The sequence below is a fragment of the Cupressus sempervirens genome, chromosome 3 (genome assembly GCF_028749045.1).
Source record: "Cupressus sempervirens isolate cs-2001-9-10 chromosome 3, ASM2874904v1, whole genome shotgun sequence".
Lineage (NCBI taxonomy): Eukaryota > Viridiplantae > Streptophyta > Pinopsida > Cupressales > Cupressaceae > Cupressus > Cupressus sempervirens.
The window spans coordinates 711,910,498-711,982,586 of record NC_143120.1 but is presented as its reverse complement, the minus strand read 5'-3'; the positions used below and the strand labels follow the sequence as shown (position 1 = coordinate 711,982,586).

Here is a 72,089-nt window from a genome sequence, read left to right as displayed (position 1 = left end):
TATTAAGAAGCTGAGTAACACAGAAGGTGTCGAGTATTAGTAAACCAATGATGCCGAGTTGTTGTATTATTTTGAAAAGTCAAAGATTTGCTAGATTTGAGTCGACATAGTAGATATCTAGAATTTTGTGAATCAAATAGAAGATAAGAATGATGAGCTGGTGGCACAAAACACTATGTAAAACATTTTTGGCAAATGGATTTATCATGAAGTTTCTAGATAGAAACAAGATATGGGACAGATACATTGTATCCTACCTAATCCATTGAAACCCTAAAGTTGGAGAGGGAGATTTGAGTAGGAAATCAAGAACAAGACTTCTTTATAAGGAGTTATAGGTCAGAGATCAAGTGCGCATGCATGAGAGGGAGTTGGTCATAAGAGTAATGATGTGAAGAAGCCAAGAGGAGTAAGAACAAAGCATCAAGACTCTAAATTGATTGAGTGACCAAAGAGAGCTTTGGCATAACGAGTGGAAGAACTCAAGGAGACAAATCTTGAAGGGTGAACAAGCTGTCAGCACTACAAAGGAGGAAAGCCATGCAAAGAAGAGAACTAAAGAAGTGATCTGAAATTTGCAAAGTTGAAGTTGCAATCTGTATCAGGTCAAAACCCTTCTAATACTTTCTTACCATTGTATTAGATATTGAAACCCTACATTGCTAGGTTAGCTTAACAGCTAGGTGGATAAGCCTCAGGAAAAGGATAAAAAGATCCCTAGGAGAAGGACAAAGAGATCTTCAGGAGAAGGATAAAGAGATCCTTAAGAGAAGGATAAAGAGATCCTTAGGAGGAGGATAGGAGATCCTTAGAGAGGCGTGAAAGATTCTTTTGAGAAGGTGACTAAAATCCCCATGGATTTGGGTGAGCCTAACAACTCTATGTAAATCCTTTAACAAGGTGACATTCCAAGTTGAATGTTCTTAAATCCTTTAACAAGGTCACATTTAACAATGTTCTGTAGCCTTTAATAGGGCAAATCATTAGAAGTGGTTGAAATCAATTGCATAGTTATTTTGTGGGTATCATCCCCACCCCAATTTTACCTTCTTATTCCTAGAGGGTTTCTGTGTTATCAAATTCTTAGTGTTATGGTGTGATGCATGTTTACTTTTCATGATTGTTTAATGTTCAATTGTATGCATGATAATTTAAATTATGTACAATTAAGGATTTGTAGAAAAAGTTGTTTTGGACATCATTGGACCTTGGATAACTGATTCATCCCCCCCCTCTCAGTTATTCTAAAGAATTCTAACATGTTATGCAAGAAAAATAGCAAGGATACTGATCATATCCTATATAGTTGTCCTTACTCCGAAGTTTGTTGGGATTGGCTCAAACATATGTTAGGTTGGTCATCCCCGTTGACTAAATCATTAACTAGTCTTCTTAAAGGTTGGCCCTCCAACCTATACAATGGCATCTATAGTAAATTGTGGAATATCTACCCTTCCATCCTTATGTTGGAAATTTGGAAAGAACGAAATAGAAGATTTTTTTGTGAAAAAGAGATGAAGACAAAAGAGTTAATCAAAAAAATAGAACCTAGCATAGTTGAAACAATTAATTCTCATCTCAGGAATTCCAAGAAAGAAGGTTCATTTTCTAATTGGGATGGTTATATTCCAAAGAAATGGCTAAACTTGATCAATCCTCCACTTGTCTATTTTAAGAAGAGCAAGGAGGCAAGGGAAAGGTGTAAATGGACACCCCCTGTAAAGGGTTGGGAAAAACTTAATTTTGATGGGGTGACAAGAGGCAACCTAGGGACAGCAGGTATTGGCTGCATCGTTAACGATGATACAGGTAAATAGATTGCTAAAAAATCCAAGTCTATCAATCCTACTTCCAATAATCTAGCAGAGCTTGAAGCTCTAGAAGAAGGTTTGCAGCTATGTCAAAAGTTAAGATTATCAAAAATAATCATTAAAGGTGATTCTCAAATTGTCTTAAATGCAATAAGGAAGAGAGAAACTTTCAACTAGGTCCTTAATTCTAAGTTAGAAGAAGTCCTTGGGCTGTTGGATCAATTTGTAGAAATTCAGATCTGCCACATCTTTTGGGAAGGTAACCAAAAGGCAGACCTTTTGGCAAACAAGGGAGCAAATGGTGATAACTCCTTGGTATATAGAGATGAGTTATGAATGTCTCTGGCCATAGACTAAGTTTAAGATTTAAGTTTCTCTTAAACATGGGGTAAACCATTTAAATCTATCATAGATTTAATATAGGATAGTAAGCCTATATAGTTCTTATCTAAGGTTAGTAGTAATATAGGGGAAAGAGTAGCTTATAATATTTTTATATTATAAGTCTCCTTGATGTATAACAGTTAGGCCAATGGGCATACATCTTTATTTAACATATGTTTGGGACTCCTTTATTCATTATATGTTTCATAGTGCTAGTTATTATGGTAAGCTATTTAATTAGGCCCATTCCACCTCTCGATTTAAAGCCAAGCCTTTTTAATTATTCCTTTTAATCATGTTTGTTTTTCCTTTAGATTGGATCTGTTTGCATTATGATAGCTTCTAGGTGACATCAAGCACCTAGGACAAGTGGGTAGAGTCTAGGAGTTTCTAGAGTCTTCGTAGAGTTTATATGCTCCCCTTTGTGGGTGATTTACTTTGTCTCTCTCACTCTACATAGAATATTATATTCATGGACACATTCATCTACATTTTTCATTCTTCGAAGGTCTACACAATGGCCTTTCATGGCAACATAAAGCCAAAAAGATGGAATCGAGTGCTTACGCCAGTCGACGAGATGACTCGTATCATAGTTAGCAAGGCTATAGGTGAGGGCTTCTTCAATTACAACTTCACCTAGAGGATGATCAATGAAATCATAGGTATTTTTATTGGGTGTATGGCTAGGGCCGAGATAAACAAATGGGACATGGTGAGACTCTATTTGAATTTTTTTATTCCACTTGGTGTTAAGGACTGGTAGAAGCTATCATGAGCTTGAATGAGAAATTTAGAGTGCCCCTGCCTGAGATTTACATGAATCATCCTCCGACGAGCTTAGACATGGCAATTATTCCTAGGTGGCATGCATCGGTACTCAGGGATATAGTTGCCTTCAATAAGGTATGGCCAAAAATGAAAGCTTGTTTTCAATTCCTCCTTAGATGGAGAAAGGTTAAGGTGGATAATGGTTATGAATGGCTTAGCAACTACCTCAGTGGGTTTAATGCTTATATCCATTTAAGGGTTGGATTTGGTAACCTAGATGCATTAGACTTCTACACACCCAATATTGAGAAGTCTAGTAGGGAAAGGTTCTCCTTCAAATTCCCTCCCCACTTTTAGTCAAAGACCCCAAATGACATTGTAGAAGTCATCATAGTCTTTTGGAAGAAGTAAAGTGAGCCGAGTTTATTGTCAAACATCTCCAGTTTTGTTAGGTAATGTTGTTTGTCCTGTTCCGAGATGTAGGATGGGTTGTGGTTTTTGTTTCCCTCATGGGCTGGGAGTTTTGGTTTGTCCCTGTTTTGATCTTTAGTTATATAGTTCCAATATATTTTGTAACAATTAGTTATAAGGACTATAAGTGTAAGCTTAATTTCTACTAGCCCTTAATAGAGATTTTGTCTCAGTTGTAAAGGCTCTATAGTTTTTATTTCATAATGAATGCAGAGGTAGGTTATATTAGTCCTTGTGTGTTATATAGATGCCTATCCACATCTGTATAACTACAATCATTAAATATATGTTTATAATAATGGATAGTGGTTATACTTTCGGCTTGGCTATTGTGACTTATGGTTTTTTATTGCTCTTTTTAGAAGTGTTTATCATGATTATCATTAGACTTATGTTTCATTCTGAGCATAGTATTGAAAATTAGCTATCTTTGATTGAGTGGAGTAGCATTGATAAATTTAGAAACAACATCCTGTTCATCAAGCAGTTTTACTATTGGTATCTAAGATCATAGAAAAAGAATTGGTAATTACGGTTAGGTTAAGTTCTGAACTAGAAAGAGGTTTGACATGAAATTTGAACCGAACGGTTGATTTCACATTTTCCTTCTTTGTTTCTATGGATGATGGTTTATCTTCTCAGACTTAGTTTATCAAATCTTGAAATCTCAAGAGATAGTAATTTGGGTAATCAATTTATGTTTACAGCTTATGTTTTTCCCATCTGGATTAATATGTATCTCAACATGCTCTATTTGGTCTTCTCAACCTTTTATCTCAGTTTCTAGCTTGAGGTTCACTTTATGTTTGCATGGTAGCTTTGTAGGAAGAGATCAATATATTGTGCTACAAAATAAAGTTGTGATTTATCCTTCGTGATTGGATAGCAAAGGAATCTTAGTATATTAAGAGGACAATTAAGGAACATCTTCGTATGTTAGATAGGTTTTAAAGCAAGTATCGATTTCAATTAGAAGCTTTAAAGTGTTGGACTAGTCAAACAATAGTAGCTAATTTTCTATAGTGGAAGATATTACCTATTAATGAATTGATGAAATTATTTATGGATTCATTAAGTAGAGAATGGTAAGTTATGTAATACCTAACAAGGTGAATGGTATTGATTAAATTATGGCAGGACAAAGTAACTAATAAGTCTAGTAGAATAGGTGCAATCTTTGTTCATCCTAGGTTATATGTTTTTCCATTTCTAATCAGGAAATTATTTTAAGATTATCACTCACTAATCTGTTTGACAAGATAATAAGGTAGTGGTGTTTTTATTTTTTAAGCAATGGATGGGAGCATAAAGCAATGGCTAGTGGGTTCATATGGCAACAGGTTTCAATTTGGTACAAGAGTCAACAGATCGCTCACATTTATTGGACTACGATTTGCAATATTGTAACAATAAAAAATTTGTATTAATTCAACTAGAGAATGCCCCTTTTATGTTGTAATAATAAAGGACTATGGTTCTAACCTAGACTGGAGGTTTTCTTCTCCATTCCTTCCTACCAATGCTCATTTGAATGGAGATACTCTGATGTATGTTATTTATTTTAATTAATATAATCAAGGCCTCAACCTTTTATCGATCAAAAAAAATCTTTTAAAAAATATACTTTTGAATTCAATTATAAAAATACATTTTCTTAAAAATCTTCTAAATATTTATAATATAATATATTAAAAGTAACATTTAAACTATGTCAAATTTTTTTGACTTAATATGTAAATTGAAAAATATATTATATCACTGCAATTTTGAAAAAGAACTATCATAATTTTTAATATTATATACAACATTTTTATTTTAATATAATATAAAAACTTCAATTTTATAAAAATATTAAAATTTTAATATTATTAATTAACAAAACATTTATTTATTTCAAATATCAAATTAAAAATTATTAATAATTTGATGAAATAATTCTTAAGGACGTATTTAAAAAACTTAAGTTAAAAAAAAAACAAAAAAACTTAAGATGCCAATTGTCAAGCAGCGCATATGGAGTAAGAGTAGTCAGTGCCCTCATTTCATGCATTAGAAAACATGGCTACCCTAGGGTCACGTGCCCTTCCAAGTGCACACCTTGGTGGATGCAAAAGCATAAAGGTACGTTGACTTGGAAAAAGAGGGGGAAAAGGTGATATTTGCATAAAGATGAGGTTTTTTTTTTTTTTTTTTTAAACATTGTCTTACCAACTCCTCCCTTCTTCCCAAGCACATCCAAAGGCTCCCTTGGAAAATGAAAGGTGGGGGGAAATGAGATTAGAGGTTGGAATAGTAATATCTTTGAGTTAGTTAGAAAAGTGGTATAGGTTAGTAATTTGGATAGAAACTTAGTTAGAAATGACAAAGTTGTACATTAGATTTTAAGTAATCTGTATTTAATTAGTAGTTAGTAAATGGTTGATTTTTTTTTTTTAAATTAAGCAATTAGAATTATATAATAAAGCAAGAAAGGTTAGGTGGTTAAGGGAACAATGTTAAGAAAAGGGGTTAAGTATTATATGTTTAAGTATGTTTTTTTGGTAAAGTATTTTTCACGGCAATGGTTAGTACTTTTAGATAATAGCAAATGTGTAGCTATATTTAGAATTAAATTAATTAGTATATGATTTCAAAAACTTAGTTAGTAGTACATAGTTAGTAGGTTAGTAATATGGTTATTAATATGGCTAAAATGTAAGAATTGATTATAAATAAATAAATAAAATCTATTTTGAAAAAATGGAATTAGCATGGTAAAGTAATGAATTAAGGTTTCTATATAAATGATAAGAAATATATATTGCAAGATAATTTGAAATCAAGAGGTTAGAACAAATATGCATATCTACACATTCTTAATTATTAAGTTCATGAACCTATACTTGATAAAGACTTGGTGCTTCACATTTATATACGCAATGTTTACTTACAAAGTAAGGAAGTGGAATTAAAATTGATATCTCATATCATCCTCTAGCCCCTATGTTATAGCTTGTACCTAGTTGAAATTATTAACACTACCTAGAAATTTGTTAACTATTTTACGCTATGCTAAATCAACCAACTTAAAGGATCACCTTCGATTTAATGATTGAAGTATGTATCACCCTAATGTACATAATTGTTCTTCTAAAACCATGGGTAGATATATTCTAAATACCTAATTGTTTGATAGATTATTCATAACATGCATATGTCTATATGTGATTCCTTAAGTTTATTTTATTTTATTTTAATTGTGGTTGTTTTTTGCCTTGTAAATTTTGGGCATGACATAGTCTCTATGGGGTTGTAGGACATATCTATTTGAAGTTGGTGATATCTTGCTAGATTCCATTTTAGTAAAGGGTTATCAGTCAAGGTGGAATCCATTTCACCTTTCATGTGCATCTCTTCTCTCTCCCTATATTACATTTCAATAGGATTAATATGCATTTAGATTAGAGTAGGAGTGGATATTGAAATGTTTTAAGGTAGCTTGTAATATCCATTCCACTAGGTGTTATAGGTTGCCCAAATCTATTTCTACTAGGGGTGTTTGTAGTTATGAACATTCTGGTTTATCCACTTCTGCTCTTAGGTTAAGAGCATATCCCCCATCCCAATGATCTATTAAAAACATAATTCATTGCATATAAGGGAGTTGTACCTTATAATTCAGAGGGTAGTGATATAACACATACACTGACCCATTTGTTAGTGACATCCTTTTGTTTCCTCACATTCTGAGCATCTAGAGTCAAGGTAAAGCCAAGTTAACATGAGGGACAAACTGTTAACCAACAGATAGCTATCCATATTGGTAGATTTAATTGTTTAATGTTGTCTTCATTGAAATTAGGACCCCATTCCATAAACTTAACACTATAACCTTTAGAGTAACATAGTGGTCTGTTCATTAATTTATTTTTAATTGCTTTGTTTTTACATTGTAAAAATAACAAAATTTCATTTAGGGAGAGATACTTACTTGGAACCCACAGGCATTTCTTAGTCATTTTTCCATTTGGGACCATTCCAATCTACAAAGTGACCATGATTTTTGCAATCAAACCAAAAATCTTATGTGTATGAGTTGTTAATTATTAGTATAATGTTGTCTTTGAGTCCTTGGTTATTGTTATCAATCGACTACTGATTGACTATGTTGTCATTTGTGGGGTTAATATTGACCCTATTATCATTTAGTTTTTTAATGTCTCAATCCTTTAGTGTTGTCACATTCTTTGATTTTAAATTGAATCTCCCCTCATGCTTAACTTCATGCATGTCATTGAACTTATAATGTTGTGTCCATCCTAATTGTAATACTTTAGAGATTTGATTATATTTAGATCTCATTGTTCTTTAGGCCTACAAGAGATCTAAAGAATTTTTCTAGATAGAGACAGTTTTTTTTCTCTCTCTTGTTATTAGGATTGATCACAAATTTATCATCATGAAATATTCTATTTTTAAACCATTCCTTTTTAGTCACTATTTTCCATTGATGGGCCATCCATTTGGAATTCTGGGCCAAGGGCTAGGGATGAACTAGTCTGTTCATAGGTTTGTTATTCCTCTGAGAAATTGAAGGGGGACACTGGTGTAATCCACAATAAGAGATATTTAAAGTTGATTCTAGAAATGGTTGAAGATCTCTATCCCATTAGGTTGGACATATCTAACAAACATCACACACTATAGAGAAAATTAAGCTAGGAAAAAATAAGTCAACTTTGACTATTTTACACTTTTAGTGTTGGAATGAAGTTTAGTGTGTGATGTTTAAGCTATTTGTATCTGATTTTTTCCAAAAAAAAAAGCCACCTACAAATTGATTCTAGATAAAGGTAAGAACATAGACTTTGTAGGTTTTGGCATTCATAGAGCCATTTTTAGTTTCTCCTAAGGTTTTATTTATTGCCCTTGAAATATAATTTCTAACTTGAATTTGGTATTTGATTTGCTTATTAATGAAATTTTCATTTGAAGAAAAACAATCTTCACCTTTCCAGTAGTAAACCCTAGAGAATCAAATGGCAATTGAAGATAAAACTTCTGAATATGAACTGGTAATGGAAAGTCTATGCGCATTCAATTTATTCACTTATGTGGAGGAAATATCACACACACACACACACACACACACACAGTTTTTGCATATGGAAATTGCAATCTTATTATGAAGCTCACCAAAGTTTCTTTTATCTCTTGTTGTGTCTCTAGTTGATTATCATTTTTTATTGATTGAGTTATAAATTCATATGGATTGTTGATATTCTCTGATTTTAAATCTTTTGTATACTGAAAGCACATGGATAGACAAACCAACATTTTTCTATAATTTATAACCTTGTGATTTGCTTGAAAAATATATTCACCGTACTTGATATTGTCTTGAAGTTGGACCTACAAATTTGGGTTGAAGGGATGTTCTCTTGGAAATATGCTAAGAATTTTGTGATAAGAGTGTGTGCATGTATATTTTTTGACAACCTTGGAGGAGGATGCTATCACACCTGCAAGTTATAACTAATGTTTTTAATTCCAATAGTGAAAAGGATGTCTGAAAGAATGTCAAATTAATGTTAAAAGTTCAATTAACCTGCTACTAGTAGTACTCGGTTTTCTTGAAATGATGGATATAAGAGAGTATTTAACTTAATCCTATAGTTTCAAGATTTATCAATAGGTTTAGTCAAGTAGCAACTAGTTGAACATGACACACAATGAGTGAGTTTTCATTCATGTATGCAATGTTGCCATGTTAACCGTTACCTTTCTCTCAATTATCGCCCCAAAATTTTTGACACCTGCATACAAATGTGCTAAAAAAAATCACCATGAACACCAATAGTCACTCCCTTTTGTTCATTTTTTAGTTTTCTTGGTTGTTGATTGGTCCATTTGTTCAAAAAGTAGTATTTTTTGGGTGAGCAACTATTGGGGTTCTTAGTGATAATGTTTTGGACAAACATTTTAAACTGGTACTTTTAAACCACCTTGCACTCTATGAGTTCTATAGAGAGGCCCATAAATGTGGTAAAACCAAAAGGTTAGCTTTAAGCTATTCACTCACCTACGAAGGTTAATCAAAAAAAATGGAAAATTTTGACATTCAAATTAGGATTTGTAGGTACATGAAGTTAGCTTGGGTAGCTACCAGGTCATTTCCCCTAAACTTTCTTTCATTCATCAACTTAAATTCTCCAATATGGTGCCAATTCATTCAAAACTTATTTGAATATTCTCATATCAACTTCCCTAATAGTCTTTTGAACTTCTATGGTCGTTTGGTGAAGTTGTTTATTGGCCTTCCAAAAGTTATCAAAGTTGGCATGCAACTTTTCACACATTTTGTAGAATGTTGCAACTTTTATCCTTGGTCTTCATGAGGTGCTTTTACACCACTAGATAAATAGGAAAATATGGTTTAGTTACATCAGTGGGAATTCTTCACTTGTATCATCCTAGTTAAAAGTTTAAATATGTTTCATAAGGAGAGACATACATGCAAGTCCACCCCACTATAAGTATTTTCTTAATCAATTCAAGCAAGATATCTTTAAGAAAATAATAAGATATCTTCAAGACATTGAAGAAGAAATAAAGTTAAAATATGAAGTATTCAAGATCACATCCATGATTAAGCAATTACAAAGTCAATTATGCAAGTCAAAGAAATTTATTCCATTGAAGAATTTAATACAAATGAGACTTGTAAAGGTATAAAATTTCATTCGAGCATCTAAATTTCATATCTAGCATCTATTTCCTCAAAGCATACTTTCATTCGATTACATTTCAATTCAATTTATAAGTTGATTACAAAACTAGCATATGACCTAGGTATACTCCTAACAACCTAACAATTTCTCTCTTTTCCACGTGTAGATGACATGAGTGGAAGACATGGATCTATAATTAGAGAGAAACAATATATATGTAAATTGAGCTTCAAAAAGTAAAAAATAGGGTCAACATTGCTCCACTAGACAATGATATCCAATTTTTTTTTATGAAATTTCATGGAAGATTGTAATCAACATTCTAGTCCTAAAGATAGTGATGGGTTGCACTCTAATGAGGAGGACCTAGGATTGAAGTCTAAAGGGAAGGGAAAGCACATCACTCACCACACACCTATCAAGTCCCCAAGGGAACTTGGGTCAGCTACCAAAAAATAGAAAAAGAAGGTGGAGTCGGACAAGGAATTGTACGAGGAAAATTTTGTGGATTTAGAAGAGGATGTGGAGTTGAATCAAAGGAAGGGGACTTCTAAGAAGAGAAAACTAGTTTGGAATGTCAAAATCCCTAAGCCAAAAAAGCAAGTTAAAGTGGTTATTTATTCTAATGACTACGAGGAGGAAGGGGATGAGATGGACACTAATGGTCAAAAGGAAGGGACCACTAAGGCAACACAATTGAAGAAAACCACGGGGAAAGTTAGAGTGAAAGGGGAACCTGGTGAGATCTCCCCTCTGGACTATATTAAGGACCAGAATGGTGATTCTTTTTCCCCTAGGGACAAGGATGTTACCACTCTATCTACTTAAAATGTTAGTAAGGATAAGGCTCCATCTCATGTGAAGGGAAGGAAAATCACCTGGAAAATATGTCTATGGACTCTATGAGATTGAGGATTGCAAGGGAAACAACTAATCTAAAGGTTGGGAATCTAATCTGGGTAAGGTGGACCTCCAAACTCTTATTAATCCCTCATTGATCATTTTCAATGATAACAACAAGGAGGAAGACATTGACCTTCTCAACAATGCCAAGAACAACCTTTTGATAACTTTAGTTCAATAAATGGATTTTTCATCAAATTCTAGACTTGAAGGATAGGATGACAAGTGTTGAGGAGAGAGTTGGTAGGAACAAGAATTAGGATGCAACTAACTTGGATAACACCCCCACTGGCTCCTTGATTGATTTGGCTACCTTTGACTATAGACTAGACGCCCAGGTGATGGAGTTGAAAAACAAAGTCAATGGTATTGAAGGTATCCTCAAGAGTATAGCTAAACAAAGTTATAAAATTCTCAAAGCCTCCAATGAACACATAAAGATTATAATCACTAAGATGGAGGGTATTCTCAAGGAGAAAGCCATTGTTATGATCATTGATGACTCTGGACCTGTGGTTAAGAAAAAAGAGGGTATGGAAAGAAGGATCAAGGCCACTACAAATAAAATGTCTATTGGGGCCTCTTATGAAATTAAATAGATCAAAGATGTAGTTTTTTCGATGGTCGAGTCAGAGGAACAAGTAGTTGGGATGATAAGGAGAATGGGTTAATTCCTAATTATTGATCTCCCCTCTAGTTACTTCTATCTTTTTGGTTTTCTGGGTGTTTAGTGTTGTCTTTTGGTGGCTAGCTTTCTTACGCTGGCTCTATCTTTTATGTGTTCTTGTCTGTTGGGCTTTAATGTTTAATCTCTAGATCTTTTGTAAAGGGTTTCAAGGCCCCTTCAAAAAATGTTTTCTTAATAATAAAACATTATGGTCCTAAAAACACAATTTAAATCTATGTCTAATGTTTCTAGGTCAATGTATCCCCACTCAACACTGAACTCCCAATTTTACTCTATATTTAAAATATTGATTCCTTTATATACCTTCTTTATATATTTATAACTTTTTTCTACACTCGTATTTTGAAAGTTTTTGTGCACCTTACAAACCCATTAATTTCTCATCTCTGGACCTATATCTATCATTCAATTCACACCCTATGCATAGTCATTTTAAAATTAAACAAGGTCTTCTGACTCAAAATTTTATCAAACCTCTTTTAATCATATTTGAGGTTAATCCAAGTAGAATCACTATCCTTTAATGCAGTCAAGAAGAGGGAAATAAGTCTAGTTCCTAGTTTGCATAAGCTAGTGATTGTACACCCTATTCATTCTTCACCAACATTACACAATATCCATTATGCTTATCCAATATAGAGAGCCTTGATAGGTTTTAGGATAGGCATATGAAGGATGTATATAGAAATTGAGTCAAATTCAAAATATATAGGAATTGTGGATTTGGATTAGTTGATCAAAGCTAATTATTGCTTTAAAGATAAGACATTTTATAATATATGGTTAATCATAGCTTCAATAGTTGAATTAGGTTGAGAATACTTTGATTGTGATGGAGCATTAGAATATGTATCATTATGCTATGTGAGTAAAAGAGATGGTTGAGAAACAAATAAAAGGGTTATTGTAGGTGGTACATAACCATCTTTATGTATAGGAATCCAACAACTGTTAACATGTGTAGCATTAACATTTTGTATAGTATTCATGATGAAATATGTATATGTACACACATTTAGAGGAGATATAGGAATAGACATAAAAATATCAAAATGATTTTAAGGATTTTAATATCCAAGCGCCTTAACATAACTAGTCACCTTCATAGTTTTGACATCCTATATGCGAGAAAAACACATAAATATCCCATATCATTTTCATAATCTTGAATCAAACTCCTTAAAATTTTAATAAAGGGGATTTCCCCTTTCCTTGTGTGTTCTTGAATCACAAATTTTTGAAGAATTTTCAATTTATTGTCAAGATTTCTTTACTATATAGTAGATAATTGAGTAGAGGGATTATCTTCATTATCATAAGTATTAGGAGAGGAATTCTCATAAATATTAGACATTCTAGGTGCTATATTAGGGGAATATGTTTCACCCAAGATATAAGGGGATACTTTTCCTAACTAAAACTTAATACTCTTAGTGTTTAAACCTTGCGAAGTCAATAGTTTATAACTTATTCTCATTAAATTTTAGATTTGAGAAAATAGGCAATGAAGCTCATGCACAAGAAAGAAAAAGATAAGATATGTGATTTATGCACTCCTATAATAATTGTGGATGAAAAATAATAAAATGAGTGTTCAAACAATGTAATTTAGCAATGAGATGAAAAATAAACAACTTATGTATTAATCATAGCACATAAGAAATACAATTAAAATCAAATCCAACCATTCATATCATAAATATAAAGCAAGCAACATCAAGTTCACCAAAATAAAATGGTGGTAAACAAGGATCAATAGCCTAAACATGAAGACTAGTGGTCAAACTCGCACCAACCAACCTTTTCATTGCCACAATTTCAAACCAATTAAAGTGGATTAGGGGTGGACACAAATGAAATGAGCTATTGAATTATGCTTTTTTTTATTGGTGCAACTAGACAAAATTCAACAATAACTAGGTCAAAATATGTGAAAAAATACAATATTTAGAATAAAACCAAGCAAATTTTTTTATATGTTAACTTTTAATACACATCTTAAAATAGAAATCAAGAGAAACTTGCAGTCACTAAATTTGAGCTCAAAATGAATGGACACTATCAATGGGTGATGTAGTCATATCAATATTAGAAGTTGATATCACGACGAAACTTGGACTCTCGATGCCACCATTATTTTTCCTACGAAGTATAAAAAATAATGTGTACAAAATTTTTTGTAACTATAAAGTATGTCAACAATTGCCAACATCCATGATGCATTTTCATGATTTGATTCTTCTTATCTTAGTCCAAACTTCATGGATCTACACCAACTTGATACTAGATTGAAAACTTAATGATAAGAAGGAAAAATAATTTTTTTGTTATATAAGGGCTTGCCTTAGTCAAGACACAAGATGATTTAACCTACCTCACAACACTAAAACCTAAAAGAAACCTTGAAATCAAAGTAAAGAATTTTGAAACACAATGTTGTAACTCTATTAATAAATTCTCCTTACATTGGATTCTTCATATAAAGTTCAATGATGCTAGGAAGGGAACTCATATATTTATTCACTCATGGAGGAAGCATATGAAATTGATCATGAATGCTTAAACCTCTCAATGTTAGACCCACTCCTTACTCACATAAAAATAGCTAAAGTACTTGCTCAATGAGAGAGTGAAATGTGAATGTACAGTATTCAATCAATGGGGGGAGGCTTGCTTTTATGGTGAAACTTATGTAACATATTGATAAAATTAAGTAAGTTGACATGGAAAGTATAACCCTGCTCATTAAATTTTGAGCATTGATATATTCAAATTTGGGCCCATTTTGGCTAGTCCATGGTGCTTTTTGCCATTATTTAGGGGACCATAGTACTAAGTGCCCTAATCCAGTCCTTGTGAATTATAAATAGGTTAAGGTAACGAAAAAAGGTATTAACTTGCAAAATCAAGCATTCGTTTGAGTAAGATTAGTTAGACTTGAGGCAAGAAAAAAAAGAGCAAAAAGATTAGGTCCAAGTAAACATCAAATTTTATGCGGATAAAATTTGTAATTTTTTTTCAAACTATTATAATTTTTTATGAATCAAACTTTTATATACATTGAAATTTTTTATTTCTTTTACAATGTTAAAACAAAACTGGATTTCATAAATCTTTAGACTCGAATTTTATAAAGTTTGATCCTACCTATGTTAAAATTGAGCATAAGTCTATGTATATTCAATTATTGCAAATCATTTAAGAGCCTACAATGCATTGGTAAATTGTGAGCCTCTCATCAGAGAGGTCTTGGGTTTGAATCTACTCACGATTAACACCTAATAATAACGAATCTTAATAATAATAATAAAATAATCTAGGCTTTGATCGTTTACCTATAAAAAGAAAAAAAAAATTATTGCAAACCATAAACCAAATTGCTTCAATATTAAAATCATTAGTGGTATCTATAGATTTTGGAAGGTGACTTTTGTTATTGTTCAAAATGTATGAAAAACTTGGCAAATGATAGCAGTTATAGTAGAATCACCCTTAGTGGGTTGAAAAGAATGAACTAAAGAATGACAAATAAAACAAGGGATATACCTCAATTGTTTGAGTCGTACCTCCCCAAAATAAGGGGAGAAAAAATTAGAGAGACAATATTCCTATAAATTATGGTTTTCATTTTTTTTTTCATATTGAGAGAATGATTGGGTTTGATCAACAAGGAGAAAAAGATAAGAGTGATTTTTAAAATTAAGATTCAAAGAAAGACTGATAAAGATTATTTTGCTCAAATAATATCTTTCTTTAGTATATTATGAGTTTAACTTTACTAGAAACATAAAACATTGTATTTTACTAGTTGAAGCATGAATGAGAGGATTAAATTCATTTGACTAGTATATCACAATTATATTTCCTCTATAAATTGCAGAACTCTACATCAATCTTACGCTTCATCATTTTCAAAATCTCAATTATGTTTTTATGCTTGGTTTTTCATTTATAATATGATTATAATTCATTTCTACTTTATGCAGCTATAAGTCTTAAGTACCAAGTCTACAAATTTAGTCACTAGCAGACTAACATATTTTATAAATCACAAGGAGGTATTGATGTTGTAAATGGTTTTCCATAGCTAAATGTCTCCATAATTCTATTTGTGGATCTTTGGAGCATAGCTCAGCATTTACTCTTCTTCTCTTTTTTCTTCTTCTCTCGATTAATCTATTGTGAATTTTGAGAGAAAAAATTGCATAATTAGACATCCAAACTTCTTTTTATTGCCAATTTCATTTTAAGATGCTTGCAACTACTCATGTTTATTACTCTTATTATTGGGACCCTTGTAGGATTTCTTAGTAGAAACTTGAAAAGTCACTAAGTTATTTTTATAATCTTCTTTCTTCAACTACTATATATGTGTGTGTGTGTGTGTGTGTGTGTGTGTGTGTGTGTGTGTGTGTGTGTGTGTGTGTGTGTATATATGTATGTATGTATATATATATGTATGTATATATATATGTATATGTATATGTATGTATATATATATGTATGTATATACATACATATATATATACATACATATATACATATATATATATATATGTATATGTATATATATATATATATGTATATATGTATGTATATATATATGTATGTATATACATACATATATATATACATACATATACATATACATATATATATACATACATATATATATACATACATACATATATATATACATACATATATATATATATATATATATATATATATATATATATATATATATATATATATATGTATGTATATTTTACATTTGAGACGACCCGAGGGTCAGATGCTATACTTTGATTTCAATATCATAGATTTTAGACTACTATGTTGTTCAGTTAATCATATTGCATGATGATGCCATTTTGGGATGGCAGTGTGTTTTATGATGATATTTGGTATTTGGACATACTTCTAATTATGTTATGTGATGGATTTAATGCTATGGTTATTTACTTCATTCCTGCATTGTTATGCTTTATGTGAACGTGAGTGATGTAAATAGATTATTTTAATATAATTAATTAAATGGTTAAATTAGGTGATTTAATGCATTTACTGCTTCGGCTATGTTATTATATGCAATTGCACTTGATCGTGTTGTTTAGTGTGCAGGATTTATATCCCTAGCAGTGGCACATGGAGTTAGTGATTCAGCCATTCATATTTTACCAATGTCATCCTTATATTGTCAATGTATCATTTATTAAAGTGTTTAAATTAAACCTTTTGGTGATTATTAAATTCGAACTCATTTGCATTATGTGATTAGACCAGTAAGCATGTCTATGCATTTAGAGGTTCGCATTGTCGCGAAAGTTGTTAAGGTGATTTCTGTGTTTTTGGGCTTTCGGGCTTTTTAATTGATCTATTTTAATTTATGGTAGCTTTGCCATAGATGAATTCCTATTTATAGGAATAACCTATTTTCGTTTGGGTCGATTCGGGGTTTAACTAGGTTGGCTGGTTATTTGCCCTAATCGATTATTCACTTGAAAAGTGAATAAATATCCAAAGAGGAATTTAATTCCTCACTTCTCACTTTCGAATTGGAAAGTTGGAGAGTAAAACCCAGAATCCTCTTCATGAGGATTTACTATTTTGTTCGTTGTGGGAGCTACGAGCATGGGATCATCGCAAGGTTGGGCTCGTTGGATCCAGCTCGGGAAAACCTTGGATTGCCGCGATTTTTAGCTACTTCTGCGAGATATTTATTTTATGGTTCAGATTCTTGTTTTGCCCTTTTGGCTATGAGGTAGGGCTTTCTCGTTTTATTGTTTCTGCTTTTATTTTTGGTAGTCGTTTGCTTGGAGGCTAAGAACTAGTGTTCCCCTATGTTTCTGTATGCTAGTTCTACTCGGTTGGGCGGGTATGAACATTTTCCTATTTTTTGGGATGAGGGTTTGGGATTTTACGCCGTTATGCTGGCCGTTTTTGCATACGGTGTCTGATTTCATTTATTTTTGGATTTTTGGGGTTTTTTAACCCAAAATCCAAATGGGTTTTAATTTTGAAGTTTTTTCAAAATTTGGGGTTTTTACCTCGTTTTGTGTGCCGCCCTGTTTTCTCAAGTTTTCTTGACACAATGTGGGTCATGGACTTGGATGATCTATTTGGATATCAGTCAGACCACTTCTGCACTTTTATGTTGCATTGTGATGCGTGTTGCATCTGTACTCTCAACATTGTGTTCAGTTGAGTGATTTTATACCTGTTATTGTTTCTTTTAGACCTTTGCTTTTGTTTCGTGAACGCTAAGATTCGTGTAGAATCCATACTCTCGGATTGAGGCTGGTTGAGTGAGTTCATGATGTTTGGTCTTGTTACATCATTGGGATTCGTGTAGAATCTAATCTCTCAGATTGAGGCCAGTTGAGTGATTTCATGATGTATGGTTTTATTGGCTTTGGGATTCGTGTAGAATCTGTCCTTCCTGTGTTGCTTTCGGTTGGGTGTTTTCTTTGCATTGTGTTCTCATTCCTGTCCTTGTGTTATGATCTTCGTGATGGTGGTGCACCACACACGAGTACGTGCACGTACATTTGTTGGGTGACTTGCGAGGCCCAATCTTCCGTGGATTTGTCGGAAGTCATGATCATTGAGGTTGGGATGGGAGTATGAATGCCCACGGGCACTTGTTGTAGGATGAGCATGGGTAGGGTAGGGTAGCATTTGGAGGGGGCTTCTATCTCACAGCTCGGTGTTCATGGTGCCCGAGGTTGACAGAGGATAAGAAGTTTTAAGCAAGTGATAACTAAATAAAATATGCGATTGTTAATAAAACTTAAGATAAGTAAAATGTGTGAGCACCCGATTAAGTTCGAGGACACAATGTGTGAGCACCCATTTAAGTTTGAGGACACACGATCCGAGCTTGGACTTTTCGATGCCAAGTGACTCTCCAGGATATCAGCCCCTACATAATAGCCTATTGAGTGTCTGACCAGGACCTGTACTCCTTGCATTGTCTTAGGTTCTTGGTTGCAGCCATCATACTATCTGGCGTGAGTGTTAGCCTTGGATTTTGTGCTTTATGTGTGTTTGTGGTTGGATCATTATCTCCATCAGCATAGCGGGTGTGGACCTATGGGTGCCACGTGGTTGGGAGGTGTAGCTACCTTCACCACTGCTAGGGATCGGTGTACAGAGATGATCTTTTGTCCTAGTGCGACCATTGCTAGATGTCTTCACTTGGTACTTCGGGTTCTAGAGTATGCTTTCTTGTGATTTATGCTTTCATTGGGATGCTTGTATATCATGTTTAGATGATGTTAGTTTATTTGATGCATTCCCTTATCATGATGTTTAGCAGATGATTAGATGATCTTATTTGATTTAGTAGTATATATGTTGCTTACTGTTGTTTAGCATGTGATAGGTGATGTTATCTACTGTAGGATTATCTTATGCGTTATCACTAGCATGTTAGATTTCCTTATGCTATTATTGTTGCATGTTTTTAGTAGTGACGTCTCTATTACGACAGTACCAACGTTCGGGTCGGTGGCTTGGGATGTTACGCTCGGGGGATGGCTAGGACCCACGATGGTCTTATGATGCTATTGATGGTTGGGAGGAACCGCGTACTTAGTTTGGTTGTTTTCTTCTTGAGATGTATTTCTATTCATTACGATGTTGCTTTTGTTCACTACGATGTTTATTTCAGTGTGTTCTTTGCTGTTATAGTTTAAATGGATAGATGTTCTTCTTTTTGTGTTGTTCTTGTGCTCGAGTGTTCATTCCTTGAGCCTTTGTGGATCCGGTACTCCCTGGTGTGGAGGTTCTTTGCTCTTTTTTTTGGTCCTTTTTGCTTCTGGGAGTGTTTTTGTGTTTCTATGGGCGACATTTGTTCAGCATGGTGTGACACTTTAAAAAGTATCGCACGCCCATGCAAACTATGTCGTACGACACTGTAAAGTATCACACGCCTTCTTGACAAATGTCGTACGATGCTGAAAAGTGTCGCATGCCTTCTTGAGAAATGTCATACGACACTAGAAGAGTGTCGCAAGCCTTAAAGAGAAGTGTCGCCCTCCCTTAGTAAAAAGTCGCACGATTTTTGTGAAAAACTTGCGCGTGCCATCAGCGAGCACTTTTCTTCATGATCCGATCTTTTTGTGAGTTGTTTTGGATGCCCTTTTGGGCTTTGTTCGACCCTATGTTGTTGCATTTTGTATTCTAGTGGTTTTTGTTCTTTGCAGTTTTTCGTGTTCTGTTGTTGTCTCTTGGGGTTTAAAATATATCGTTTAACTATAAGTTTCTTATACTTAAGATATATTTTAATATATGCGACGAATCTTTTGAGATAGGTTTCAGACCTCTCAGAGATAAGTTATGGATTCTAGGAAATTTCAGGGCTTCAGAAATCTAGACTTAGCCAATTTTCAGGGCTTCAAGATTTCAGGCTTAGCCAAATTTTAAGGTTTCTGCATTTTACCCTAGCTTGGTGTTTTGTTGATGAGTGGTTGTTTCTTGTGCCCTCATCATGTGCCTTGTCGTTGTTGGCCTTGTTTGTGTGTGTCAGTTTGGTAGTGGTGTTTGGAGATTCGTTGGTTGCCAGGATTGTGGTGAAGTCTTTTGTTGCAATCATTGTGATCCCTGTATGATGTTGTCATGTGCATTCATACTTGTAAAAAAATAAAAAAATAAAAAAATCTTGGCTTGTATTTCATCCTTGTTTCCAAGGATCTCCTGGCGGGGCATTACACATGAGGATGAGAAGTCAATAGCATGATTAACAGGGGCTCAAAAGGCAGTCACATTTAAGGTCTGGGGTACTATCCAAGGGTAGAAAGTAATCTCACTCATTGACACTAGGGCTACACATAATTTTATAGATGCACAATTGGTAGCCAAGAGAGGTCTACAGACCGAGGAGCATGCCAAATTTAGAGTCATGGTAGCTAATGGTGACAAACTATTATGCACTCAGAAGATATCTAATCTTCACATCAGATTTGGAGATGGCTATGAATTGGAAGATGAGTTCTATGTGGTAGACATGGGAGACTATGATGTCATCCTTGACATGATATGGATGACCTCACTAGTAGAGTTCACACTTAGCCTAGCAAAATTGGAGATGAGGTTTCAGCATGAGGGAAGAACTATTGTACTTAGAGGACTTTCAGATGGGAGTTGCAGACTTGTTTCCTTGAAGAGAATCCAAAGACTTTTTCAGCATAATAACATAGAGTGGCTAGAAGAATGTTTCAGTATGCCAACTTCATAAGAGCCATAGGTGAAGTGTCATCCACCAAATATCCAAGAGATACTTGACAAGTACACTAAGGTCCTTGGTGAGATTTCTCATGGGGTTCCTCCTAACAAGGGGATACAACATGTTATTGAGCTCGAGGAGTGAGCCAAACTAGTCATGATTACTCCCTATTGTCATCCTAAGAAATAGAAGGATGAGATAGAAAAGACAATTAAGGATTTGTTGGAAATAGGCCATATTAGGCCTAGTAAGAGCCCCTTTGCTTCAGCAGTAGTGTTGGTAAAGAAGATGGATGGGATGATGTGCATGTGCATTGATTACAGGGCATTAAATAAGAAGACCATTAAGAACAGATATCTCATCCCACAAATAGATGAGTTAATTAATGAGTTACATGGTGCATGCTTTTTTACAAAGATTGATCTATGGTTAGGGTATCATCAGATCAGGATGAGGGAGGAGGACATTGAGAAGACAACTTTTCGGTATCACTATGGCCACTTCGATTTTTCAGTTATGCCATTTGGGCTAAACAATGCCCCTGCTATGTTCCAGAGTTGCATGAATCAGGTATTCAAGGAGCAGCTTAGGAGATTTGTCTTGATTTTCTTTGATGATATTTTAGTCTTTAGTAAGACTTGGGAGGAGCATTTACAACATCTTGAGATGGTGTTGTCCACTTTGGAGAAAGAGTCACTGTATGCCAGGGAAACTAAGTGCAAGTTTGGGATGACTGAGCTACTATACCTTGGGCATATCATCAGTGCAAATGGAGTTCGGGTAAATCCTAAAAAGATTAGGGCTATTGTTGATTGGCCTACTCCTACGAATCTTACATAGCTTAAGAGATTCCTTGATCTCTGTGGATTTTACAGGATATTTGTTAAGGGATTTTCACAAATCGTTGCACCCTTGATAGACCTTACTAGGAAAGGGGCCTTCACATGGAAAGAGGCAACTCAAAGAAGCTTCAATCATTCCAAGAAGGTGATGTCATCATGTCTAGTACTAGCTCTACCAGATTTCATAAAGCCATTTGAGCTTCATTATGATGCGTTAGGAGATGGGATTGGGGTAGTCTTGATGTAGGAGAAGCATCCCATTATTTTTGATAGCAAGAAGCTCTGTGGAGTGGAGAGGAGCTATTCCATCTATAATTGGGAGATGTTGGCTATAATGCATGCATTAGCTAAGTTTTGGTCCTACCTAGTTGGGGGAAAGTTTGTTATCAAAATCAATCACAACAACATCAAATACTTCATGAGCCAATGTGATTTGAATGATAGACGATAGAAGTAGATTACGAAATTACAAGCCTATGACTTTGACATTGAGTTTGTTAAAGGTAAGAAGAATGTGGTAGTAGATGCTTTATCCAAGAGACCTCATATTTGAGCTCTAGCTAAGATTACAAGAGATTGGAGAAATAAGATCACAAAAGAGTATGCAAGGGACACTTGGGCTTTTGTAGTAATTGTAGGCACCATACATGATGATTGTTATGTGATGATGGACAGATTGATTAAGTTTCAAGGCAGGATATATTTGATTCCTTCATCATAGTTTAGGGAAGTAATACTGAAGGCATTTCATGATGTATCTACAACTAGACATCCAAAGATCTTTAAAACCTATAGGTAGATCCGTGAGTGGTTCACATGGAAAGGGCTCAAGGATGTTGTTTAAAAGCATGTTATAGAGTGTGTAGTTTGTCAGTAGAATAAGTGAGAACACACATATCCTACACAATTATTACAACCTTTGCCCATTCCAGATAGGAAATGGGAAATTATTTCTATGGACTTCATCACCGGTTTACCACGAGTATAGGGGAAAGATTGCATCTATGTGATTCTTCACTGGCTGACGAAGTATGCTCACTTCTTTGTTATTCCATCTACTTACACAACAACACGTGGCCAATCTTTTCTTTAGAGAGATATTCAGGTTACATGGCCTACCTAGTTTTATGGTCATTGATCGAGATAGTAAATTTATGAATACTTTTTGGCAGGAATTGTTTAGGTTGTGTGGAACAAATCTTACACCTAGCACTAGTTATCATCCATAGACATATGGGCAAATAGAGATTGTGAATAAATGGGTGGAAGGATATCTGAGGAACTATGTGACTGCACAATAGAGGGCTTGGGTCAAATGGCTACATATGAGAGAGTACTGTTATAACACGACTTATCATATGTCCATCAAAATGATTCCATTTATGGCACTGTACGGTTATGAAGCACCTAGTTCCATGGATCTGGTTTTGGGGGATAGTAGAGTACCCAAAGCAAAACACTTCTTGCAGGATAGTCAGGATATTTTGAGGGTGCTCAAGGAGAATATATAGCAAGCCCAAAATCAAAAAAAAAAGTATGCTGAATAACACCAGATAGAGCACAATTTCAAGGTTGGGGATATGGTTTACCTGAGGCTACAACCATACAGACAGTCATCACTCAAGAAAAGTGGAGCAGAGAAGTTGAAGCCTAGGTTTTATGGCCCCTACAAAGTGATTCACAAGGTGGGTGAGGTTGCTCACGAGATTGAGCTTCTAGAGGGCAGTCAGGTGCATAATGTGTTTCATGTGTCAAGGCTTAAGAAAGCCATCTGTCAGAGAGTTGTGCCTTCAGTAGAACTGCCACCATTAGATGAAGAGGGAAAGCTCGTATTGATTCCTAAGGCCATTCTGGATACTAGGGAAAGGACTCTGTGAAACAGGGTGATTAAAGAATATTTGGTCAAATAGAGATATCTGCCAGAGGACGATGCTACTTGGGAAAGTGAGCAAGTGCCATAGAAAACAGGACTAAGATTGCTTGAGGACAAGCAATTTTAAGGAGGGCAGACTGTAATGTCCCCACTTTAGCAGTTAAATTAATTTCTTATAAAATCATTAAATAAATTAAAAATTAAAATGTGACTTTATATTTAATTAATTAAATTAATTATTGTATTACAAGGGAGAAGCTTCTAGAGTGTGTATTAATTATTGGAAAGGGGGAAGCCTCTAGTAATTTAATTTTCTAGAAGCACAATTAATTATTGTATTGCAAGGGAGGAGTTTCTAGAGAGTGCATTAATTATTGGAAGGGGGAAGCTTCTAGTACTTGCAATTAACTAATATTTGATTTCCTTCTAGAAGGGTGTAGGAAAAGTATAAATAGAGGTGGGAGAATCATTGTTGAGCATCAGATGATTGTGAATTGCATTTGATAAAAGCTTGGAGGTGTGAGTTAGAGATTTGGTCTTGGCATTAGAGGATGTTCATCCTCTCTTGTAACATTCTAGGTGTCATTCCCTTGGGGTTTGGCCTTTGGAATACATTACTATGTATTTGATTTTATCATTTAAAGAACTAATATTATTCCAACAGTGGTTCAATCTTCAATTTGCATAAATTCCTTCTTGCTCATGTTATGTGGATTGAAGCCTATGCAAAGGCATTAAAATCACTTTCAATCCTTGCTTCAATTTTTTGGGCATTTCTAGGGTGCCCATTACAGAGGTATCAGAGCTGCCTCTTATATACATGTTCAAATTTTATGCAGATTACAAGTACCAGGCATCGACTTCCCTAAATTGTTATGATGAGTGTGCCTTATCATAGTATCTCAATGGTAAAAGAGGGAAGATAATTCTTGAGTCCAAATCCTAACCCTAAGTCAATTGTCCTAGAAAGTAGGACAAGTATCTAAGTTGTTTACCCTTCTAAATTTGTCAAGTGACGTGAACTTATGATTTTGACCCTTGAGTTTGATCTAGTATTTTGTAATTTATGATGGGTTTTCGTAGTTCATCTTGTGAGTCTATTTTGATTTTTAGTTATAATCAAATCAAATTAAAAGATAATTTAATGATTTAATTTAATAAAAAAATTATAAAGGAAATTCAATATTTAATTATATCTAATTAATTGAGAAACTAATTAAATAAAGGAATTCAATTTAAAAGATTTAATTAAAGTTCTAATTTTGGTGTATTTATATTTATTTGATTTAATAATAATTTATTTAGGAGTTTCATTTTAATAATGAACTCTAAATACAATTATTAGTTGAATTAATTAATATATTAACAAAAGTGTCTCGTGATTTAATAAAAGAGAGAAACATATTGATTTAATAAAGTTATTTTAATTAAAATTGCAAAAAGGTTGCACGTGAAAATGAAAATATAATAAAATAATAAAGGAAAAGGTTTCACGTGATTGTAAAACTGAAACCCTAATTGGAGAAAGCTCTTTATTAGGAAATTAGAGCTCATTTCTCAATACCGAAATTTGGAGGAGCTAATTTCCAAGAAGAGGGTTTTCAAAAATAGGGAAAATTGCTTGCAAGCTCTATGCATTCATTGTTTAGCATCAGATTTAGGTAGGATCTTGTGGGTTTTGCATAGTAGTTTCTTTCTTTGAAAGCTCAATCTTCTCTGTGTCTGAGAGAAATTATTTTCCAAATTCAATTGGGTTGAAACCCTTGTTTATAAATGTATCGTTCTTCGTTTGAGAAACCTCTGTAAACAAATTGTTGATTTAAAACTTGTGTTTCATAAGTTTAGAGATTCATATTTAGATTTGGGTAGTGTTTGAAAATAAAGAAATCAAGTTTGATATACCCAATTTGATTGGTTGTTCATATTTTTCCTATCAAATCTATTATGTAAATTGATTTTATATATATATATATATATATATATATATATATATATATATATATAATTACCACAGTAAATATATATATGTAATGTTGTGAATTTTCCAAATTAAAATGTGTACTGGTGATTTTAATGGGGGCTTGTGCTGTGCTTTTCTAAAAATAATATTAATAAATTGATAGGGAGACATGCCACCACCTCCCACCTCCCCCTTCCCTCGTTCTCCTTCCCACAGCTACAATTGGGAGCATGCAGTTGCTCAAGCAGACCGTGGCTGCCACTGGTAGCCTAATGTTGCTTGGAGCATGCCGCATGAGAGAGGAGGTAGGTCGGTTGGTATGTTTGTTTTAATTTTTAGTTTTCTTTTAGTTTAATTGTATTAATATTTTAAAATAAATATATTAGTTGAATGGCTCACAAAGAGCCCACTAGGGATCAAGTCTTACTGAGTGCAAGGTCCAAAAACATCATAAGAGATGAGGCCAAGATAATGCCTCGGGTGAATTTAGTAGCATGGATGCTCCTTAGTCTTTGGCTCTTAGCCGAAGAGGTTTTAGGCATGCATGGGCCCATATCGGGTATCTAAAACTTGTTTGTGGATGACCTCCATCAAAAAATAAATATATTAGCTAATATAAACACTTTTAATATTAAGTTTTATTGAACATTTTTATTATTGATTATTAAATGATATAAATATTATTATGGTGAATAATAGTAATAATTTTATTAATAGATAAGAAATTGGTTTATTAAAGACAAGAGCTTGCAACACATCGGTAAATTGTGAGCCTCTTTTTTTGGAGGTCTTGGGTTTGAAACTAGTCAAGATTAACTATTGATCGTAATAATTAATCATACCAAATAATAATAATTAACCTTGGCTTCAACCTCTTACCGATCAATTTTTTATTTTTTATTTTTATTAATAAAATTAATCTATACTATTTTATTAATAATAAATAATATTATCATTAATAATTTAAATAATTATTGTTGAGTTTTAATAATATTTAAATTAAATATTTCTAATTATTAAAACATATTTAGAAAATTTAATTGGGGAAATGATTATTCTAGTAAACTTGGGTTTTACTTAATGGTTTAATTTTTATATGAAATAATTTCTTTTATTAAGAGAAAATATTACATCTTTTGATAATTCGAAAACCTCAGTAACTTTGATACTATGAAAATGAAAACTGAAATTGTGATTGTCTATACAACCTTTGTGTTTTGAAAACAAATGAACTGTGAAAACACTTGTTTAAATACTTGATGAGATGTATGTTGTATTGTATGATTTTGGGTTTGGGTTTTGACTTAATACTTGGACCAATTAGGATGTTTGCTAGAGGCTTGAGGGTTTTGTTCTGTGATGATGTTATGTATATGATCTTTTATACCCAACCTGTAATGGGCACCCTAGAAATGCCCAAAAAATTGTACTAACGATTGAAAGTGATTTTAATGTCTTTGCATAGGCTTCAATCCACATAACATAAGCAAGAAGGAATTTATGCAAATTAAAGATTGAACCTTTTTTGGTGTAACCTTTGAGTCTTCAATCAATTATCTTTTGATGCTTTCCCATTGCCTGTATAGGACTAAGGTAATTATTGTGTTTTATCTTTTGGTGCTTTCCAGTTGCTTGTATAAGACTAAGGTGATATTGAGATTGGTCTTTAGGTGCTTTCCAGTTGCTTGTAAAGGATTGAGGTGAATACTATGTTTTATCTTTTGGTGCTTTTCAGTTACTTGTACAAGATCGAGGTGATATTGAGATTGGTCTTTAGGTGCTTTCTAGTTGCTTGTAAAGGATTGAGGTGAAAATTGTGATTTTATGAGTTTTACTTTTATGAGCCCAGGGTAGGTAATTTATGTGTACGTTGGGAAGTGGTTTGTGATGAAGGCTGGAGCCCTAAGTGGCTACCTCGGTAACCCATTGTAAGTTGTTTTAATAAGTGATAACATTTCATTAAATGAGTTTAAAATGAACTAATAAGAGTCATTTTTTTCCTCGCCCATGCCTCGAGTGCTAGTAAAGGCTAGGATGGGAGTAGAGAGGATGCTTGGTTACAACCTTGCTTCGTTAGTGTGCCTTGTTTGTATGAATGGATATTGGTGCCGCACAAAGACACTAGGGGGTTGGAGTCCAAAGAGGTTGCCAGGGTAACCTTAGCATTGGCTCATGTGATGACACTTGCCCACTTACATAATAGATTTCCTACATGTCTTTGTTGCCTCTAGGATTAGATGATACTTGTGTCTTAGTACCTTTGAGATAGATTGCTATCAGGTATTTCCTTGATCTAGATGTTGGTTATGACTTGTGGATTGATATCTGTTAGGGACTTGAGATTATCTCCTCAACATAGTGGGAGTGGGCCATTTAGGTTCCACAAGGTCGGGTGGTAGTGTAGCTTTCTTATACCATTTAGATCTAACAATTGGATGTCATTGTTGAATGTACCTGTGTAGTTGTTCCTTTCTTTTTGATCTTGTATTTGTGTTGGATGGTTATATTCTGTTACACTATACTTGATTTATCAGAGATCTTATGAGATGATGTATTTTATTGATGATGCATATTGTTTGAGCTTTTCATACCCTATGACTTGTATAGTAGATGATTATGCAATCTGGTTGTGCCAAGTGACATCCTTTGTAATTGTATATTATTTATTGGATTCGTACTTGTGATTATTCCATGATGTGGATTTTGGTATTGTGTTAAATTTAATATTAATAAGCTTATAAATGTGATTCAATGTCATGGAACCCTTAGGAGACGTAATATATTTATGATAGCTGTATGTATGTGAGTTATTACTTTTGCTATATTATCTATTGATGTTATTATCTTTAAAAAAAAAAAGTTAGGAAAACTTAGTGAAACTTTAGGTTAATTTCTTTTGGGTTCCCTGGCAGGGCGTTATAATTTTCGAGCTCTCTTCTTGCCCCATGATTCTTCTAGATGATTCGCAATGGATGTTCGCCAAGTTTGCTCAAATGTGGCATGATTTTATAGTTCATTCTTTGTTTAATATTTGGAAAGGTTTTTGATTATTTATTTCTTTATTCAAGTGCAAGATAAACATGATATTATAAAAGTTATCCATTTCCAACCTCTTATTGAATGGAGCAACACTCTTTGTACTATTGCACACATGTTGCCTTCCCCTCATAGGAACCCATCTCCTCCTCAAGGTGCAAATGGGGTTATAGATATAATGGCGACTAAGCATAATTTTGATGGTTCACACAACTATTCTTAATATAGAGGACATGGATGGTCCTAATTCACATGCACATCTTTAATTATTCCTTAGTCACATTATACATGTGCCTCATGTTCACCAAGTAATAGTAAGGTCCCTAGTTTATTATATCTTTTGTAAGACGTGATATAACTTGTCAAGAAACATAATGAAGAAGAAAATGTTACAAGTTGAAGAAAAATCCCTAATAATGAAGGCCTCTTGTATAACTATGAAATAATATCCTCCCTCCTCTAACTAATAGATTGCTCTTACTACATTATAATAAAAAATTAAAACTTTTTTCTATTTCAAAACTATAGTTTACATTAACTTCTTAGGTGCATTTACATTAGTATACAATAACTTTTTTTTTATTGGCATTATTCTAAAGGAATACCTATTATTAAAATTATCCATCTAAAAGTTTAAAATAAAAAATCACAAATGATATTTTATCAAAAATCAAAGTATAGAATCTTTTTAATTTGATGAATACAATATTGGAGAGGACCCTTGGTCTACTTGGTAAAGTTGAATGGCTCCAAATGAACCCCACAAATCAAGAATTCATCAATTAACTAATAATAAAATAAATAATCAACTAATAATAAAAATAAAAATAAAAATAAATTGTTTTCTAATTGTCAATTAATTTGTAAGTACATCCGTCTAACTTAGTGCAAGGCGCGAAAAAAGAGAGTGAAACGTACAGCTCTGGAGAAAGTATTGCCAATCTCTTGTGTGAAGCGAATTCCAATCAAATTTGAATATCAGAGATGGAGTGTGCGATGAGCGGCAACGCCATCAAAACCCTGAACAGAGCCATTACCTGCTTAGCCAAGATTGGTAACGAGCTCAGCATCGAATGCCTTCCTGACAAGGTATGTTTTGATTTTTAACTTTTTCATTTCTTTATTTGACCAACGTTTCTGGTCTCTTTTTCACACGCTTTATACAGATAACCTAATTATGTCTTTCTATCGTTTATTAGTATCGTACTTCTCATTTGCTCTCCCTAACGATGAAAAAACTTTTAAAATATAGTTTTGAACTAAATATGAAGGAGCATGTAGTGAATTATACAATGTTTGGTTACTGCAGGTAAAGGTCATGTTCTAGGTCATGGCCATGGCAGGCATCATTAGTTATTTAATTTTTGACTGGTAAATTGCCCTGCTGGCTAGCCATTGACTTGAATGCCATACACGAAGGATGCTTCATCCGTTAAAGATGTTTTTCACTATATATATTTAATCTCATCAATATTTTGAGTGGGATTTCGTTTTCAAAAGACTATATCTAGGCATGGATCGTAGAGATTTCAACCTACGTTGCAAACTACTTACCAAACTATTTGCTTTTGTCATTTGTTTCCTTACATGGTTATTGTAGTTTACTGTTTTCAACAGTTGAACAAATTGAAACAATATGTATTTATCTCATTGAATGATATTAAACGTTTGCTAGGAGTGGTTGCAACAAACCTTAATTACAATTTGCTTAGAATTATCTTTTCCATCGATTTCAAATCAATTTGGACCCTTCATTGTAATTGAGAAGTCCATAAAAGACTTTGCCTTCTCATTTGTAAGGAGTTGGTCATTAGATAGGAGTTTAGAGGAAGTAGCAATAGTAGGAGGTGGAGATAATAAATTGTTGCCAAGGTTATGTTGAAGTTAATATACAATTCTCATCAAAGATATTGTGGATTCTTGTGTGTAGTTTCTATATTTTGCATGGTTTCTACTTCTCAAAGTTGTAGTTGAAGTTCATTGCTTTTAATAGAAAAATGTGGAGATATCTGGTTAATTCCTTGGTTCATAGTACATATTGTTGATTACAAATTTAGTGCATGGTTAGTCTGAGCCCATTTAAGCACTAGTTTGATAGTGGATGTTCATTTGGATTGCGTCAGTATTGGGTATATGGATATTATGATATGAAAATCCTTTGTTGCCTTGATGAAGGACATGATGAGAAGATGAAGGATTTGAAGGCCAAAGAAGAAGCCACTAAGGTAATAAGGGGCTATGGTGCACAAAATGTAAAATGAGAGTCATAATATTACAAATTGTCCCAAAAACATATTTTGTGATATATACAAAGTTTTGGGACATTCTATCAAGGATTGCTTGTACAATTACAAAACAAGCATGCCAATGCTCGTTATAGAAGACAAACATTCTAACTCAAAAGATACATTGTTAACGCAACGAAATCCCAATGTCTCTAAGTCTTTGGGAGAGAGTTGTTTGAGGAATAGAATCAAATGCTTTGCGAAAGTCAACAAAGTAGCAATAGACTAGCGTCGAGCAGTGTCAAGCCTGTCCATGGTTTAAAATCAATAGGAAAGCCAACCTACCCCCTAGTACGACAGTGTCGCTGATCAAGCTCCATTGATAATATAGTATTCAACATGGTGACATAGAGTTTGACAAGCATATGCCCAACCATGATGCTCTAGTAGTTGCCAGGGTCCGAGGCCAACTTGGTCTTATGAATTAAATGGATAATGTGTAGTGACCAAGAGTTAAGAAAGCCAGTACAAATCACTCTATTAAAGAGAACTATGAGAAGGGAGCCCAAAACAATAATACCAAGTTTGAAGAGCTCCACTTGGAACCCTTCCTCAATATTGTCTTGCTATTGTTCATGTATCTAATTGCCTCATTAATATTGGAGAACGTGAAGAGATGGTTACGAGGTGTGGGGGGGGGGGGGGTTGGGGGTCTTGTAGACTCTAGAGAGTGGAGGTGTGGGAAACCAGGGAGCTGTGATCTAAGGTGGAGGGGAGAGGAGGGAGGCGAGGGAACAAGGTATGCCAAAAGAGCTTTGGAGACTACAGAAGAGAGGCACAGAGGTATCTACATTGCATCGTGATAAACATTTGCTTGTTATGGCGAAGAAGGTGACAGTAGTCGATCCTCAATTGGACGAATGAGGGGGAAAGAGTGGAGAAATTCAAATGGTGGAAAGACGTACAGTCCCCATCTAACCATTGATTCATGGGGCAAGTACTCCTGCACTTGTGGTTGTAGAAAGGTAGGAGGTCTAGTGGGGAATGGAGAGGGCAGGCTCCCACTTTTTGGTAGCCAATGAATTAAACATGGAGGGAGAACCCCTAGAGTCAGTGAAGGAATCCCAGGGAGGAGTTGTTTGAGGTGGTGGACGAAAAGGTCACGGTTGCTCTCGACAAAGCAAAAGGAGGTGCAGGTGGAGGGGGCCAACTTAGGAGGGGTAGTGAAGGGATGGAGGGAAGGAGGGGAGACCTTGAAGGTGAGGCTAAGAAGGGCATGATCGGCCAAGGGAAGGCAAGAAATAGTGGTGGTTGATGGAGAGAATAAAGGAAGTGCAAGAAAGAGCATATTCGACAACACTCATGCCGTCGTAGTGAGGCCAATAGGTGAAAAGACCAAACCTAGAAAAGCAAGAAACCCTGTTCAAGATTACCAAGTCCGAAGACTCGCATAACTGTAGCAGATGACGACCATATCTAGTGAAGGGACCTTGCCTATCCTTTGAGAATCGCTGCTAGCCTAGTCTGTTTGGATCTTATTCCGTTGTACAAACCAAGTTAGAGCTATGATCATAGAGGGGGGTCTAATAGTATCTGGTTTGTGCAATGAAATCCCCCAAAATGATCTTGTCACCCATGGCAAAAAATTGGGCAATGTGCTCATGAAGGTCCTCGAAAGGGTCACCACTCTCTGTGTTATGAATTGCATAGTACAAGGAAGCTGATAGGAAATAACATACTATGATGAAGATGTCTCTGCAATGTGACGTTGTCCGACCAATGTGGATCCACAAGAATTTGGTAGAATTGTCAGAATGAGCCACGAAAATCATACTAAAAAGGCACTGTTTGATCAAACAGGCAACCCTACTGGACCCCTTGATCTCATTGGATCATCTAACCTCATCCTTAAAGCTAGTCAACCATTAATAATCGAAGACACACCTGGAAGAGGATGAATAGGGCTCTCATAAGTCTCTGTAACAAGAAGAATATTGATAGATTCAGGGACATCCTACAAAAGACTTGACAAGGACCATAAAGAGTCATTGTTGTTCTGATAGTGGATAAGCAAGGAACCAAAGGGCAGCTCCGCCAAGTCCAATTGCTACTAGGATTGTTATTTGGGCTTGGTGGCTGTCCTCGATTCCCACCTAGGAGGAGGAGAATCCCGAATAACAGCCCTAAGGTTCTTGATAACAACCCACTTCCCCTTGTGCTAGCCTTTGCCAATAGACCTTGGGAATGCCTCAATTTTGTCACTTGTGATCTAGTGAGATCCTTGTCAAGATAGATCTTAGTGGGAAGAGGAAAAAGCTTTCTCCTTGCCGGAAGAGTCTGCAAGTAGTCAACAAGTGTGAGAAACCTTTGAAAGAGGGTGTTATCTTATCGAGTCCAAGCCGTGTCGAGTGTAATATCTGTAATACCCAGTTGAACAGGGAGAGGCTCAAGGAGGAGGGAGGAAGACTCAAACCCGAAGGCCCTATTTGTTCAACTACAACCCCTATGGCGTACACATTTGTACTCCAATCTTCTAAACAATGTGGGTTCTCTCCTTTTTATTTACCTACAACAAACCTTGGCACAATTTACTTTCTTAGCCTTTTCCATTCGTTTGTGGTATCCTTCTTATCTCTCTAATGTTTCTTAAATTTCCTTTACTTTTATTTAACTCAATCACTAACTCAATGTTATCTTTGAAATCTCTTAATTGCTCATTATCTCTTTTCTTCACGGGTGTTAATGATTCGGAATTTGTTGATCCTTCCATGAATCCCATATGAATTATTCTTGTTCTACTTCTATTTGTCACATCTCTTCAAGGATCCCTTGAGAATCTCTGCGTACCCATTGGTCATCTCCTAGGTTCCTAACTTCCTCTCGTGAGGCTTGGATCTAAAGGAATTTACAATAGATCCTAAGAAAAAATGTCTTATTTATAATGCCTTCTTTAGCAATTATTTAATCAAAGTAATTGATAGCCTTGTAAATTTGATCTATTCTTTATTGCTTGACTAGGGTTCCTAGCAATGAAACCAAATTTCAGCTTAGAAAATGGATTCACAAACTGAAGTTTTATGTCATAATGTGCTACAAGTTGTAGTTATACCCCAATGTTTACAAAAGAAGAGTATCTATACTTTTTTCAATAATGTATGTCCAATTGCAGTAAGATTGAAGAGTTGCAAATAACAAAAAAGAAAATTGCGCAATATCATTCACAACATAGTTCTTGCAATTTTGACATATATTCATTCATTAGTTAGCATATTCCATAATCTAATGTTCAACTCTTATCATTTTCCATCTTTTATCTTTTGTACTATATGTATGTTATTAACTTATTACAATATGAATGTGTTCCTTATCATCCTTATGTCTCCTAATTATTGTGGCATTTGAACTAGAGATTCACATTCTTCTTGTAATAGGTTGTTGTGGTCTAGACCTACTACTACCACCTACTAACTAAGCCCAAGATGCCTAAGAAATAGTTATTCTTGAAGATGTCACTAGTAAATCATTAGCCACTAATGATACATATCTTGCAAATAGGGAAGCTCAAGCCACACCCAATTCCCAAAGTTGGTTGGGTTCTATTGTGGAATGTCACAATCAAATGCATGACTCATTTCCCTTAGACTTACGGGTGTCAATTGGTGCTTTGTCACCACTAGTCATATGTGCCTCCACCAAGCTAGAAGCTTCACCTTTCTTTCCTTCATTGTTGTTTCTTGTTGCTCCACTCTTCCGATATAAGCAAATTATGATATGCATACTTAAAGTACCCAATTAAAGGCTTACCTTCATTGGATCAAAATTATGGATAAGATTTTGAAGAAATTCTTTCAATCTCCAAGTTTTCCAATCTTCCTAAAAGATGCATGTGTATCGAAGAAGGGCACCAAATTCTCTATAAATTTTCCACATCTAAAATGATTTCATTTGCCACTACTGATAAGTTTTTCAAATCCTTCGGTGGCTTAGGAAGAATTTCTTCATCAATGTGTGAGTGTTGTGATCACGATAAAGCTCCCATTGCCAATAATAAAGCTCCCAGTGCAATGGGTAACCTTTAACATGTCTTTAATGAAGCCTATGCTATTGGTTCCTAGGAGATCTTATAGACAAATGAAATTGAATCAATGGTACACATATATATGTATATATGTGCATAATGTATCTATATATTTGTATAACTGTATAAGATCTAATAATACCAAATACTTGGACATAGTGTTGTTTAATTGATGCATATTGTGTTGTAGAGGTATCATGATATAGGTTTAATGCTAAACTGATCAGTTATTGTGTTGCCATTGATGTCAACTCAAGTAATGTTGATTGATAGCTTACTAGGAGCATTGTTCTTGTATATGCAGAGCTGAATTCAGTTTTTGACAATGTTGGAGATTGAATTGGAGTTTGCAACTCAAATGGGAGGCTCATAGATGTCCCTAGATGCAATGTCTATGATCGCACAAGTTGGAAACAAGTTTGGATAGAGTGATGATCGATTTAGGTGAGACAAAGCAACCAAGAATAACATCCAGTCACAAACGGTGAATGATTGGACTATTCTATCAAATTTGTGTGGTTTCAAGTGTCATGGTTTGGATATATGATCTAGACTTAGTTGTTTGATTGATGTTTTGATTGCACAATATTTTATTTACCAGAAGAAATGGTTTGGATGGATTGACGATCGTTCTGTAGGAAGTTGATAGAAAACTTAGAACAATTTATGTTTGATCCTTAATAGGTGATGTTACGTCCGACTTCGGTGAATCTTTTTGTGATCAAAGTGTTCTAGTTATGTGGTAGTATGACGTGGATCGATATTGTGGTCTCACATCGATTTAGGTGATCGAATTTAGTGAAGTCATGCATGTATGTTGGAACAAGTGAAAAAGCGTAAGTGTTCTTGGTCGGATCAATGTGCAATTGAAATTGGTGGCCGATTTGATCTAGTAAATAATGGATTAGGGTTTGGTAATATGTTTGGTGGGCTAGAGGCAAAATTCAAATGTAACACATATTGGCTTTGGCTAAGGCAGTGTCCTAACAAGTGGAGAATATATTTATATTGTAGTATGATGTATTTACAAATTTGTAGATCTTGAATGTTGGGTGCCGTGGAGCAGTTGGTTGAGTGTCTTCGAAAAGAAGCAAGATCTGGGCTTAACTGGATCTGTACAAGCAAAGGAGAAGTGATATTCGCATATCATCTTCCTTGTTGAATCCTAATAGGCTCTCCAAGTTAAATCCCTTAATTGGGTTACTTTAATAGGGTGAGTAAGATCCTAACAGGTTTGAAGATTAATTCGCTTCACTGGATGACTCGTTAACTTGAGTTAGAAATTCTCCAACAAGTTTACTTCTAACAAGGTAAAGCTCCTAACAGGGCTAGAGGCAAATCCCTTTACTAGGTGACTCTTAACAGGGTCTTCTTTTAACTGTGCATTATTGTAAGCTCATAAAAGGGCTAGCCCTTTAACCAGATGTATTTTAGAAGAGTGCAAATTACTTGTAGGTACTAATTCCCACCGTGGTTTTTCCCTTTGACCAAGGGTTTCCATGTGAAAAATACTGGTGTTATTGTGTTACTTGTGTGGATGCTTTCATGTGTTTTTTTGCTGATTGGTTCACAAGTTAACATTGGATAAATGTGGTTGAGTGTTTTATTGAGTAGATCTAATTTGGGTTAATCATTTGGTAATAAGTTGATAAAAGTTCGAGTCTAATAGATTACTAATTGACTCCCCCTCTCAGTAATCCTGGACCTTATAATACTTATACATAGACAATTACAACATACCTATTACAAAATGTATTCTTGAACATTGAACAATGAATATTGAAGTTTTCATTTTGAACATTGAATAATGAAATACGTATTACCAATTACTATTGAAAATTCAAATTATTGACAAATAGACTATTATGATTTATCTTATAATTTTTTTTTATAAAGGTGATTACAATGAGGGGCATGATATTAAAACAAGCACAAAAATCATGTCAAAATGTAGCAAAGGAAGGCCTCTAATCATCCACCAAGGCAAACTCCTCATTGCTAGAACTGCCAGACTCCTTATTGTCAAGATCTGCCAAAGGAACACTAACCAGCCCTATATCTCTAGTTGTTGCTGTCTCATCTTGAATGGGGACTAGGGATGGCGGATGTGTAGATGTCCTCGAGACAGTCGATGGACGCCTGGCATTCTCTAGACATCTTAGGGATGTCTGCCTGTCTTCGTGTCCCGATGGTGACTTGGTGGCAGGAAGGTCGTGGTGGGGGGATGTGTCCCCATGTTACATTGGGACAATCACATGTGGCCAACATCAAAGTTACGAATAAGGACATCCATTTCTACTAACCCCAACTAAGATTAGGGATACACATCAATTACCAACTTTTGTGATTGGGAACAATCACATTGAATCACTATCACTCATCAAATGTTATTGGGGATATACACATCCAATTTCACAATAAATACTTGTGTTTGGTGACACATATGCAATCACAAATAACAAATAAATTTGTTTGGGGACATATACATCTAATAAAAATTAGTATTTCTTGATTTTTCTAAGGAAATATATTTCTCCTTACTATTCTTTTGTGGAGGGTCTTCATTAGCCACTTCAAAGAGGCATTCTTAATTATTGTTTTCTATCAATGCCTTATCTGTATTGTATTTGCCATTGAGGAGATCTTGAGCACATCCAATGCAGTTCATCATGACTTGCCCCATTTTCTTGCAATGCTAGCACAAAATTCTATCCCTGGAGAATTGATTTCCCGTTGAAGTAGAAGAATTAGATTTAGAGGAAATGGTTAACCTTGTTTTAGACAAGCATTGCAATTTCTTCTATGGTTGAATCATTTTGCTTGGTTTCTTCATCAATCAAGGTAGAGATTATATCTTCTAGAGTAACATATACTTTTTCAATGTGAACACTATATCGCTATAGCTAAAAGGCATGCTATTCAACAAAATAGCTTTTGCGTTATCATCATCTATCTTGGTTTTTGTCTTAACTAGTTGATTCATCAGGGAACAAAATTTATTGTTGTGTTGAATAATAGTCTTTTTCCATAATTTTTTAGCAAGAATAGCTTTTTCTTTAGGCTCATGTTTACACTTGATGTCTCTAATTAAAATAAAATTGTGAGATCTTCCCATACTATGCCAATCAAATTTATTGCTATTCAACAAAATAGTTTCTTTGTCATCATTATCTACCTGAGCTTTTATTCTTAGCTAGTTGATTTGTCGATGAACAAAACTAACCTGTGTTTCAAACGGTATTACATTTTCCATCATTTTTAGCTGAAATAACCGTATCTTTGGGACCCTCTTTGCACTTGATGCATGCAATCCAAGCAAAGCATTGAGATCATCCCATACTTGCTTTAAGGTTTTTGAAAGTCAGTGTGGTGGAGTACATATTCAATTTTGTAGTCCATTTTGCTATTTCATCAGCATGAGTTGGCTTTGGTGTGGGTCCATTCACCACATCCCAAGGATCAACGAAGGGCATTAGGATCACTTGTAGCTTGATTTGCCATGCACGGAAGTCTTTACCTTCAAATTCTCCAATAAATGCTCTATTTTCCTCCTTGATAAAAGTCTTTACATAACTCCCCGCCCTCCTAATCATAGCAATGTCAAAGACCTTAAGTGATTGATACTTAATAAATCTTTCAAATAAATATAACTATATTTTTATTGCTCGGTAAAAGATGATTTTATTATTATAATATGATATGAAGTACGAACTTAAGATCATTTAGATTGTTTGATAATGTTCCAATTTTCTCCACAATATTCTGTCACCTTGAAACAATCTAAACATCAGATAGTACACCCTTCACCTGTATAGTTCAGATGAGCATATACATAAAAATCCCCCATGACAAACTCGTCTTCCAGACCCTGATAACATTCCACCCAATTTACAAGTCCTTGAGACAACCTATTGGTAATAGCAAAATATCAAAAATTCTAGACTTTATGTAGTTGTCTGGATACACAAAACACCAAGAACCCTAAATTTGCAATGAATCGTGTTGCCATTTGCACCCCAAAACCAGAAACTTATCCATAGAGTGGGATGTGCATGAATATGTATACAAGAACCACAATATGATTTGCCATCAGACCTAGACAACTTTTCATAATTTATTACTATCCCTGCCAGTTCAAATGTAATGCTATGACCAAAAAAGCACTTGACACACAAGAAAGTAGAGAAAACTAACAAGGTGGAGAACTACCTTGCTGGAAACACTAGCATACCTGAAACCCTCATTCACAGAAACTGAAACACCATGGAGTCCAAGGGAGGAAGTGCCACAATTCAAGGATCGCTTGCTGCATCTTTAAAATCATATTTCCCAACATGGCTTCTTGCTGAAGCTCTGTGAGTGTTTCTCTATCTCTAGCTTGAGAATTTCTTCTTCCTTGACCTCTACCGCGAGTATCACCTCCCCAGTTTCATCCATAGGTAGTGTCAACTTATCCTTGACCAGGAACACACACATTTTGCCTTGCTTCCTTCCTTTCCTTCATATTCTGCCAGGTTCCAGTTACTTTCAGCTTGGGAATATCTGGGTTAATCTGATTTCTTGGAATTCCTACTACTACTTCCAATTCCTAGTCATGTACAAAGTCCACTAGCATGCTGAGGCTTTATGGGCTTCCTCCTTCTTCTTTAGACCATCACCCAAAGAACGATTCAGTAGAAAAGGGTGCACTGGGGATGGAACCCCAAGCAACCCTATCCAATCATCTCGTGCTGCTACAAAACCTTGCCCTGGAATTGCGTAGTGCAAGATTTCTTCTAGTCCCACTCTCCACTCTGGTTTCGCACAACGCTCAACAATTTGCTTCACCTCCCCCCTTGGATGCAAAATACAAGCCCCAACCACAAAAAAGAGCCACAATATCAGTATTTCTGTGCCATTTGAAACTGGAAATTGCATACTGCACACCTAGAAGGGCCCAAATGATGTTGATAAAACCGTGTTCATAGAGGTAAAAACATGTCTTAACGTTTCCTCTGTAACTAGCCCCTTAAATGCCATCTGTTGCTTCTTGGCATTGAAACTAATGTTTGCTTCCATGGCCTTTTCCTTCACCACACTGCACAAGACAATTGGGATGCAGCTGCTTGCAGAAGATAATGAGAATGAACACATCAATTGTGTAGATGGGAAAGTAGAGTTGGTTGTCATTAGTCACATTAAGTGCAACATGTGCAAGGACAATTGAAAAGCATTCACTCTCCACCATTTGAGTGCGATGTTGTCCTTTCCTGTCCTTCAAAATCTTTACCAACTCATACTTCTCATATCACCACTTCCCTGCTTTGTAGCCATACTATTGTCACATCCTCCAATGTTGTGGTTGCCATTTCATCTGCCAATTTGGGCCCTGTTGTCGTCACATCCGCCTATGTCATGGTTACCATGTAGACTGTCAATTTGGACAATGAATACGCCAGTGAGTTTCCTTCCCAGTAATTATAGGTGATTTTGAAATTAGAAAACAGTGCCAGCTTCTTTTTGATAGTTGAGATAAATTTTTGTAATCCCCATGTATATGAAGTGCTTGATGCAATAGCATTCACAATGATTTGCAAATCACCTTCCAAGTGCAAAATTTTCCCCCAATAATTTCTATGCCAATTCAACCCCTAGAAGTGTTGTTTGGACTTCAGCTTCATTTTCAGTCCCCTCTAATCTTTTGCATTCCATCGCAAGAATGTTACCATCTGAGTTTCTAGCCACACACACTGCTCCAGACAGACCCAGATTGCCTTTGCAGCACCATCAAAAGTGATTTTAACCCAGCCCACTTCTGGGGCTTCCCACTTCACTTCTTCCCTATTCACTCTTGGTGGATGAAACCTTAAGAATCCATTAATGGGTAAATATATAACTATTAAATAAACTCTAATTTAATATTTACATAAAAAATTTCTTCATTCTACTGAATTTAATTTTTTTACGAGTTTAAGAAAGACGATGTACCATCATATCTTGACTGTGCGTGAAGACTTTCAAAGTTTGTATTTAAGACTCTCAGTGAATTGTCAACAATACATTTCCAAATGTTTGCCCAAATGACATCTGTACTAACAATTAAAGACGAATGTTTTCTAAGATGGTGGATATTGCTCAATGATAAATCACCACACAAAAGCAAAAACAAGTTCTTCAAACCTGCACGCTGAAATCACATTCATGCCCCCATTTTCCATTCGAAATTGCTTTCTTGTTATGCAAAATATATTCCAAGTGTTTTTGGGTTTTGCTCTCCTTTGTATAAACTTTCCAAATCATTTCGAATTTTTATAATTTGTTAGGATTTGAAAGAGAAATTGCAATTTTACTAAACTGGGAGTGAAGAAGATATTTAGATGCCCAGCTCTGATACCCATATCAGAGATTTGGGCAGAAATTATAGGCACTATATAAAAAAATTGGCCCAGAAAATATTATTATGTTTCAATATGTTCATTTCATCAATGCATTTACATATTTATAGAACTTGTATATCATATATTATAGGAAATCTCCTATAACAACACCATTAGATAATTACGGGTCTAACAAATAAATAAACATAGATAATTGCAAGATTAACAAATAAACAAACTCAGCACTCTCAATTAATTATTTAATGGCACACTGACAATCCTATGGGAATGATTTAATTTTCTCAACCGACCTGAACATTCTGAAACTGGGGGCAAAAATCTCTATATCAACATACTTGAACTCTGGACCCATACTTCAACAAGCAACTTAGGTTACCTCAAATACCATTATATAGTATAAATACTTGTGTTGTATGCCTGATTCTGTACCATTACAGTCGCATATATTAATTGTAAGAGTTGGCTATGAAAGTAGCCACCCATGATCTAGAGGCAATGCAAAGCACAATGGTAAGAGAAAATGATATGATAAGAATTAACAGTACTCTTATCGAGAATGCAATACAAATCAATATAATGAATAGAATATTGGAAAATTGGATGAACATTACATAGGAGACCCCTTGCTTATATAGCCAAGGTGGAAATTTTGGAGTGAATGAGGCAATGACAAGTGTTATTGTCTCATCGCATGATAATCATCCACCCAAAGGTAGAATCACATGTCCCCCACAGGTGCGTAATCCTTCAATGTGTAATAAAATTTGTGCAATATGTGCAACAAAGGTGGAGGGTGATAAAGTGATAAGTTGAAAAAAGGTGGATCGTCCACCTAAGGTGGAAAAGTCCATCCATATAAGAGGATATGCTAAAATAATAGCATGATAAGTCCACTTAAAGTGGAAATGCTCCAACTACTCCTATGCAATTCCCTAAGTAAGCTCAAGTAAAGTGTAATTAGTACCTAGTTGTGAATTAAACAAGGTAAAATACCTTAATTATACCAACTTTAATGCATCTAACTTAACTGTCGAAATTTTAGTATATACTTAAATACCCTAGACATGCATTGCATGTATTTTCTGGTCTTTGAAGTTTGTTTCTGTCCTTGTTATAACTGCTCTAACTTCTTTTCAGATGATTTTTCGGACCCTCAATTCTTCTCGGTCAGCATTTTTAGCAATGACATTCAAACCACAGTTTTTTGATACATACAGGCTTTCTACAGCCCAAGCTCAATGTAGCGTTCTCCTCAAGGTATGAAGGATTTTTCTTATTTACATGTCAGTGCACTTTCAGTTACAGCAATTATACCATGTAGGGGTTAGGTGTTCATCTTTAACATGGAATTTTAGGCTGTTTGTACTATTTTTAGGACACCACCATCTAGTATGGATCGATTGTCAGTGTGCTTGCCGGAGGCGGAGGCAACAAAACTGCAATGGACTTTGGATTGTTTAAATGGTGTGTTTATAAAAGTAAAGACAGCAGATTGCAGTTTGTTTTGGTGAATATTTATGAAAACTTAACTGATTCAATTTTACTAGCTCTCTGATGGTTGTGCTTTGCTGTAGGCATCCGAAAGACTTACTCAATTGTTTGTAATTATCAACCTGATCTTCAACATCTGGCACTTGATCGGACTCAATTTCCCAGCCATTTGGTTGTAAAACCTCGTGATTTAAACAGATTACTGTGTAATTTCCAGTCTTCACTTCAAGAAATAACCCTTATTGCGACTGAGCCAACAGCCTTACCTTCAGAAATGGATAACTCTACAGAAGGGAAAGCTATTGAGCTCAGAAGCTACATAGATCCAGTTAAAGGTAAAAAGATACCAGGACTGTTCTGTATGATGTTTCCTAGGGCTTTTTCCATGACAGGTTTATAGAGCATTAATTGAATGGGAGATGATTCATTATTCATTTGCTTATTTTCATGAGTTCTGTTGATTATGTTTAATCATTCATGGGCAGTGGTATAATTTGTAAATTCTCTGCAACCCAGAAAACAGTGAGGGTGCACTGCATACCCAACTTTGGATTGATCCCACTGAGGAGTTGCAGGAGTATTGCCACAGGGGAGCGGCAGTTGATGTAACTTTTAGCATGAAGGAACTGAAGGTATTGTCAAACATACATCTGCAGAAACTGTCTGAATTGAAATTTAGTTTTGGTTTGATAAATTGCTCTAGCAGCATTCTCAGTCAAAAAAACACAATAAGATGTCTCATATTGAAGTCTATTTTTTTAACATTGTACCCTACTCTCAGTTATGCGTGTTAACTTTTTTGCTGTTAAATTCTAAATCCAAACTTTGGGAATCTATTATAATTATGTTTCATTAATTTAACAGTCATCATAACCTAAATACAGTTTTAATTTTAGTTGTGTGATACTGAACAACTAATGGAGCTGTCTATCACTATATGTACTGGTAACATTTATTTTTAAAACTTAATGGCATTTAACATAAGTTGATTTGCTAGTCCCATCCTTTGGCTGAAATGGCAGGCCTTTCTTTCTTTCTGTGAAGCATGTGAAGCTGGTATGCATATGTTTTTCGAGAAGGCCGGCGAGTAAGCAATCTGGGTGTTTTTCATATGTTATGCAATTATATTGGAGACTTACGTTTAAGATCTGGAAGTTCAACAGCCCTTTTAAAAAAATTGTAATGGATTTTAATCCTTACATTTTTGGTTGTATCAATATCTCAGGCCTATCCTATTGGCACCTAAGTTTGGATTGGATGATGGCGCAAATGCAGATTTTGATGCCACACTTGTCTTAGCAACCATGCTAATTTCACAAATTAGAGAAATGGACAAGTCAGAGCGAATCCCTGTCGAAAATAGGGTCTCACAGCAGCAGGATCACGGACAAGGGCGTCCTGGATTTCAAACACCTCATAACCATATTAAACATATTAGTGGACAAGCTGTCCCCTCAGCTGGCTCTGGACCACCTTCTGATCATACTAGAATCTGGTCAAATATATCTGGTGGGTACTTGCTGATAAGGAAGAAGTGTCTATATGTTTATCCTATCTCTAGCTGTGGAAGTGTGTATCTGTGTAGCATCTGGTTGCAACTTACATTCAAGATTGAATTTTGACAAACACCTAATGTTGGGCTTACTTCTTGAGCAGGTAGTGGCACAAAAAGTGTCAGTGGGGAAGAAGCAGATCATCCTATCATGCAGGACAGTGCTGATGCAAGTGAAGAGATTCCTACACGCATTCAAAGGAAACAAACACTTAATCAGTTTTCTGTGAGACAAGATATGAGGGGGACATCACCTCAACCGTATCCTATAATGACATTCAAATGATTTATATTGCACTATAATTTTTGTGCCATCTAACTTGCACTGTGCTTAGAAAAAATTAGAAAAAATAGATACACATAATAGCTATCAAATCTCGGATGACTAATTTTAAATTTTGATCAGATTTGACTAATAAGAAATATATCACACAAAACAGAAACTGAGTTTATGTGCATTATTAAGTTTGGAAATAACATATTGTCAGACAATTTCCTTTGGCGGCTGTAGGGACATTTCATAGGTCCTCCGAATCATTCACTTGCATCTGTTTACAACAAACAACTACGATATTCATTATAACAGCTAGATTCACTGTACTTTAATTTCTAACAACTGATTCAAGTCTATTTCCAGATCCCTCAAAACTATATGTATGTTTTACTGGCAACAGGCTTGCATGAGAAATAATGAGAACAAAAAGATGGAATTAACTTAAGAAGCTTCTGTTTAGACTGTGCATGTGTTTTTAGCATCAATGCTTTGGATCACACTCTGTGATACATCATCAGGATTTAAGAGAGAGCAAGAGATGCTAAAATGTGAGATCTTATATTTTTACATCTTGTGCTCTCGCTTACATCCCGATGATGGATAATGGAGCATGATCCAAAATGTTGATGCTGAAAACATTTAGACAGTCTAAAATAGAAGCCTCTAAATTTAATTTTAATTAATTGTGGAAATCTGACAACACAAAAGATGGAATACCTTAGCCACTTGATTTTGTTAAATTTGTTGAAATAACATACTGACAGGTGATCTCATCTGCCGGCTGTAGTCAGAGATTTCATAACTCTTCCAAATTATCCACTTGCATTTGTTTAGGACAAGCAATATTCCTATTAATAGCCAGATTCATCAGAAATCTCTTGTAAGTCTGTTTTCTGATCCTTTAAAGTGTTATAAATGTTTTAGCTGAAAAAGAGACTTGCATTGGAAATAGAGAGAACGAAAGGATAGAATACCTCAACCTCTTGGTTGAGAAAAATAGACAGACAATGCATTGTTTGATTTAAAAATATTTTGAAAGCTGTATACTAGAAAGCAAATCCCTCCAAGGGGATGGACAGCACACAAAAGTACCTCTATGACAAGCTATCTCTAGGCAAATGAGAGAGCAAACATCAATAACACAAAAGATAATCTTGTTTAGTATGCCTGCCCTAAACAGCCCTGCCTTCGTCTCTGCCATTATATGTAATTGGTTGAACATGGTTTATATGATGAGTAGAAAACCTTGCAGAAAGGCGTCCCTCTTAATTTCTGATTGTTCATTTATGGTTTTTGGCCTGTTTACATAGGTATAACTGAGACCTAATTTTGATGTTATGAATTGGCAGGCTAAATGTGAAATGGGACAAATTTCATGACTCGTTTAAATCCATTTTGATCATGGAGTTTATTAATCTGAACCCATAGTAATTTACTAATTTGTAACTGATGATATTATTGAATATTTTGTATTATTAGAGATGTGATGCAGTCCTGTTTTATATGAAATGACTTGACTTCTGTTAATCTTTCTTTTGAACACAGCGAAGGCAGTAAAAATCAAATGGCATTGCTCATGTAATGTAGTCGTTCTTGAATGCTTGCTGTATTTCAGCAGATTGCAGACACTTAATATTAATTAACGGTTCACAGGGATATGTCCCTGGCTAAGTATTCTTGTGGCGATGGGAAGGGAATGAGATGTTCCCCGCCTTGTGGGGAAATGCCTAGCAATGCACTGATAGCCTGAGGGACATCCAAGGGATGTGAGGCATCCCCCAACAACACCCTAAAATATAGTCTATTAAATTAAAAAACAAAGCTACTGAACAATTTAAACATGAATTTTCTGGCATCAATTTGGCAAAAGTTAGATACAAGGGCATTGCTGGTTAGTAGCAAGGATTAAACTTAAATTTGCAAAACACAGCCATTAATTATGGTTTGGAATCCTTTGAATGGAAAGCAAACTTGTTAGCTTATTGATGGTAAAAGGGTTATTTTAATCCCAGCTCAGACCCTTGTTCAAGATGCAGGTTAAGTCAACATTAAACTGCTAAGCATGGAAAGCTACAAGTGTCAAAGAGAGATCTTTATCCTATGCATTTTGGAGAAAATACATTGACTCTTTTGAACTTAATTTATTTGATTAATGTTTTCAGTGTGTCTTCAAGACTGAACAAACGTAATGTTATGAGTTAAACTTACCTATGTGATAATTAAATATGATTTAGACTGATTCATGTTTATTTTTTTAGTACATATTTGAATTTTCATATTTTCAAACTTCAGGGTCCTTTTCATTTAAGTTATCTTGGTATTTTTTTAAATTATTAATTTGATAGCATCTCTCCACCATCCCTGAAATCCGGAAAATGATATGCTGTCCCCAGTTCTTGGATAAACACTGAAAATAAATGGCATCGTCCATGAAAATTCTATGATTGGTTCATGGCCACTCTTGAATCTAATAGGTGTAACTAATTATTACTGCCACCCAATGCTCAAGTAGGATTGCACTGGAGGGTAACAGTATCCTGTAAATTCACTTGTTTCAAGTGTATGCATGTCAGTGTCTAGATAGTGTGGGACATATTTCCACATTTCCTTAGGGGATGTAGTGGAATTTTTGTTGGTCCATCCTGTTCCGGAAGGGTTTGTAGAGGATGCTTTTTTGTTTTTTAGTTATGCCCCTTCCATGTCAAATAGGGACTTGCCAGAAATTGTTGTCAAAAGTAAAACTAACAATTCTTTAGATATTTTTCTCACCATTATTCCGGTTTTTCCCCTCCAATCAATGTACATTTCATGGTAAAGAGAGCAGTATAAATGAGGAATCATACAGGGGCAGCGGGATGTGCTGCATCTTATTTTTTATTTGGTATTCAGGATTTCACTTTTTAGGATGCTAGGGTATTCTAACTGTTCCTAAATTAATTTATCCCCTGGTTCTAGTTGCACAGAATGGACAAGAGGGAAGTGAGTCTGTTTCTAGTGCCTTCATAATGCATGCATATATTTCATGATCATGTCTTTCTCCTAGCTGCAATGTTGTGGGTTTAAAATCATTTCTGTTTGCAGCTTTTCAAATTTACCCTTGTCTCTGTTCAATATGGTTTTTCTTTAATCAATAATACACAAATCCTCTAGTCCAGTTTTGTCTTCTGGTGGAAGGGGAAGTATAACTGAGAGACATGATATGCACCCACAAGAAGGTATTATGGCTTTAGGCATATGTTTCCTGGCTTCTTTCAATGTACAGTTCTATTTATGGGTAATCTTTAGTTTTATTTTTATATTTACTTTGAGGCAAAATAAATATTATGTGCTAGGGTATGATGCGTATAATTAGTAGTTTTGTTGTAGTTCTGGTCTCTACACACCTTCCTTAACATTAAAGGCTGATTATTGCCTCAATTTATCTATTTCTATGAATATGTGGTTCTTTGAGCAATATAATGGAGTTCCTTATGTTTTATATCTGCATTTCTGTTTGACAGGTGGAGTGGTGAATGTTAATCCAATGATTTATCAGAGACCTTCTCAACCTAATCCAAGCAATTGGATTAGTGCAGACTTGGAGGATGAAGATGGAGATGAAACTGATGTTTGTGTGCATTCAACACCAACGCGAAAAATGGGTCCTGGCTCTCGTTGACGAGATTGATTCTTATCTTTTCAATCTCCAAAGCAGGCACGGCGTCTAAAACCTAAATCTCCTCAAAATCATTGTAGTGCTCTGAGGTAAATGCTAAAGAATATGACAAGTGGCATATCTCTTAAGCTCAAGAATCCAGAGAAGTCAGACTTTTTTAAAATGTTATATTACATTCCAAGGATCATGTGTATGCCGTTTATACTTACGCATTCATCATTTATGTCACCTCTCTTTATATCTTCTATATGGTGTGAGATTTTGAAATTTCTATGAAAACCATGAATCCCCAAGATAGATAATTTGGGTGTCAGATTGAATATAATGGTGGCTGGTATTGTTTAGGTTGGATCCTTGGGCACTTTTTTGTGTCATACATTTTGATTGTAGTCTTGTTAGTTAATGCTTGGCAGCTTGGCTGCAATCGGGCCTTCTTCCTTCTAGGATGACATTGTATCCGTGTCTACCTACTAGCTTGCTTCTTAATAGGGTTGGGACACTTGCTTCCCCTTTTATCTGATAGAAAATATAGATGATTCATGCACTACTTATAAAATAAGTTTCTAATATCCCCATAAAATATATAGCTCACTCAAACCAAGTAGGACATGCAATTTATGAATCCACAATATAGATGATTTGGGTGCGAGGTCGAGTATGATTGTGGCCGGCATTGTTTAAGATGGATCCTTGGGTATTCATTTGTTTCATGCATTTTGGTTATTGTCTAGTTAGTTTGTGCTTGGCAGCTTTTGGGTGTAGTTGGGTCTTCTTCATACTAGCTTGCTTCGAAATAGGGTCAAGACATGTTGATCTGAGTTTTGTTCCACCACAACATACAAAATCAAATATTTAACATTCCAAGATGAAATATCAAATTTACAACTCTCTTGAATAAGGATTCTCATATGCTAAACAATGTAAATAGATTGTGTGATCAAATGGAACAACCTCAAGGTTCCTTATGAATCACATATAGTTGTGGTTATCAGAAAGGGACTTACATTGCTCAATTAGTGGATATCAACTTGATTTTAAGTTCTCTAATCACCTCCAACCAAACAACTACAAAGAGATAAAAATAGAATGTAAGACAATGTTGATGGTGTAGTGAGCCTCTCACCAATTCTTGCTTGATCATGTCAACTAAGTTCACTTTCTGACTGAGAATTCTTTATCTTCTTGCCTTTCTCCTTGAGTGAAAGCTTGGCTTCAAATGTTGATTCAATGTTCTTGGTAGCTGGAACATAATTATCATAGTTATCTAGCTCAAATGTAGTCAATCTTTCAACTATGGCCTCTAAATTTATCTTATGATTTGCTTCACATCTTCTTTCTTGAATTGTAGAAACTCTAATTGCATAAATAGGGAGTAATGTTCTAAGAACTTTACTTATAACTGTTTCCTCCTTGATATCTCCTCCATAAGCTTTGATTGCACTAACACTTGCTTTGACTCTTTCAACATATTTTGCAATATTTTCATCTTCTCTCATCCTTATCTAATCAAATTATCCTCTTAAACTTTTTGCTTTGGCTCTTCTCACATTGTCATCTGCTCCATAGGTATCTTTCAATTTGTTCCATATTTCAAAGACAGTTTTGCTGTTCTTGACATCATCAAATTCTTCATAGCTTAGGGCAGATGCAATGTCTATCATTATGGTGTTATGCATCTTCTTCTCAGCAATGTCATTTACAGAGAATGTGCCAAAAGGAGTTACATATGCTTTATCCAAATATTTCAATCCTGTGTCTCCAATGGAAGCTAGATGGAGTCTCATGAGACCTTGCCATGCTAAAAAGTTATCCCTGTTAAGCCTTAGAATTTCCCTCTTGTAAGACATCCTGATCTTTAGCTTAGATTTTTGAAATCTTTGTTGCGAGCACCAAAAGCTCTGATACCAATTGTTGGAATTATAGATGGAGTAACTGAGGGGGGGTAGGGGGGTTGTGAATCGGTTACCACAAAAACAAATCCACAAATCCCTTACATGTCTTAAATAATTAGTTACTTCTGTCACTCGGTAGCCACATAGAAAAATGTTGTAACTCGGTAGATTAACTTGTTACTGATTTTTAAGCATTCACAACTATTAACATGCATGCAAAGGAAAATAACATGAACACAAGAGACACCAAATTTAATTTGGAAAAAACCACCAAGTAACTAGCTACCAATTTTCACTCTTTTGAAGTGAGCCCTATTAGGAGCCAACCTTGTTAAAGGTTACAAAACACACTGTTAGGTGTGACCTAGTTAGAAGATTTAATCACCCTGTTAGGAGTGGCTTTGCTAGAAGACTTTAGAACAATTCAATAGAACTATCCACTTTGTTAGAGGATTTACAGAATGTCTGTTAGACCAACTCTGTTAAGAGATTTAGAAATTACTGCTACAATGGTGAGAAAGTAACAATAAGTGACTTGAATGAGATGCAACTAAACTTTGCTGATATAGATTTCTGCTTTGTTTCACTAGATCCTCTCTGATCGAATACAACTTTGTTGCTCCTCAAGGATATTTGATCCTTCTTCAAAATTCGCTCACACCTTCCTCTTCACACAATTAACTCACTTGCATACTCGCTCATTCATTCATCCATACATTTGAAATCACAACTTGATCTTTTATTTATATATTACAGATTGTGAAGTCGACTCATTTACAAGTTACAATTACCAATAAACCATACATTAATTGGCTACAAACATTACATGAAACAATTAAACTTTATTTCCCAAAACAATGAAATCCTTCATTGGCCGACCCATCTCGGTAAACACTGCTCCAAAAATGACTTCCAGTGTTAACCAAGTGAAGCTCAGTAAACACTGCAAACTCTGCAAAAAAAACCTTTGGAGATCGAGTGAACTCAGTAAGAATTAAATTTCCTTCATTGACCTTGTGAGCTTGGTAGAAACTGTCTTTTGCTATAAATTCCTTCAGCACCCGAGTGAGCTCGGTAGAAACTGACTCCATAGTGTAACTTTTAGAAACGCTTGGTAGACTCTGTAATTCACTTTGCTGACCATTTGAGCTTGGTAGACTGTATCTGATAACTGATATGACATTTGTGTAACATCAAAGACAACACACAATTGAACAATTGTATTCAACAGTAAGAACTTGCATTACAAGTGTATTGTAATATTTTTGATTTGAGAATACATTGTGCGGGTTTTGGAGGGTGGGGTTTTTCTCTTGAAAGCCCCACGATAATCATTGTGTTATGTGTTCATTGTTATTTCGATTATATCATTATGCATTTCTTGAGATCTCTGCAATAGTTAGATGAATTTGTGTAATCCTCCTTTTAAGATTAGTGTAGGAAGTGATTCCGTGCACCTTTGCTTCCCTACATCTTGAATTGATTTCTACTATATGTTTGTAACATCAACACTTAACAGAAGGAAAAACTCCATTATTTTTTGATTAAAAACTATGTTCTTCACTAGGCAGATTAAAGTCCAAATGAACTTACAGAATAAACATTTTTGGAAATTCTTTGAAGGGAGGTTTGGACTTTAATCTGCCCAAGTCATTTGTATATTTTTGGAAGCTGCTAATATCTTTTGAACAAATTCAATTTGTACTAAATTTGCAATCTTTGCATTCTATGAGAATACATTTATTTGGTGTGCAAGTAAACAACTTCATGTTGATAAGGCATTGTTCGAAAATATTTCACAATAGATTTATTTTTGTGTTTATATCTTCGTAGCGAGGTGGAAATAACAGTAGTCTCCAAGGTCTAACTTTGGCATTTGTAATTTTGCCTTTTCAACTTACACCTAAGCTCTATATACATGAGATTTTTGGGAAGGGAAAAACTAATTTTCTCACTAATTAGCAATGTTAAAATGAATTATTGATTGTGTATTGTGTGAATATGAAAAATATTTGCTTGCAATCACTAAATTTTTTGAATTGCTAGTTTGTTAATAGTTAATAATTTTCCAACTAATCTTAATTCTTTTGACTTTTTTTAATCTATTTATTTAATTTAAATAATTATCATCTATATTGTTAACTATTATTCATTTCTTATTTATTTAGCTTAATTAGCTATTATTTATAAATTTATTTATTTAACTTAATAAGTTATTATTGATTTTATTTTTAAAAAATTATTATTATTTTATTTTAGTTAGAAATTATTCATAATTTAATTTATTGAGATGAGATTTTATTTAATTTATAATTTATAATTTATAATTTATCTCTAATTTTAACTCTCTTTTTTTCTTATTTATTTAGAAACTTAATTAGTTGTTATATCTACTTTTAACTCACATTTTTCTTCCATTTATTTAACTTTTTATTTTTAAAATTGGTTGAAATTTTAGGTTTTAAATTAATTTAATATACTTTTTAAATTAGTTTAGCTAAGAATATTTTGTGGGAGGAGTTGCTATTTTTCAATATATTTTTTATATTTCTCATATTAATTTTTCATAATAATTTTTTTTGATGGAGATTTTTTAAATGATTTTTATTTATTTATATACTTAAGTCAACAAACTTTAAATTTATTTTAGGTTTTAGTTTTTATAATTATTTTAGTTTATTTTTTACTATTCATTTTATATGTGTTTTTTAGATGATAATTTATTAGTATATGATAAATTGAATAAATAAATAATATTTATTTAGTTTATTGAATGAATTAAATTTTATTTTACTTAAATTAAAAGTTAATTTTAATTTAATTTATGCACATTAAATTATAGTTTTAAAAAATATTAGTAAAAACCTATCAGTTGATTGTTGCAAGCATAAAAGCTTGGAACTGTTACTTAGATTATGTGGTGGATCACTTGGATGTTCTTTTAGGTCGTGCCATTCTTATTTTGGTATTTAAAGGTTGTAACTTATTTTTAAATTATAAATTAGACTTTTAAAGTGTTTTATAATCTTTCATTAAATCATAAATATTCTATCTAATATTTAAGATATTTTATATGATTATAATTAGAATAACTATTGCATTTCTTTGTGTTTGACTCTTTAGATTAGCCTTTATTATCCATTCACAAGTTAATAATTGTACTACATCCCTTTGATGATGATGTGTAGGGTAAGTATTTTGGGTCTCTACATACACGTCAAAAAATCAATAGATCTCATAAATCTGATTTCATTGTGATAAAATCTATGTTAATTTTTTTTATTTGTATTGTGAAAGATGTGATAAGAGTTTTCTTGAATGCTATTATAGATATCTACTTCAATATCAAGTACAGTACCATATTGCTTTGACTTCGAGAAGCTTATTTCCAAACGAGGTAATGAGACATGAAAAATAGGATGTCAAGTTTAGAGAGAATATATCAAAACTTGTTTTCAATAAATACATATTTACTTAAAATGAAAGGAGATACTAGTGAGAATAAGTGTTAAGTGCTCTATCATAAGAAGAAGAAAATTTTCATTTTCATTTTGAAAAATAAGGACTAAGTACAATGTCATAAGAACAAAAAAATCAAATTATTATTTTGAATGCGAGATTTTATTAGATTCAATTTTTATATTTTTAATAGAAAGTTCAAATTCTCATAATAAAAACTTAATAAATACTTGTGATTGAATTATGCATACCTTTTTTTATTTTTTTAAGAAATACACTCATTTCCTTTTTTCGATTCTAATTATGTAATATTACCACACTTAGCTACAATTTTAATATGAGACAAACACTATCTATGATAAAAATAGATCAGAATGGCACTGAAATTAGGAGAACTTTTTAATTGCTAATGTAATGCATTTATTAAAGTTGGTCACCAAATGAATTCTAAAATTTAGAAAAAAATTAATATATTATGTAAATATCACAAAAAAAAAATTGCATACAACGTTATTACTTAAAAATAACTAATCGTTATCATTATAATAGATTATATTATATTTATCTTTGTATTAGCATAGTGAATAAAATTGGGTTACATCAGTGAAATATAAGAGTTTTGAGCTACAAGACTAGTAAACAATATCAAAAGCAACTCAAAAGATATTTAGGTAGCATCTGAATAGCTAAATATTAAGCATATACATTTACATTTTTGAGTAACCTATAGTTTGTAATATCTGTTACTACAAAAAGTTTCATGGAAACAAAATAACATGGAAGAGATATCCTTCCACAAATTTAGCAGTGACCTATCCATCTTACTAATCTCTATGTCCTAGTAATGCTTGGTCATGGTGCATTCTGTTTGCATCACCATATCTATCTTCAATGCTCAACTTCTTGATGAATTGGTTCAAAATGTCAATTTCTCTTTTTCCAATCATATCTTTGTGAATATAAAATTAGTGGCATGAAACCACATCTTCCTTGTGAATCATGATTCGTCCCTCCCACATCAACACCATGAATTTCCTCTAGAGATTTCTATAGCCATGACAACCTATGACATAATATAAAAATGAATGAGTTTACATCCAAAACCAGTAAGCTACCTCCTTCTCTTTTGAAAAATCTCTCCAATCCTCTCCTTTCAAAGAAACCATAAAATATCACAGGTTAAGACAAACCAAAATGTGTTAGCTTTAAAATCAAGAGACTCCACAAAGCCAACTAAAACTTCACTCCATGAAAGACTAGGTCTACAGTTCCATACAATAGGTGACCCAAATAAAATGGACCAGACACCACTGGCATAGATACATTCATAAAATAGGTGTTCATAAGATTCAGGAACAAAGCTCACACCACAAACAATAGAACTGCCTAAATTATGAGGTAGAGTATTACCAACAAAAAGCTTTCTTAAAAGTAATAATTATCTAAAGCAAGAATCTTTTGGTTCATAAGTAGATTGCTAAAAGAAATTAAAGATATACTGTGACCTAGAGATCGAGCACCCCAGCCCCCAACAATGATTCACCATGTCAAAGATATAAAAACCATCTTTAAGCATATTATAAATATGTTTGGTAGAAGTCGAGTTAAAATTAGAATCATCTTTACACTTGATCCATTGCATTAACTGATCAACATTCATAGTATGACCTGGGAAAGAGTTTCCCATGGCTTTAGCAATGATACAATAAGTTTTCTTCTGAGTATTAGGAATGTGATATTTAGCATAATTTTTTTCCCAATACCCTTTAACCTATTGTCAACCATAATATCTTTAAATTGATACCATATTTGTACCAATTCTTAGTAGAACAAATTTAGGTTAGTGCTAGAGGTTTACCATTAGCTTCTATTCCCCACCAAATGGATCTATCTAAAACAAAGTATGTAGGAGAACCCCCACTTACACCCTTGCTTAGGATAACATTTCTAACTTGAGTCCATGCCTACCAAATGGATTGAAAGATGTTGGAATAAAAAATAGACAACTGAAAGTTACCAAACACCTTGTTACATAGAGGAACATTAGTCTAGCTTTTGCCTTTTTTAATTCTTAATCTAGAGATGTTTTTTATGATCAAAACCTTTCAAGGTTCCTCCCTTGAAAGGGCTTGAATAATCCACTTAGAGGCCAATGCCATTCCTTGAGCTTTCAAAATTTTAATGCCCAGACCACCATTTTCCTTAGGTAAACAACACCGCTCCCATTTGGCACAATGTCTCTTTTTATTCCCTATCCCATCAGACCACAAGAAGTCTCTCATAATCCTTTCCAAGATAGCAATTTGATAATTAGCAAACAACCACGCATAAGAGAAATAGATATGATGAGAAAATAAAACTTTTTGAACCACTTGCACTCGGCCAACCAAGGAAAGGAGATGAGTTTGCCACTTTGCGACTTTAAGTACTTATTTTCAATTTTGGAAAAGAGCCTATTCCACATATCTTTAAGAGATGGATCAATGGAGAATGACCTAATCCAAAATATCTAACATTGTCATTTGGTCTTGACCATTGCCACAATTTGTTCACAATCCACTTCGGGGGGAGGGAGACCACCCAATGATAGAGGACTTATGTGAAGCTACTTTATCCCCAAACCATACAAAATAAATTAAGCTTGTGGTTCATATTATCAAAATTGCCTTCCTCAAATTCAATAAAAAAAGTAGTGTCATCTGCAAACTGAGCATTAAGAAAAATCTCCTAATTAGGGAGAGTGATTCCTCTAATTGGAGGCTTTGATTGTGAGGACCTGAGAATATAATACAGGGAATCAACTGCAATAACGAACAAAGGAGCAATTAGGAAACCCTTCCTAATAAATCTTTGGATAATAATACTATGAGTGAACTCACCATTTAGATCAATGATAGTAGAAGAATACTTAAGAAGAATGTCAATCTATTTGCAAAAATAGGGAGGGAAACCAAAAGCATGTATTCCACCAAGCTCCCCAACATAATGCAAACACCTAGATGATATATAATCTATAATAGACATGGAATTTTAAGCAAGCATAAGGTTGTAATTCACAATATGAATCTCCTAAAAAAGAGAATGCCCTTTTGTAAACAAACAAATCCATACAATAAATGGAATTATATTATAAAAGACATATGTCAATAAGGGGAAGAAATGGGTCCTTGTGATAGGAGAATGAAACATTACTCCTCCACCCCCCCCTCCAAAATGTGGAGGCAAGGAACACAAAATATTATTATGATGCATACAAAGTATGATTGCACCTAAAACTACACTACCCATAAATGATAATGATTGCATACTTATAATTTCCCTTTCATGAACAAGATAGAATTTTTAAAAAAATTGGTATTCAAGTCACATTTAAAACTTATACCAATATGAGCATAATTCTACTTCAAATACTCCTACACTACATAGAAATCTCATACTTCCCTTAACCATGTCCCTTATTTTAGTGTAACACTTAACCACCTATTAACCCTAACAATAACACTACGTGCCATATAAATGAAATTTCAAATCTTAGATCCTAACTCTTAACCCGATCTATATATGTAATTGTACAAATTATTTAGTAAATTATATACGTAACCTTAACCCTATCTATAACAATACTCCTGAATAGAAATAATATTATATTAGAGGGAAGGAGGGAGGGAGCGGGGGGGGGAGGGAGAATAGAAATAATATTATATTAGAGGGAGGGATGGAGAGAGAGAGAGAGAGAGAGAGAGAGAGAGAGAGAGAGAGAGAGAGAGAGAGAGAGAGAGAGAGAGAGAGTTTAGGGGGTGTATCTAGAGAGTGGAGGGGGCTTACATTATGATTTTAATAGAGGGATGTTCTCGATAGAGCTCAATATATTAGAGATAGGGGTAGAGACATGCATGTAATGAGGGGAGAGGGAGAGAGAGAGAGAGAGAGAGATTGGGGAGATATATATATAGAGAGAGAGAGAGATATTAGGGGGTGCATTTAGAGATAAAGAAGGGAGAGAGGGATTGGGAGTGTATCTAGAGATTAGGAGATATATATTAGGAGGTGTGACTAGAGAGAAGGAAGAGAGACATGTAGATTAGGGGGTGTATCTAGAGAGTGAAGAGGGATAGAGAGATATTAAGGGGCATATCTAGAGAGAGATTAGGAAGTTCAGAGAGAGAGAGAGAGAGAGTAGTGAGTCTCTCTCATACTATTAAAATATATATAGTCTATAACCCTAACCCTAACCCTTTTGCCATCTATAATCTTGATTATAATCCTAAAAATTTACATGTTTGACCCTTATTATAATTATAACCCTAACCCTAACCCTAAACCCTAATCCTAATCATAGTTATAATTATAACCCTAAACCAACTTCTGAATGTAACCCTTTCCCTAATCATGTTTCCTAAGCCTTAAATCTAACCGTAAGTTACTCGGTAGTATAGGCCCTAACCCTAACCCTAACTCTAATCCTAATCCTAATAGTTCCTTAAACCCTAATCATAACTCTAACTTAACCCTAATCCTAAACATAAACATAACCCGTAGCCTAAACCTAACCCAAACCCAAACCATAACTCTAATTGTAACCATAGTTATACTCTTACCCATTACATTGCCCATTACCTTTGCAAGTCTTATAGAAAGCTTAACTATAACAATGCATATCATCTAAAACCCTAACCCTAACCCTAATTGTAATCACATATTAAAACCTAAGCCTAACCTTAACTCTAACCCTAACCCTAAGCCCAACCCTAACTGTAATTGTAACCATAGTTGTACTCCTATCCATTACATTACCCATTACCTTTGCAAGTCTTATAGAAAGGTTAACTATAGTTTGATACATATAATCTAAAACCCTAACCCTAACCCTACTGCTATTTGTAACCTCTATTATTATATTAAACAACTACATGTTTGGTCCTTACTCTAAATATAATCGTAACCATAACCCTAACCATAATCTTAAAAACCTACATGTTTGAACCTTACTCTAGTTATAATGTTTAACCCAGGTTACCCTGATTATAACCCTAAACACAACCCTTACTCAAACCCTAATTGTAACAAATAACCCTAACCCTAACCCCAACCCCAACCCCACCTTAACCCTAACCCTAACTATAACCATAGTTGTACTCCTATCCATTACATTACCCATTACCTTTTAAGTCTTATAGAAAACTTAACTATAACAATACATATATTATAAAACCCTAACCCTAATTCTAACAAATTTTATAAGGGAATTAAAAAAATTATTTTATTCTAACATAATTCCCCAAAAATCTCTCATATGACTAAATTTATTTTAACACTAATTTTATAAATATGTTTTGTTAAGAATTATTCTTTGCCTACAAGGAAGAGGACATGTTTTAGCACAATCAAAATCTTTACCAATCGAATAATCGTTTAGCCTCCTCCGCATAGAACCCTCACATAAATGTTTCATCCAACAGGGTTTTGAGGCTCAACAGGGGATATGCAGAGTTATCTTGATTGTTGCTCTACCACTTCTCCAAATCCAGAGGAAAATTAAAATAAAAGTTGGCTATTGCAATTGCAATGCTAAGGAAGCCCACAAACCCATCCTGTTGTCATATTTTCTGTTTTGAATTTCACATCGTGCACTTTAAAATTTTTACCATGTCTAGTAATGGAAAATTTCATTCTCACATCAATCAAGAGAACATACCGAATTCTAGAAAATAATTGAGAGGGAGAAATAAGTATTCCAATTCAAATTTTTGAAAACCAAAATTCCCAGAGAATCGTGAGTCAAAAGAACACAGTGAATTCATAACGAGACGGAACTTCAAAAACAATTCAAATTTAAGGATCGCAAGTGAATTCCATGTAAACATAAAACTTTTAAAACAATTCAAATTTGAATGATCACAAGAGAACTGTAGTAACTCCATGGTGCGGTTATTGAGCTGTCTATAAACACCCACCTCCATGTATTATCATCACTGAGTTCAAATTTTGGAGAAGTATCTGTTCTTCCTGTCACAAATACATGATTCTCCAATTCAGTGGCACTAACCCAGTTAAGATATGGAGGAACAGGGCGTGCTTCTATCCACACCTTCCTTGAACAATCAAATTCCATTACTTTATTATGCTCTGCAAATGAATATATACACCCTGATTCAACCACACAAGACAATGGAGAATATCTCAGCAACTCAAAATCATACAACACATCCCACTGTTGAGTCACCGGATTGAATCGATTAGTCCTGTAAAAACTCTTCGCCCAAACACTCACAACATGAAACATCCCATCAATATAATAACCTCTCGCCCAACCTATCTTTTCTTCCATTTTTGGAAGAAGCTCCCATTTATCTTCAGATACTTCATAAACTGCCGCTTCTTGACATTCTCCAGCAATGTAAACAAGTCCTTCAGGGGATGAACAACAAGCAATTTGGTGTCCAAATGTATGAATGGGAACCTCTGCTCCCTTTTTCCATGTGTTTGACATGAAATCAAATACCATGGTAGTCTTTGTAGGTTTAATTTCATAGTTGAGACCCATAACAATCAATTTTTTACCAACACACAAGCTGTGAGAATAGTCTGTGAACTAAAATTTAGTGGGCATAGATGGGCTTTTGGCCACTGAGTTGTAGAGTGGATCATAGAATGCAATTCTATTACACTCACTAGATTGGTCCAGAAAACAAACAAGGTTTTCACATGATCCTAATCTGACTCTTTCTTTGTACACTTCACCACATTCTATAATGGCTTTCCACTTTGTTGATACGGACCTGAGCTTACTGTAAAATATATAAGGGATCCTCATAACAAATTCCCTGACTAAGTCTTCTAGTAGTAATTGAAATGGATCCATACTCATAGAATGACAGATGCAATTTAAAAAGAGGACAAACCACTTTGTTGCAAAGTTCTAAAATTCACCAGAAGTCTTCTCACGTTCATAAAATTCAGCACAATCTAACAAAAATAAAATTCACCACAAGCAAAGCTAATCTAGGTGATGCTCACAGGAGTGAAGTACCGGGACTGAATTGCTCACGCTGCCGCGATTTCCCACCTCCATATGCCGACCCCATCATTTGACAGAATACAGTTTGGTAGGTCTTGACTAATGGTCGTATCGGTTTGCGTGACCTCGAAGGTGATATATTTATACAGAAGGGCAGTATTGAATTCATCCCAAATAGCATTAAGCATTTTAGCCCACTATCTTTTATTTTTGGTAACCACTTTCTCTATGTATTTTTTGAAATAACGTTTTTCCCGGCATTTTGCATTAGTTGGCGTTGACTGCAAAACCACTGCGAATTCATCCCAAATAGCATTAAGCATTTTAGCCCACTATCTTTTATTTTTGGTAACCACTTTCTCTGTGTATTTTTTGAAATAACGTTTTTCCCGGCATTGTGCATTGATTGGCGTTGACGGCAAAACCACTGCGAATTCATCCCAAATAGCATTAAGCATTTTAGCCCACTATCTTTTATTTTTGGTAACCACTTTCTCTGTGTATTTTTTGAAATAACGTTTTTCCCGGCATTGTGCATTGATTGGCGTTGACGGCAAAACCACTGCGAATTCATCCCAAATAGCATTAAGCATTTTAGCCCACTATCTTTTATTTTTGGTAACCACTTTCTCTGTGTATTTTTTGAAATAACGTTTTTCTCGGCATTGTGCATTAGTTGGCGTTGACTGCAAAACCACTGCCAGGCACCGCCACATTGTAACCGTTCCATAAAATGGAAACTTTGACAGGCATTGATTTATTTAATTCAAACCACAAACAAATGCATGGTTCCCAAAGCCAAAGCCATGGTTCTCGCGTCCAATTGCGAATTTGACCTGGCTACGACAATTTCAGAAGTGAGTATTGAATTAAACATGTTTTGTGTCACTGAGATACAAGAAATTGGACATCCACCATGAAATGAGGTGAGCAGCGCACAGTGTTGCTTCTATAAGTGATGAGTTTCCAGAACTGAGGATTTTCCCTGTACTCTCTAGTTGATAAATACGCTGAATTGGTAAGCCATACATGTACTGAGCGTATTTCACCTAAGAACTAACATCACGGGAACTCCAACAAATCAAAATGTTATAAAGTGTGAGAAACATTTTTAACTATGGAGAATTCATATTTCATGATCGGTTAGGCAATATCTTTTTTGACAACATATGTCATAAATCAAATGCCACGTCCATGCCACTTCAATACGGAGGATTTGTAAGTAAAGGGAGCATTAGGTTGGCACATTGGTTTTCTATGTACATGCCTTGGTAATTGGATCGAGCCCATGATTCTTTGTGATCATGGGCTATATTGAAGGTAGCCATTTTTTTAGTGCCATTTGAGGCACTCTAAGTTCCTCTGGCTACATTGTGGTGGGTCCCATGAAGGAGAAAACTTAGTCCCCATTGGCATGGTGGATGCTGACTTTGGTTTTTAGATACACATTGATATTGGCAAATGATCACAATAGTCTATTGACCTACCATGAGAGTGGAATGTTAGCTACCAAATTGTGTACATTCTTGCTGGTTAGGAATCGCCAGATGCTACAAAGGCATTGTGGAATAAACGAAAAGACATTTACCATGAACAAGCATTATAATAAATGGTGAATAATAATAATTGGTGAAGTAAGCACAACCTTATTCCTATTGAATAATAAACATTATTTGAGAAGAATCAATTTTTCAATGTCAATAAATATGATAAAATAAAAATGGTTTTCCACTATATGGTTGTTCTTTAAGGGTTGTTTGTAGTTGTATTTGGTAGTTTGATTGTTGCCATTTTATTTCTAATTTTGTTTTGCATTATGCAATATTATTGATGTTGAGGTTATAATAAAAATAATAAAACAATAATCTGTTTCTTGATATAGATTAAAGTATTATTTATTACTATTGTGTTAGTTTCTAGATTATTACAACCAAAAGTGTGGAATTGCTTATACATAGTGGTATTAGTATTGGAAAATAATCATTTTGAGTTGACCTATATGATTCTATAAATCTACTTTGAAAAATTATGATTTTAAATTCATATATAATTCAAATTCATTTTTGGTTTGGATTTTCTATATTTTTTACCATCAATATTATACATCATCCATCATCGAGTGCTTGGGGAGAAGAGACCATCAAAGCAAACAAGAGAGGCTACATGTTTTTCTTCTCTTCACTTTTTCGCATGTGGTCTCTTCTCTCCATCTGTTTCTATATCATTTGATTGATTTTGGTTTGCATCTTAAGTCATAAAAAGGTCATAAAAATGAATGTCATCTATACTTTAAAACAAATCTAATAAGCTAATACTTTGCATGCTACTATTATTCCAACATACTTAGTACAACAACAATTTTAGGAAATACAATTTTTTTAAAGCATGATCTTTCATTAAAATGTTACAATAATTAATTGTTGATCATTGAATTTTACAAGAAGTTTCTTCTGCAATTAGTAATTTTTTATATTCTTAACTGCATTTAAAAATATTTAGAACTAACAAATATACACTATCGGCTATACACTTGTACCTTTTTGGTACAAGTGCTAGTTTTTAAGACTTGTAGATAAGAGAATGTCATATTATAATTCTATTTTCACCTATTTTTAGCGAGCTGTTTTTATTCAAACTAACGTTATTATGCATGTAAACAGAATGTCAGTTTCATTAATACATTGTCCCTCAAAACATAATGATTAAATTTTTATTAGAGAATAACGATTAAACTGTTAACTAATCTACTAAATCAACGACTTGGTTATAAAGAATTGCAAGACATTTAAATTGATCATGACTGTTAAAATCAGGTCGCAGTTTTCGCCAAAATGTTATTTCACTTCATACATTTTAAATTAAGTCTTAAGAATTAAATTATTGCCAATTAAATTATTCCAGTCAAGCCCTTTACCATTGAATTAACCCAAGTCAAATGTCAATGAATGAGCCTTGTCAGGGAAAGGGAAGTGCGAGGGCCATGGAAATATTCACAATTTTTTCATGACTCAGATCCTTTAATAGCAGCATGGTGATTCCTTTGCATCTTGTCAACTCAACCACAACTAATCCTATTCTGATACCATATTAGAATATAAGAGCTGCAATAGTTAAAAACTGGATATATGCACTTAATTTTCAAACAAATACATCACACTTATATAGCTGTACACATCACTATTCCCTAGTTTTGCTTCCATGCCATGCTTATAATTAACATTGAGGACCTACAAGTTAATATAAAGTATGAAGTACTGGCTTGGCAGGAGCATAATAATCTCTTAGAAATAAAGAGTGCATGGCTAAGGATTGCTGCATGTTTGCTTGCTTTTGTCATTTTTTTTTCACTCTTTGCACATTATTTTATTTGCTTTGTTTGGTATAGGCATTGCCGTTTGTGATTGTATTTGTTGGTTGTAACTTGTGTACTATATGCAAAATCGCAAGTCATGCTTATGTTTGACTCTTTTGCAAAGTGCGAAAATATGATTTCGGGACCTAGCTCTAGTTTTGTTTAATGTTATTTCAATCTTCTTCACTTCCTAATATCTTTACTATGGTTTTAGGAAAGCTGTCATGTGAGAAGAGGTGTAATATTACAAAGAATAGTAACAGAAGCTTGGGTGTGTATGAAGGGGAGTCATTTTCTTTTGGAAATTAAATATCATACATTAAGACTTGATTAGTGTTAAATAGTCAAGTTTAGAAAGAAAGAACTGACTTAAAAGGAAGGTAAGAAATGAATTCTTTTTCTAATCTTGATTGGAAACTTTAAACATATGTAACTACTGAAAGTGCTACCGAAGAAGAAAATTTGAGATTGGAAAAGAAGACATATTATTCTATTATCTTTGTAAAATTCAGGTATGTACAAGAACTTGTATGTGTTTGTCTCCTTTCATGCAAATGAAGTAAAAATGTGAGATTCTTTATGTTATTCTTTCTTTGGATAAACTTTTCATTCTTTTATAACAGCTAACATGCTGACCGGTGGACCACCATTTATGTCTTGCTGAAATGAAATCGTTTCTAAACAATTGGTTGATTAGAATCTTCGGATATGAGCATTTACTTGCATTTGGTTTCTCTTGTTGCATGTTGCTTCTGTCAACGAAGTCTTTTCTTTCTTTTCTTTTGCAATCATATTAGCATAATGATCTAATACAGAATACCATTCCTTGAGACAGTACTTCATAGGAAATAAAAGTATTGATGTTTCAACATTTTAAATTAGTTAAAGAAGTACAGACTAGTTAATAAGAATTTGATTGTTATATTTATCATAATTGTAATTAAGGTAAGAACTCCAAACCTACTTGTCATAATTGTGGTAAGATAGGTCATACTGCTAATGTTTGCAGAAGCAAGACTGCCAATCAGAATCTTAAGCAAAAATTCATGAGTCATTGCCATAAATGTTACAAACAAAGACATCAGGCACATGAATGCAAAACCAAGACCACAAGCTCACAAAGATCTGAAGGATACTACTATAACTATCATAAGTATGGACATAGAGCATATGAGTGCAGATCCAAGCCTAAATTCTCATCAAACAAGCAAACAGAGGTAAGGCATAATGGAAACTCTTATAATTGGGATTATAATACAAGATATAGTTTCCATTCCTATCAAGAATATGAACATGTTGCTGAAAAATGCATAAGAAAACATTTCAGATGTGACTATAGTAGATGGTTGAGTCAAACCACATGTTATAGTTGTTTGAAGACTAGTCACATAAGCAGAAATTGTCCAACAAGGTCAAAGGCACCAAATAGTGAGTTCAACAAAGGCAAAGAAAAGGCAGATAGTATGAATATCAAAGATGAAATGAACAAGACATGGAAGAGAAAGGAAGATTGCAACACATCAAGTGTAGAAGGGATCACTTCACCCAATGGGTCAGGTGATCACACCTCCTCCAATTAAGCAATCAAGAGGTAAGTGAGACTGGTATGTAAAAGGATATACTTTACATTAGTTTGAATGATTTAGTGCTGAAAAGATTACATTTGTTAAGAATAAAGAAGAAATATTTTAGTTTTGTTAGTTTTCATGTTACTATCAAGCATAAAAAGTTTCACTATGGTTGCCGAGTGAAATATTAGTTGGTGCCGAGCTATCAAAATTGTTAGTGTCGATCGAGCTCATAGTGGTTGTTGAGTGGAAAGAAAACTTCATGGAAGTTGAGTGAGTTGAAATCTTTATTGAATTTGAGCTTACAGTTGTGTAAGCACTAAGCATTAATTGCAAGGTTTTGAGGTCTATATGATCAGTTTCTACTCATTTGACATTATTAGAATTTGAAGGAGAGAACAAAGAGCTAAAGATGAACCAGAGAAATTGTTCTTTTCTTTTGCAAATGGATTCAACAGTCACTCGACACCATTATTGCAGAATCATAAAGATATTTATCGAGTGTTGAGTTACGTAGTTTGAATTTTTGTAAAACCTAGTTTTATGAAATGGTGTCTAGTTCTTCAGTAGCCAAGGTTGTAGAGGGAAAGGAAGTTTTGAATATGCAATTGATAATTGATGAGATTAAACAACCTAATTTTAGAGCTATTCCAAACATAGCTTATAAACAAGATCCACCTAGTGTGTTGTCAATAATACCACCACAAGTCTTAATAATCCAAGATGTTATATGTTGTTATACATGTAAGGTTGGAAGCATAGGAGACATGGAAATTAAGGAGACATATGGGAAATTTTGTGAAAATGGAGTGTTGAAGGAGGAATTCAAAATTGTTGAGAAGAAAGGGTTAACTTGTGCCCTAGATTTCCCCAACATCTTCAAGATAGAATGGATAAAGATAGTTTTAAGCAAGATACATGATAATTATGTATGGTTAGAGAATGGACCAATGAAAATCACCAAGAAAATTGTGCATAGAGTTATAGGGTATCCAACCCTAGATCAACCAAAGACATTGAGAAGTGAAGCAAAAGAGGTAATTGAAGGGAATACAGGGGCCATATGGAATAAACGAGGAATGACAATAGATACAATCACAAATTCCTTAATTGCTTTTGCAGTGAGGATAATAACACATAAGTTCTATCAATCCAATAGTCTTAATAGTGTTCCATGTATTACAATGGATGTGGGATACAAAATAGTGAAGAAAGATCATACTTATGATCTTGCCGAGTTGTAGTTGCAACAGTTGACTGAGAATTTGGGAGCCATAAGGAAGACCAAAAGTGCACAATGTAAATTTGGATCTATTCTTGTATGTATATTCTTTTATGTATAGAATACATTTCCTACTTTTGGTAAAGTTGCATGGAAGGTAAATAGATCTATTGCAGTGCAAATAGGTGAATTCATTGAGCAACTAGGTGATAATTTTGAGTCAGTCATGATAAGCTACTTTGAAGACTTCAAGAAAAAAATGAAGAAAAGACTAAGGATACTAGTTTCACTAGTGGATAAACATTTTGATAATGTTTTCTTCTTAGTTGACACTGATTATACATATGTTTAGCTAGTAGTTCCTAGATTTAGATGGTTAAGATCATTGGGATATGAAATCAACATTGGTGAAACCTCTGCAACAATAAAAACATTACTTGTAGAAGAAGTGGACAAGGTAGCTACAACTTTTGGGAACTATGAAATGGCCAAGTCAAAAATCACAATGGACTTGAAGATTGCTTCAATCATTAGAAAGAAGAATAAGATGGTAAAGAAACTGAAAGAGAAATTTGGTGAAGGGGCAGGAGAAGAAGATGAAGATGATGATGATGATGATGAAGATAATGCACTTTCCCAAGCACCACTTTCCATCACCCAAGGTCAAGGAGAGGACCAACAAGAAGAGGAAGTATAAATTGTAGAAGGTGTTGAGGGAGAAGAAGTCGGTGAAGCACCTACAGCTACTAAACAAAAGAAAAGAAAAGCTAAAGTGTCTATAATAAAAAAACCAAAGAAGGTTGCAAAACCTACTTAGCCTACAATACCTACAACTAGGGATAGCACAAGGGCCACTACACAAAAGGGTAAGGAAGTCGCCAAGCCAAAGGAGCAAAGAGCTAGTCAAGCTAGCAAGGGTGAAGAATCTCATAAGAGACCAAGGAGAAAATATGTTGCTCCAGATGAATCTAATGAAGAGAAGACTAAATCTGATGACAACAACCAATTTCAAGTGGTAAGTCACAGTTCTTCTTCAGATTTAGATAATCTATGTGAGAATATTAGAAATCATGCTGATTTATCTATATTCTCTCACATTGAGTTTGACAATCTTGGGAAGATTGAAAAGAATCAAGTTGAAGAGGTAGTATATGCCATGATGACAATATTTAAAAAGGCTCCTCTTGAACTTGTCAACTCCATACTGAAGAGTTTGTATGAGAGAGTTGAGAAGAAGTGGCATTATTGTCTGAATATTAAAAAACAAATAAGAGAAACAACACTTGCCTAGGTAATGCCAGAACTAAGGGTGCAATGGAAAGACATTAAGAAACATACTTGAAAATTTGCACAAAATATAAGGCATTTAGTATATTGCAGAATATCAGTGAGCATGTTGTACAAAATACTACTTTCATGTGGATATCACTATATGGTTTGACAACATCCTTGGCAATATTACAGGCGCCTATTGAGGTAGGTGAAGAAAAAGAAGGAGAAAAAGAAGTTGGCACTGAAAAAGATATTGTTGAGAGAGGCAAGGACATGAACATAGACACACAAGCACTAGCTAAGGATGAGCAACCAACTGAATAGAGTATACTAGAGACACTAATGTCGAGTGTTAGTCCTTCACATGAGGTGAACAAAAAAGGTGACACTGTAAAGATAAAGGATGTTTATGATACTGTCACTTAGAACATCAATCCCCTCATAGAGGATGACTTGAAAAAGATACTGGTGGAATCCACCATGCAGGCTAAACTTTGTTAGAATCTTGTACCGGTGAGTATTGATGAGATTGAGAAGGTAGATAAGGTATTTGCAAGGGAGGTAGTATAGAAACAAGGTACACCTTTATCCCCTCCTTAATTCACAATGATACAACCAACACTACCTCTTGTGGTATATCAAAGGAAGGAGATAGCTACTCCTACCATTACTATAATGGCACAAAGTACTCCAGTCTCAATCACACTTTTAGTAGGGTGTTTTAAATATTTTAATAGGGTAAGATCTAACAATCTTGTAAGCCTTTAATAGGACAAAATTTTCATATGGTAGATCATGTTTTTGGTCAAACATTGTAACCTTCATTGGATACACTTTATTACTACATGAGTGAAGATTTTTGGGTTTCATCCCCACCTAGTTTTACCTTCTCCTTGGAGGGTTTTCGGGTAACCAAATATATTGTGTTATACATGTGTTGAATATTTACTTTCATGCTATGAATGTATATGCTTAATTTTCTATTTTAGTTTATATGCATAGACTATGAGATGGATGCATGGTGAATAGTTTTAGAGGTTGAAATTTTTTAGTGATGATTCACCCCCCACCCCCCCCAGAGTTTACTTTCCTATTATATTTTCAACAAATTTTTGGGTTAGGCTTAAAGTTAAAACATTAGGGTTAGGTTAAGACTTATTATTTGGGTTATACTTAGGTTTAGAGTTATAAAATTAGTACTACATATATTGTTCTTGAACTATACATGCCTCATAGTGCATAAATTAATTTGATTAGGTTTGGCATTCAAGGTTAATGTTTTATCATGATTATGGTTTATATTATGGTTCTAGGGTTAATTTTAGGGTTACCTGGTTTAGTATTAAGATTGAGTTTAGGGGACCATTATTAGGGTTTAATCATGGTAAATTTTCATTAAGTTGGGGTTAGGAAACTATTTAGGGCTAGGGTTAAAGGAGTGTGTGTTCAGAATAGTGTTCTATGTTGAGTAAGTTATTATAGTTAGAGTTAGGGTTAGTGTTATAATTGTGTCTATATAGTCAGATCAGTAGTGTTTAATATCAGTGTGAGACTTACATTAGCGTTACAAGTAGAATTATGATTAGGTTTAGGATTTAGTGTTAAATGTTGAGTAAGTTAATATAATTAGACCATTACCTAGTTTAGTATTACTTAGGATTAACAAATGGAACTATAGTTACATGGTTAGGCTTAGAGTTAGGATTGTGGTTAGGATTTTAGAGCTATATCATTAGAATTATGATCAATGTTATGGAAAGTTAATATAATGTTTATGGATATTTAGGATTAAATGTTTAGGTCTAATGTAAATCTAGATTAAAATTTTTAGTTAGGATTCATAAATTAGGATTTTTTAGGGTTAAGAAGTGAGGATTTTGTTATAAAAATTTATAGTTAGTCTTCTCATCATGGTTAGGTTTAGGGATCACTTTTGAGTTAAATGATATAACTTTAGGTTCAAAGGTTTATGTTTAGGGTTTAGATTTTATGGTTATGATTAAAATCAACCTGTAAATTCTAGGATAAATATATATTGTTTAGGTTTAAGATTGGGATTGAATTTAAATGAGGGTTAACATTGTGTTACATGAAATTTCTAGAGTTAGGATTGCATGGTTATATTTATTTTTTAGATTAGGTTAAATAGTCAAGGATTAATTAGACTTCTAAGATTAGGGTGAAGAGGTCAAGATGAAGTTTATATTAGGGAACTCATATCATGACCTAACCCATTGGAACTAATGTTAGGGTTAGTTCATTGAAATTAAATTATTAGAGGTAAGGTGAAGATTTAAACACACACGCATGTGTATATGAAATTAAATTCTAATATATTACAAGTTCACATGTGTACATTAAAAATTTAAATGTGTGTGTACATATCCATAATATGTATGTATATATATGCATATATACACATATACATGTACATATGTATGTGCATGCATGTATTTATATTTATATATATATATATATATATACATATGCATATGTATTTATATATGTATATATACATATCTCATATATACATGTACATAATATAAATAACATATATATTTATATTTATATATATACATGTATACACGTACATATACATATACATATATGCATGTATACACACATTATATATATATACATATATACATGATATATACATATATACATGATATATACATATATACAAAAAACATATATAAAATGAAACTAAAAAACATATAAAATGAAATTAAAAATGTATAAAATAGGTAAAAAAAGGGGAAAATCATGCCTTTTTCCAAATCTGGTAAATTTAGATGTCTCTTCTCTTCCTTGTGCTTCCAATTGAAACTATCTGCCCATTGTCAAAAATGACATGTGGGGTCATGCAAAACTATTTGGACATTTGTATTTTTCTTAGTTTCATTTGAAACTAATTCATATAGTTTTGATCAAATCTAACAAGCTCGACAGTGGAGATAACAAACCCTGGTCGGGCTTCATAGATATGATGAAAACTACAAAGAAAGTTTTACTTGTTTAGACTTCCTCATTGTTGAGCTAGGTATATTTCATGTCAAGAAAGATTCTAGGAAAGTTTAACAGCTTTGTGGTAGGCTAGTAAAGCACTCCTACAATATTCTCACCATTTTATGTGCTTGAGTAGGTTCTAGAACTCTTGTTAGCATGGTCAACATTTTTAGAACATTTTGGTTTTCTGGTAATTTATTTATGATCTCTTTGGCTTATTAGGATCATAAATCTTTATAGACATAGCTTTATAGGGACTTTTGTTTTGCTTTCAAAAATAAAAGCTCAAAGCACTTTGTTTTCCTTTTTAGGGAACTTGTGATTAGAGATAATGTATGACTGTATAAATTTTAGTTTGCATGCAGAGAGTTTGTCAGCATTGGTGCTCTACTTTTTATTTTATTTTCCTTTTTAAGACTCTTACATAAAATAAAAAAATCAATAATTTTATTTATTCATATTTTTAGCAGGTTATTTTTATTGAAATTAAAGTTATTATACATGTAAATAATTTGTTGGTTTCATTAGTGCCTTGTCACTTAAAACATAATGATTAAATTTTTATTTTAAAGAAAAATAGCTGGATTATTTTGAAAATAATTATCAAAATGCTAACTATTCTGCTAAATCAACCATTCAGTTGTAAAGAATTGCAAGACAACTAAATTGATTATGATCATTTGTTTTATTGTTGTTATTGTTTTATAAGTGTTATTTCACTTCATAACATTATTATTTTTCAATCAAGCGCTCAACCATTGGACTATTAGATGAAAGCTCCTATCAACTGATTCCTCGATCAATTTTAACCTATATACACTATAATTATAGTTTTGTTTCAAAAATGCAACCCCCAACCTAAGAATTTACAAGACTTCCTAGTATGTCTACCCTCATTGAAACCCCCTTTTATTCTTCACTCTATTTTGCACAATTGTCCATGGAGATTTTTTCATATTTTTATGAT

General features: G+C 34.0%; 1 protein-coding gene across 4 annotated transcripts; it reads left to right on the top strand.

Moving 5' to 3' along the window:
- The first annotated feature begins 29,553 nt into the window (after positions 1-29,553).
- Positions 29,554-48,575, top strand: LOC149568745 (uncharacterized). 4 transcript variants are annotated; one of them, XM_089821637.1, is made up of 11 exons: positions 29,632-29,767; positions 29,988-30,049; positions 42,496-42,615; positions 42,714-42,822; positions 42,933-43,184; positions 43,366-43,481; positions 43,872-43,936; positions 44,075-44,358; positions 44,506-44,662; positions 47,826-47,890; positions 48,176-48,575. In XM_089821637.1, the coding sequence occupies exons 3-11, from the start codon at positions 42,496-42,498 to the stop codon at positions 48,331-48,333; spliced, it is 1,326 nt and encodes a 441-aa protein (XP_089677763.1). In that variant the 5' UTR covers positions 29,632-29,767; positions 29,988-30,049; the 3' UTR covers positions 48,334-48,575. The 4 variants fall into 4 exon arrangements, with proteins under 4 accessions (XP_089677762.1, XP_089677764.1, XP_089677763.1 ...); XM_089821636.1 differs by lacking the exon at positions 29,988-30,049 and having other exon boundaries at positions 29,554-29,767; XM_089821638.1 differs by lacking the exon at positions 29,988-30,049 and having other exon boundaries at positions 29,573-29,767; positions 42,734-42,822.
- The last annotated feature ends 23,514 nt before the right edge of the window (positions 48,576-72,089 follow it).

What these genes read in the sequence shown, in the direction of transcription:
- LOC149568745 (XM_089821636.1), top strand. Translation starts at nt 29,663, where the DNA reads ATGGAGTGTGCGATGAGCGGCAACGCCATCAAAACCCTGAACAGAGCC. An exon ending in TCGAATGCCTTCCTGACAAG is followed by an intron (nt 29,768 to 42,495) that starts GTATGTTTTGAT and finishes ACTTCTTTTCAG; the next exon opens with ATGATTTTTCGGACCCTCAA. An exon ending in AATGTAGCGTTCTCCTCAAG is followed by an intron (nt 42,616 to 42,713) that starts GTATGAAGGATT and finishes ATGGAATTTTAG; the next exon opens with GCTGTTTGTACTATTTTTAG.